Source organism: Equus caballus, chromosome 14 (genome assembly GCF_041296265.1).
Source record: "Equus caballus isolate H_3958 breed thoroughbred chromosome 14, TB-T2T, whole genome shotgun sequence".
In the NCBI taxonomy this organism is placed as follows: domain Eukaryota; kingdom Metazoa; phylum Chordata; class Mammalia; order Perissodactyla; family Equidae; genus Equus; species Equus caballus.
In genome coordinates, this window is record NC_091697.1 from 50,618,317 (window position 1) to 50,690,088 (window position 71,772).

The 71,772-nt window shown below is 39.9% G+C and overlaps 1 protein-coding gene and 1 long non-coding RNA gene across 2 annotated transcripts; one reads left to right on the top strand and one right to left on the bottom strand.

The window, feature by feature from the left end:
• Nucleotides 1-12,418: 12,418 nt before the first annotated feature.
• On the bottom strand, nt 12,419-59,143 carry NDFIP1 (Nedd4 family interacting protein 1). Its single transcript, XM_023617503.2, has 8 exons — nt 58,784-59,143; nt 35,219-35,306; nt 30,649-30,779; nt 26,428-26,515; nt 25,375-25,499; nt 23,139-23,205; nt 19,190-19,295; nt 12,419-13,458 (listed from the first exon to the last, which is right to left on the bottom strand). The coding sequence occupies exons 1-7, from the start codon at nt 58,844-58,846 to the stop codon at nt 19,192-19,194; spliced, it is 666 nt and encodes a 221-aa protein (XP_023473271.1). The 5' UTR covers nt 58,847-59,143; the 3' UTR covers nt 12,419-13,458; nt 19,190-19,191.
• Nucleotides 46,046-48,911, top strand: LOC138917464 (uncharacterized). The gene is made up of 2 exons (XR_011425519.1): nt 46,046-46,098; nt 48,398-48,911. It is a non-coding gene; the product is annotated as an uncharacterized lncRNA (long non-coding RNA).
• Nucleotides 59,144-71,772: the final 12,629 nt, after the last annotated feature.

The window sequence follows — 71,772 nt, forward strand, 5'->3', positions numbered from 1 at the left end:
CTTGCAATTTTTAACTCAGTGCTGGTGGAGCTGGGTAAACTCGAGGGACTGGCAAATGTACATGGAAACCGTGGGCCCCGATAAGCTGCTGATACGCTGCGCCTGCACTTCCGCCAGTTCTATTTAAACACTGATAGACCCTTGGGCAAACAAGAAACCTTTTGTGCTCTGAGCATCCACAACTGCCATCCGGAGTCCGTTCTGGACCCGGTCAAGGCTCAGAGGAGGTGGAGTGGGGGTGGGAGAGAGGCAAACTTTGCCTGCACTTTATCAGATAAATGCACACCGGCAAGACCACATGGATCTTCAGTCCTGGGGCTCTGAATCTTTCCCCCTCCCCCTGCCCCACCTCACAGCAAACTCTTCAATTGAGATGGAGAAAATGTTTTCTAGAAAATTCACTGCAGATTGTTCAAGCAGGACATATGGGCTAGTTCAAGCCATGACCCACCCACATCACACTAGTAAGAGATGAATGACTCAGCTCACAAAGAGGCAAGGAGGGGGAAGCTGGTGAGTTTACCCACAGGCACTAATGTAAACCAAAAGGGGAGTCAAGGTCAAGCCCAAAGAAAGTCCAAGAAAATCACACTGCCATGGTGCCAGAGGACAGGGGTTGTTTCTTACAACCACTTGAGTTTTGGCCTATTTAGTAAACAGCATTTGTAAAGTAAGAGTTTTGAATTTGTCCTTCTTTCTTGAATGTTAAGTGGATTACAGCCTCACTCTTCCAATTGTGGTTCTTCTGGACCAGCGGTGTGGACATCAGCTGGGAGCCTGGTACAAAGGTAGGATCTCGGGCCCGTCTAGAACTCCTAAATGAGAACCTGCATTTTAACAAGACCCCCAGGCAATTCACATGCATGTTAAGTTTGAGAAGCACTCGTTAGAGTATTTATAAAGCTCCTAGAAAGGTGTATTAATGGATAACAAAATATTATGGATTGTTTCAAGTTTGCAATAGATCTTAACCTAAATCCCGAGCATAAAAAAATAAAGCTCAACCTAAAGGAATGATACTAATAACAGTAGACCTGTTAATATAATAAATTTTGCTTTCAGTAATCAGTTCTCAAACCTAAATGAAGAAATATTTCTCACAAATAGCTCAGTCCATGACATCAGTTGGGCAGCTTCAAACACCCTTTTCTGACACGGAAACGGCATTATTCTTAGCAGTCCAAAGATGTCTTCCCATGAAGGTTCACAGCTGTACATGTTAGAGTTAGTGGCATTTTAAGAGGTTAAGAAAGTTTCCAGATTCAGCATCATTGACAAAGCAGATTTTAAAAAATTGGAATTGAATGTTTCCATAGGCTACATGGATTACCTTGAGAAAAAAGGGGGAGGAGGGGAAAAAAACTATCGACTGGTGGTCAAGAGGACTGGATTTGGATCCTCACTCCATCTGCAATGTGACCTTACTCAAGTTACTGGACTTCTCTGAGCCAGTTCCACAGTATAAAATGGAGGTAACAGCACTTTTGCTGTTATATTATTGTAGGATTAAAAGAGATTATGCCTGAAAAGCACTGTAAGAGCGTTTGGACACAATAAGTGCTAAATAAATGTAAGCTATTAATAAGAAATTAGAATTGAAATACTGCGTCAAGATGTTATTCTGCATAATTTGAGAGAGTAAAGACTCTTGGATCTTGTCCTGTCTCTGTCAAGCGCTAGCTCTAAGAGCCTGCGGAAATCACTTCACTGGAGCAGTAGCTAGAAAGACTTGTATCATCAGCAAGTCCTGCCTCATTGGCTTCGAGGTGGATAAAAACCCTATGGTACAAACTGGGGAGGCTGAGGCCAAGGTCAAGTTCCAGGACAAGTGTGGGTGGCACAGTGATGAGTGAGGGGTCCACTTCACGAGAACATGCAAGAGCAGGCGGCTGTGGAAGGGTGCGTGATGTTCTGTGCCTCCAGGCCCGAATCACCCCATTCCCACCTCCAACGAAGCAAAGCCGGCCATGTGGGAACCCTGGGCACAGAGAAAGTAGTAAGTGTTAAGGAGGGGGTCCGGAAGGGGCAGGAGAACGACAAGAGAGAACAGAAGCAGGGGCATCACGGGAGGGGCAGGGCCTGCATCGTTGTTAGGAGTTCACGCTCTGACAACACAAACCTAAAAATTAGTCTCAGCCTCACCACTTAAGAGCTATAAGGAGCAAGTCTGTTAACTTCTCTGAGCCTCCATTTTTTTAAGTATAAAATGAGGATAATAGTACTACCCACCTCAAAGGTTTGGGATGATGATTAAATGAGGTCACGTGTATAAAGAAGGAAGCAGGGTACTGAGTACGTGGTAAATGGTACCCATTACTATCCATCATAAGCATCTGCAACACAGCAATAAAATACATCCTTCCTGTAGGTTTAATGCCTGGGGTCAAGGAATTTCATGTGAATTTCAGATCAACCAAGGACTGAGTCTCTTTTGGACACCAAGATCATGGGAAGCCTTTGTTATTATCGTTGCAAAAGCCTAGTCATTCTCCTTAGCAACAAAACGGGAAAGAACAGGTATTAGAAGCTGGCTTAAAAAAACACTATCATTTAGGATTCATCAGAACTAGTTGAAATGCAGGAAAAGGCAAGATAATCTCCAGTGCAGTAAAAAGACTGTAAGAAATTTAATGTCTGATATAAGCAGGATGAGAGACCTCATCTCACCAGGCTGTACTAGGGGCTAGTACATACACCATGTAAAAACGATAAACTCATAAAACAGGGCTGAGAAAGAACAAGCAGTTGATTTTGGGGTGGAATGGGATTACAGGTGACTTTTAGATTACTTAGTTATTTTTTCCAAAATCAGGTATTTTTAAAACCCCTGTAAGATCAAGGGGAAAGCATGTACGATGGCCTACCAGCTTCAGGCACAGCGAGAGATGAGTTAGGGCAGTGATTTCCAAACTTTTTTTTTTAGCTGCACAACCTTTTTTGTAAACAAAATCTTATTGAGACCCCAATCTAGAAAGCAGAGAAAAATACTGCTTTCATTGAGTCAGTTCATTTCTATGTTCAATTTTAATCCTTGGGCCACTTAGGTCTGTCAATGAGAGCACAAATAACTACACAGGTTGAACACACATTTGAGTGAAGACATTTTATTGTATTTTTAATGGTTAAAGATATTTTTAGAAGATGAAATTCCAATTAAAAGCTTACAGAAGCCTAGTGTTTCTTGGAAGATAGTTCAGAAACATCAAGAGGATTACGAAAACTGGCGCTAGCCAACTGCCAGGTGCTTGTCCACACACAGCCAAAGCTGGCCGTGGACTCATGCAGAAGTCATTTATTTGTGTTCATGTAAAGTGAGGAAGAACATGGGCAGAGGACACCCCAATATCTTCTAATGACCAAACCAAACTAACAAACTAAGAGCGGCACGGAGAAGAGGCAAGCCTGTGGACACTGTGACAAAGGCCACATCTGTGAAAAGCTCCCCAGGTCCCAAATAAAAGGAGAAAACAGGTAGGTGGTACCTGGGCAGGCCTGGACTTGGGGGGAGGAGACCCAGACACAGGCTGGGAACATCCATTCAGGGTCGCTCACTGGAGGGCTTCGGGAAGGAAAATAAGGCAGGCGGTTTTCTTGTTGGGTGAGGCTAAGCGGATGGTAAAGGAAGGCAGAGAGTAACTGGGGTTGACACAGCGAGACGCAGAGAAAGGAAAGGGAAAGGCGGCCACGGAGAAAATGGCCCGCTCTACAGTCACAGAAAAGAGCCGTGTCAGAATGTAGGCTAGGAAAAGGCAAAGAGAAGTCGCTGATAGGGGAGGTGCAGAGAGGCAGGCCAAGAGGGTACGTGAAGAGCAGAGAGAGGAGCCAAGAGCTTCAGGCAAGGGCAGAAAGGACAAGGCGGAGGGTGAGAGGTTCAACGGGCACTTTGAAGACCTACATACACACAAAGATAGAGCATGGCCAGTCTTGGAATAGAACACAAACGGCCCAAGGAAACAGGAGGCCGGAACTACAGCCTATAGACCTTGGGAAAGGAAATGAGAATCAGAGTTGACTGGATTTGTAGAGTGTCTTGGTGTGACCGAGTGTTGAAAAATCATTTGCCAGGGGGAGGGAGGCTCTGGCTGCTTGGTGGTAAAGAACGCATAATAAGCCCTTTTATAGTAATCTGTGAGGATCAAGTGAATGTGTATATAAATAAAAGGTCCTAGGCAAACACACCACAGTATGACCAGAAAAGCAAGAGGAAGTCCTATTCTCATCTGGGCTGCAGGAATTCAGGAGGAAGAGTGGTCTGACTTATTGGGGATGGTCTAATGACAGCCTTTAGGAAAGAAGGAATGAGGAAAGGCAGAATTTATGAAAGCTATGTGGTCCTGAGAAGGAAATGAATGCCCTTGGTTTGAATTACAGGTTTGGGCTTTTAATGTCCTGCCCTTGGATCCAGCACTGTTGCTGGTTGGCGAGCTGCAGAAAGCTGTCTTCTGTGTGCCAGGCTCTTTACTTCCATTCTCCTGTTTAGAACTCAAAGCAGCCCTGTGAGAAAATATTCTGGGACACAGATTAGGAAACCAAAGCTTGGACGGGCAAGTGAATGATCCAAATCCCACAGCTGCTAACACGGAACGAGGGTGCAAGCCCTGGCCTGGTGGCCTAATGCTCGCCTCTCCGCATGCAGCTGGTTCGCCAGGTCCCAGACGCACGGCGCCCTGACACACGCCCTCCGTCCTCTGGGCCCCTGAGGGCTGGCCCCACAGTGGCAGTAATCTCTCCTTCTTTGGAGGGTATTTTGTTTTATGAAGATCTTTAGTCCCTTCTGGTGAAGACTAAATTAGAGGAGATAATCATAACTTGAAAAGTGTAAAAAGCTTCTTCCACCACTACACAAATAAGGCAGAGAAAATTATGATGTGTTCACGTTTCTTGGACAGGAAAATACTTTTGTTTTATGTCCTGCCCAAGCCTCTCCCTAGACCAGAATCTCCCTCTGGTCAGGGGCTATCTTGTACAAATCTTGCATACACTGTATCTAGCACAACGTCATACACATCATTATCAGCTAACACAAATTAATATTTATCAGATGAAGGCCTAAAGCAACAATATTCAAGAAGCCAGAGCATTTCAGTTATGCAAAATAAGTTCTAGTGATCTACTGCACGGCAGAGCACCCATAGTTAATACTGCGTAGTAACTTAAGAATTTGCTAAGAGGGTAAATCTTATGTTGTGTTCTCATCACCAAAAAAGTGGTAAGAATAATAAAAATCTAAAGGAGGTGGGAGGAACCTTTTGGAGGTGATGGATACATTTACAGCACAGATTGTGGTGATGGTTTCACAGATGTGTACTTATCTCCAAACTCATCAAGTTGTATACATTAAATATGTACAGCTTTTTCTGTCAATCACATCTTTTTACAAATTTATTTTTAGGTAACCTTTTTTTGGTGAGGAAGATTGGCCCTGAGCTAACATCTGTTGGAATCTTCCTTTTTTTCCCTCCTCCCCAAAGCCCCAGTACCTTGTTGTAAGTCATTCTAGTTCTTCCACGTGGGATGCTGCCACACCATGGCTTGATGACCAGTGTGTAGGTCTGCGCCCAGGATCCAAACCAGCACACTCCAGGTGTCCGAAGCAGAGCACACAAACTTAACCACTCGGCCAAGGGGCCAGCCCCCAATCACATCTTAACAAAGTGCTTTAAAACAAATAAAAATTTTAAAAAGCCAGAGCACAAGTGTTTATCACATAGAGAAACTATATTTTTCAAAAGTAGAACTTCATCACTTCTAACACAGGTGATTTTCCAAATTTCATGTATAACACTTTCCAAGGAAATAAAATACTATAGAGGGAGGTGAAACCAAGGCCACGTGGAATCTGAAGACGCAGGGAGGTGTCTTGGCTTCTCCTCAGCTGTCTGAAGTCGCCACAGCAGTGCTGCGGAGCCCTCGCCTGGATAAACTGATGACCTCTGTTCGGCCCTATGTTCCTAAAAACTTTATGGGAAGGTCACCAATAAACTAAGCGTGTAAATGCTCCACCATCTAGTTAAAAAACAGTAAACTGCTACTGGAGCTGACTTACATATTTTCTGCAAAACACATTTATTTACCTTTCCTTCTAATAAAATACACCCAGCAATAAATTAAAGGCAGTAAAAGTATCCATGGCTTGCTATTAAAACTTGATATGTTTTAACGACAATTTTTAGTGTACTGTTTTTGGATGGATCAGGTATGATTTGAAAATAAGCACCCAGTGAGGACACGATTGAGATTGGCAGTAAGGTACAAACAGTAATTTGTCCTCAGTACAGTGTCTGTACTCAGAGAATTAAATGCCTCCCCTGAAAGCTCAGATTGCACTTTAAAATGGTCGATAGACTTCTACCCATGAGTCACTTGTATAAAAATGCCACCATAAAACACATTAGTCTCCTTGGTTTTTTTTTTTAAGTTTAAACCACAGTCTAGTGAGTTTAGCTATCACACTCTTACATAAATGCTGCAGCAGAGGGGGAAAACGTCTCCGGAATTTCAGGGATTTTTTTCCTTTCTTTTTTGTTAAGGAAAACCTCTCCGGAGGGTATCCAACTACTTCTTGAAGACATAATCATATGTAAAGAAAAGTGACCCGGATAAAGGAGGAATTAAAAAAAATCCTTAGTCACTCTTTAAATTTATTCTTCAATTTAAGCCAATCCTCTTTTATGGGGGGCTCCTAGCAATTAGCTGGCAATCTTCTTCTGGAAGTGCAAAGGATTAAAGCAGGAGAAGGAACAAAGGCCCCAATTTGCTCCACTCTCCCGTCAGTCCTCCTTTCTTAACAAATCAGACTTCATTTCCTGTGGGCCTCCTTCCCCACCTAATCTTCTTTCTCCCACCCGTGGTCCCTTAGGGGAAGGGTCCGTGAAGGTAACGTTAGGGAATGCCACCTAGACAAAACCCCTCGGAGCACACAGAACTTCAAACGTGCCTTCAGAAACTAGAGAGTAGGTTTCATTTTCTCTTTTTGGAATTCTGAGCAAACTGCAACTTTTTTTGATCATCAGGTCTTTAAAAAATTGTTGCAGTGCGTAATAAGCCACCCAAGTTAGGCTTTCCAGAAGTTTCGACACACTCCTTCCTCTCTCAGGGACTACTTAGGACAGTGCTCCCAGAAGGTCACATTGAAGGGAGCACAGCCTGGGAATGGCACACGTGACATCTGTCGAACTTACTGTTCCATCTGCAACTGACATGGGCCACATGCAAACCTCTCAAGCTCTTGAGGACTTTAAGGGGCCTGCTAATCCACTCCTCCTTTTCCTCTACCCTTTTAAACCATTCCAAACAGAGGAGGGTCTACTCTCTTTTTTAATGACCTCTAAGGAAGAGTCCACAATAACTCTTAGCCGAATATTCAGGAATTCATTTCCCTATGGTCTTTTCCCATTGCTCTGCATACACACTCTTTCCCATAGTTCTGCCATAAAGAAGAGGAAAATATGGTAACCGTGAGCTTTGAGAAGACCAACATGAAGACAAAATAATTCTTTTTTTTTGAAGAAGAAGAAGATCAGCCTTGAGCTAACATCTGCTGCCAATCCTCCTCTTTTTGCTGAGGAAGACTGGCCCTGAGCTAACATCTGTGCCCATCTTCCTCTACTTTATAGGCGGGATGCCTACCACAGCATGGCTTGCCAAGCGGTACCATGTCCTCACCCAGGATCAGAGCCGGAGAACCCCAGGCCACCGAAGTGGAACGTGTGCACTTAACCGCTACACCACCGGGCCGGCCCCCAAGACAAAATAATTCTTAATTTTACCCAACAATCAATGCCATGAAAATATTCCAATGAAAGAGTAACTTGTAATTTTAAGTGTAGGTACACACGCTCTGCAGTTTCTTCTATTCGCCCTTCTTGGATGGAGAGTAAAGATTCGAGCTGAGTGCTTACTCATTACCCTTATTTGGAAGCTCTGAGGAACCACGGCAGGAACCCAATCTGCCCCCTGTAATTCTACAGGATGGGTGCTGGAAAAACATAAAAAGTTTGATTTCTATACCTAAATCCAGGGAACGGATAAATCACACAAGGGCTTAGGGCCAAAAACAGGTGGGAGACCTAGCGCAGATTAAACCCCATTTCACACACACACAGCCTTGGGGACAACATACAATATAATGACCCAAACACAGCTTTTCCTGTCCCCATGACCACGGGGACACAGATCTCGGGCTTGAGAGTCACTAAGACCTAGAAAAAAATGAACTGCTAACTTTGCTTCTTTAGGCCACTAGTGCCCACTTTTTTAAAACAACTATATACTACCAAATGATGCCACTAATAAAGAGGCTGGTGAAATTAGTGATCCATCCAGCGGCTCGATCAATAAATTATCTGCCATTCCAGTTAAAGCATGCACTGGAATAAATCATGGACGCAAAAATCCTCAATGTTGACAACCAGAGAAAAAAATAACATACCAAATTGACAGGAATGACATCTAAACCCAGCGACTGCCAAATACAACCTGTGAAATGTTCTGTCAAAATAAAGATGTGGAGTCAGGAAGCAGATGGTGAAATTCTTTCTAAAACCTCACTTAAGGGAACATTTTAGGCATTTCTGACCGTTGTGCAAAAGAAAAGAAGGATGTTTCATCAAGTGTAACTCTAGCTGAGTTATGATAATAGGTTGCTCCAATCCTGCCCACTTGGCTCAGGAAGTAACCGGCTTAAACGGGGGAAGCCGCTCTCAGCGGGGGACGTGAATGCAAACCCTAACGACGCAACGTGAAAACTCTCTGCAGCTCTGGAAGGATTTCAGGAAAGAGCTGGGCTGGGTTTTACAGTCAGAAGGCAGCACTTCCTTAGTTCCAGTTTAGCCGATAATGCTTGGTGTCAAGAAGTCACCTTCTTTATTTGAGAGATTTCTTTTAGGTTTTTGACCCATTTTCTTGTTTCCCAGGCTGTATACAGCACTCACGAACCTTCTAGACAACTAATGAATAAGCGTGAATACTGTTGTCTTCTCATAGCTCCAGCACTAATCTTTGTAACACTTAAAGGAAATAACTCTTCTGGGTTTGGGGTCTATAAACCTGCAATCACACAAATGATAAAAACTAACCACCCTGGGAGCAGGAGGAACAACACACGAGGCAGGGCTGGGAGATGCATCTCAGTTTCTGACCTGGGTGAAATCCTGCAGAAATGCAAAAAGATCTTCCACATTTCATGTAGTCTACACTCTCAGGTTTAAGAGCTTTTAAGTTTACATCTCACTAATTCTCCAACTGACCAACTTAGGAATTACAACTCTCAAAGTCAGAAAATAGTGCTTTTCGGTAAAGAAAGAAAAGATACGTAAGTAAAAACAGGCATCAACCCAAAACTTGTGTAATATATCTATTCTACAAGTGACAAATTCTGAGAATAACTGGGGGGGCTGAGGGGATCAAAATGCCACGCAGTAGAGGGACTATTTCAGATTTTACAGGCAGCGACACTGTCCTCAGGAGCACAGCTCTCTCTATTCAGACTTCCCACGAGAGCAGGTCTTTCTGTAGGCCACATAGCTTGGGCGATACAACGAACTGGGATATAAAATAGCCTCTTTTTAGAATGGAGATGATACAAAATCAGTTTCTGTCCCTATCTTTTCCTCCTGAAAACCGTTTACTCTCAATCTAAATTTACGCTCCCCTTTGGGAATTCCTGGCGTATTTCTTTGACGTGTCCTCCACTTTAGTACCAGCCTCCAAAGACCCAATATTCAGAGGCTACCCGTCAAAGAGCACTTTTTGTGGCTGCTCTAAATGAGTATAACACATCTGCAACGGTGTACAGGAATTTGCAAACAGGAAAGTTAAACCACGAGCACCTCAGTATTGGTGTAACAGATGCTCTCACTCAATCTACCCTACAGTCTACAAATACTATTTAGGCTTAAAAATATGCAAAAGAAGATTTTTAAAAATGCACAAACCATCTACAGAAACATATCGTGCATTTTTGTTGTGCCCTTCATCATCCCTTCAATCATCTTCGGAAAGCCTGAAAGGCAAAAATCTACATAGCTGAAAGACACCACCAGAACCTGAAAACTGTTCAACTACACCTTGCACATGGCTGACCTGGACGCATCACTGAGGTTTTGCCAAGAACCAGACTCAGGTGGTAAGAACCATACTTACTTTTTCATAAAATATTCCCTCATACTTTACATTAACGTCCAGTTCTACGTGTATTCTTGGCATGTTTTAAGCTAAAATTTGATTACTGGTGTTTACTGGACTCAGAGCCGGGTGATTTTTCACTATCCACTATGCCCACCCTCAAGAAGGCCGGAGAGCAGGAAGAGGTGGGAGGCTGGAGTCAGAGCCGAGGCCAGAGCTCCCCTCGTGGGGTATATTTTTGTTACTTCTCACCCCAGAACCTCGCCACCTCAGGTGACCACTTAAACTGAACTGTCACTTCCACATAAACGATATAGCGAAGTGGAGTACATCACACTGAATAAGAAACAAACGAAAATAGAGTATCATTTACTTCACTAAAAATCTTGTTCTTTCTTTGAAACTCTAAACAAAATTGATCTCATTAGCAAAGGTATTCATTCTTATTTTTTAACAGGTAAATTTTAATAACAGCTTTTATTCCCACACAAAGCAATCTAACTTTCTCAAAAAAAGAAATGGCTGCACAGAACCCTTTAAACGTAGTTTGTATCATTCCAAATAGTAACAAGAAGTAAGAGACATGGGGGACCTCTGTGGTCATGGGTGACCCTAGCTGTCCCTTAGCAGAGGGTCAAAGCCAGTTTACTCCCTAACCTTAGGCAAATAACAGTAGTTCCTCAGGATCCCCGTTCAAATAATTTGTTTTAAAGACCTACCCTTTGGCTGAACGGGTTATTCTTAGCTAACAACCACTGCCAATCTTCCTCTACCTTATGTGTGGGATGCAGCCACGGCTTGATGAGTGGTATGTAGGTCCGCGCCCGGGATGCAAACCACCGAACTCTGGGCTGCCAAAGCTGAGTGCACGAACTGAACCACTACGCCACCGGGCTGGCCTCCTGAAAGGGTTATTACAATGAAGAGGAGACAAAAAAGAATGAGAGAAAAATGAAAAGTAACAGTATAGCACGAACATTTCCACCGTAAATAGTAAGGACTCTAGGCGACACATGGTACCAAGTTTATGTATCTGAAAAGACTTTAATTTTTAGGACATTTAAAAGAAAATCCTCCTCCTAAGTACTTTTAAAGCAGATCAAACTATAGGTTTACATTTGACAAAGTCTTACGGACCACCAGATATGTAGAAATAGGAATTCCAAATATTTCAGTTCTCTGAATATACAAAACCAAATAAGGCACAAGGACCTAGAGAATAAACAAAGCAAGTCTACAGTGCTTGAGTTCATGTGATTTGGGGCCATTCTATTTTGTCCTGTAGGATGATTTAAATAGCTCTGTTACAGATATCTACATTTATTCAGCTTGTTAGAGATCCAGTAATTCTGAAACTTAGAACATTATATATATAGGCTATAAACTTTTCCAAACTCTAGTGTTGGTATAATCTAATTCAAAATTTAAAAATCTTCAAAAAGACTTTCATAAAACCCTCTGCTTATCTACTGCAAAATATAACTTTAAAACAAGACGATACTATACTATTACTTATAATAATCAATAAACTAGTTAGAATAATCATTGTAATGTCAAGCTAGGAGGCTCTCCATTTTCCTGTTTGGCTTTCAAACAACCTTCACTTCTGTGCATCACACACTGACACCCCTAAACAGACGTCCTAAGCTGATCCTGGATGTTCAAATGCAGCAGAAAAATTAACATTTGCAGCCATCATACCATGCTAGTGCTGGTGTGTGTAGTTGTTTGACCATCTTGCTGCATTTTTTTCTTTATGTTTTATTTGAGTAAGTGGAAGAGGAAAACAATCAAATGGCTGATATTATAAGAACTACTAGTCTCTAAATTTAACACAACTGAGATAAGAATGGAAATCAGGAGGAATGAAGACATCTTTCGCCTCAACTGGGTGCTCACAGGACTTAAACTATTTGGCTGTGCTCAACTGAGAAAAAAGGCAAATGCAGAGAATGCGCAGAAAATATTGGAAATAAATTATCTAAGACTATGTCTAAAACACGAAGCATAATTGGGAATTCCAGAATGATTTAAGATCTCTACAACTCCTCCCTATTTTAGCCCATTATCTTTTGCAGAACCAATTTTCACATGTATTTTTAGGAATGTATTGAGTATGATATGAAAGAAGAAAACTTCCTGTGCTGAAAAAGAAGAAAAAATTGGCCTAAGACCAATTTTTTATATTTCCTGAATAATTCTGTATGAATCTGTTTGAATGAAGATCAGAAAAAATTGCCTTAGCAATCAACAGATGCAAACCAAGAAATTAAACACTGATCTACAGCAAAAGTTGCTACACAAGAGACGTTTATTAATGTTCTGTTATATTTACAGTTTTAACATAGCAAACCAAGGTGAATTACCACTTGGCAGAAAGCACATCATCCTACATTTATAACGCATCAGTTTCTGCTAACACATTGTAAAAGCAAGTAATACAGTATGTTAGGGATCATCTCAAAAGTTCCATGCTAATTCTTTCTTTGCTCCTAGTACCTAATCCCCTCTCTACTCCCAGCCCTGGGCCTAATCATCAGGAGACAAAAGAAAAGGAAAAAAAGAGGTAGGGACTCTAATCACACAGAAAGTGTCAAGAATTGCATTTTAATAATTAAGGTGCATTTGTCCTTGTCCTTTCTATTTTATACAGTGACAACACCTCTGCAATCCCTTAGGTACACAACACAGAACAAGGTACTGCAAAATTTAGAATACAGACTATAAAAAATCAATGTTTATTATTGACCAATTAAGAACACATTCTTGACCACACTTTAAATGTACTTTGCACTATGACTTTGCTTCCAGGTGTTCACAGTACAACTGAATAAATTTCTAGATTAATTTTAACAGCAAATATGGATTATGTGCAGAAATGCAATCATAACAAAAGTTTTAACTTTTGAGAAAATCCCTTTAAAATGGCCAGCATTATACATATCTTACACTAAAATATTTAATTCCAAATTCATTTTGAGATGGAGGATGAATAAAGCAAGACTGCCCCCTACTGACTACAGGGACAAGGCTCATGCTATTAAAATGACTACAAACAATAGATAAGGCATTATTAATACATCACAGACTTGATTGCGAGAGCTTTTACAAACATTAACCACTAATGATTCAATGATTACAGAATTCTGCATTAACTATTAAAATTTTACACCTAGGAACAAATAGAGAGAAATGATCTTTTTCAACAGTACTTTATTTTTTTAAAGCAGGTGATTATTCCTCTGTTCTGCATCTTGATTCACTTCCTGCAGGTGTTCTCTTGCTTCTTGAGAGAGAATTCATAAACGCAGGAAGGCCTTTGCCAGAAAACATCTGCCAGAGAAGGATATTGAATATTGAAACTTGAGTTAGCTTGTTATTTTGGCTGAGAGGAGGATGTAGTCACAAAAGGAGGCAGGATGTTTGGAGACACAAGAAGTACATTTTAACATAGCTTTAAGATTACTATACACTGACATCATAGTATTCAATAAACATTAAAATTTCAGCTCTTAAAGTTATCAAAGACTCTAGAACTAGAAAGAACTTGAAGGCTTTCTCTAAAACCCATGAGGTCAGGGGTTTCTCTCTCCAAACTTCTAACAAAAGAACCCTGCAAGTAGCACTTCCTTCACCCCACACTTAACCTCGACAGCAATGACTGAAACTAGGGGACAAAGACACAGGAGAATCCAGGCACAGCGGTAATCTTCCTAATACACCTAAACCTACTGTTTACCCTGCCAGTTCTGCCCAATCTCATGCAAGGAAGACTTCCAATAAGGATGCCATGACGTCATGCTATACTTAGAGCACGGCAAACTAAAAAATGACCGTAAACTCATAGCTATCACAAATACTTTTTTTAATCAATTAGAAAAAACGTCAGTGTATTTTTGGGCATGTATCTCTGAAAAAAACCAAAAGATATATGAAGCCCCAAAGCTAATTTTTAAAAAGAAATCTATATGACTGAAATAAATGCTCTTAAAATAATGTCTAAACATTTTGTTAAATGCAGTTTTCATTTAACACTTTGAGGCATTTCTGTGTTAGCATAATAAATTGTTTTGGTTCTCATGGAAACAATGGGAAAAGGTACAAGCAACTCCCTATATTAATGCTAAAAGAAACACTAAAGAGATCTATTAATCACTTAAATATTTACTGAGAAAGTACTGTGCAGCACCGTGCACCAAGCGAGAGCTGGATGGGCTCACATATAGGCCCTTAGCTTACTTTTCCATCTTTCCAAACTACTGTAAAAGCCACAAGCAGCCCTTTTATATCTTTTCTGATTAGACTACTGTATAAATCTTTAAAAGGCTGACAAAATGCAGAGAAGCTACAACACTGGAGGAAATCAACAATCTTTTTAAACTGTTACTATTTGCCCAAACTCCAAATTCAGTTGGTGTTTTGATTTGAAGTAAACCAATGATATGGACACAAGAGCAACTTTTCTTTACATTGAGAGACCTCAAAATGTGCAGGAACAAAGACACAAGAATAAAGCAACTCCCAAAGTCAAGTAGAAGCAAAAAGAAAATGGGTAGACTGATATCGAATGGAGGTTAATGGATGAAAACTGATGTAATAATTACTATCATGTCAAAACACTAGAGATGCGAGAACATATGATACAGTCCAGATAACTACCTGGTCACTTCCCTTAGTTCATGCTGCTTCCGCAGAGGTAAATCAGCTTTAATAGGTCCCTGCAAGTCAGAGCCACTCAACAAACATTAAAAATCCATTAACAGGACCTAGATAGGTTACTAATGAGTGATCTCAATTACCTTATAAACTCCAAATGAAAAAGATTGCTAGAGTGGCACTCACCGCTCTCTGTCTAAGACCTGGAGGCCTGATCAGATCAACTTGACTCACAAGTTGTTACAAAAACAATGATGGAACACGAACTGGAGGACAAACAGGTTTTAAGGACTGTGGACATCATTACTAAACTGTAGATAAGACTGCTTCAGAAACAAAAGGAATCCAACAGCCTAGAGATTGTTTAATTTCAAGAGGAAGACAATCATTATTTTTGGACATTATGTGAATTTTTTAGCAAAAATTCCATGGAAACATTTCTGTCTTGCTACTTTATAACACAGTCCAACATATCAAACTTTAACTTGAGGTGAATTTCCTTTAATAAAATAACAGAAGTATTAAGGAGGAGGGGGAAACTTATAAAAAAGGAGAAATGAAAGAATTTATCATCACACGAAAAAACTTAAAATATCTGATGCCTAATAGGCATAGCTCACCAGGTGACAGCAATCACTCATTAGGAAGGGCTCTATCACATTAACGCCAGGGCTTACAGACGCTCTCTCCTCCCATTTGAGACGTGGTTAAAATAACAGAATTTAAGATCTATTACGCTTCCTATGTTCAAGTGCTCTTGGAGTAGCAGTAACATACCAGTTAACTGTGTGACCACCTTTCAGCTACTGTAGCAAGCCCCTCAATTACCTGGTGGCATCATAGGAAGTCGTAGTCCATAAAAATTTATTTTCCAGTTAACTGGCAAATAAGAAAAACTATGAACACTTTCCATTTTTGCCCTTTTCAGATAAAGATATTTCTAAAAGGTATCTTTTCTTTTTAAACAACACAGAAGGAACATTTTGTTTTTCTGCTTCCTCACAGTCAGGCACCCCTGATGCCCTTGTGCCCGCCTCCAGCAGTTCCTTCTGGCTTTTCTCGCTACGGGGTAGGAAACCAGATTTCCTTTCCTAAGCTTAAATGAGCTCCAAAAGAGAATCTCGGAGCTGCTGCTGTTACCGCAGTGCATGAGCTTAGTTCAGCTTTTGTAACGTCTACTTTGGCTGATTACAAAGAGGCTTTCTGGGGTCATTTCAAGGTTGGTTTGTTTGTGTACACTACATTTTGAGTAGCCTGAATAGAAAAGTGACTATTTTTATACCTTTCTCCAGTAAAATGCCAGATCTTAGTACAGCATGGGAATTAAGTTATTTTTCTGTCATAGCAAGTTATTTAAAAAATGCCCTACCTGTGTCTTTCTAGCAAAAAGTAAGCTTACAGCTGGCTTTTCCCTAGTGATATTTCCATTAAATAAAGTAAGAGGTCGCAATGAAAGAAAATAAAACCTTCACACTTTACATGACGGTTTTCCGGCACATCTTCAGACTAAATTAAACTGTATTTCCTCCGAACTAAAGAAAAAGACATCCTACATTTGGATCTGGATGGACAGTTCTTACCCTGTCAACGGACAAAAGAAATTCTGTCCCACAGGATATTATGGCTTTCCAGGTTCCCTCTGGGGATACTGAAAATCAGTAAGGAAGTCATTAGGATTCTAAATGCTGCTCCAAGTCCCCAAACCCTTAATTTGGAGCTCTGAGTTCTCTGGACACGTCAGGAACAATTTCAAATCAAGGAGAATGTCAAAGTCAGACAGGAAAGCAAAGCAATCCTACTCTGCCCTCCAACGGGAACGCTCCCAGACCTCTAAGTTCCTGACTACTCCTGAAGCATGATAAGCTTCTGACTCCAAAATACAGAGAACAGCAGGCCTATAACCTCCCTTCACAGCTCCAACAGCGTTATTACCGACGACTGCCTATTTCAGATCAGAACCCTTATGATGCTTTGTTTTAGAATACTCCCATAAAACAGTCCAGAAATTTCAGAAAATAAAAAAAACCAACAAATTTTATAAAGAAAAAACCCTCAATAACGTCCCTAACGATACAGGAAAACTGAGAAGTTCAGGCTTTCTCTCAATCTCTAGAAGCAAGATGAAGGTGTGCGATTCCAAATAAAGATCGAAATTTCCTTCTAAGGGAAGAAGGAAGGGAACAGACAGAGGTATGATCTCAGTCCACTTAGAAATTCAAAGCTATCATTAGACCAAACCTACAGAATCTATTATTTAAAAAGAAAGAAAGAAAGAAATCTGTCCCCTGAGGACACTCTGGGCGCTGATGGATTAGGGGAACTCTGTCTTGACCTCAGGGCCCTCAGTAAGAAGGAGAACGGCCCCGCTAAAGAATTATCTTGAGTCTTTGGTAGGTAAGGGTTAAACCTAAGGCTAGGAAGTAACTATAAATTATAACCAGTCAAGGAGGGGAAAGAAAAGAGATGACAATGGTAATTACATAAAACTGCACAGAACACCTGATAAGCCTCTTCAAGTCAGGATGTTCACAAAGAGACACCACAGGGCCTAGGACAGTAGTGTCAATGTCCATCCATGTTCAGACTTTGTAACCTAATTCAGATTCAGGACATGCCACCCACTTTTAAACATGCAATAAAACATTCCCTTTCTTAAAAAAAATATTATAAACACAGGTGGTATGCTTAATGACTAAAATTTTCTTTCAAATAAAAGTATATACTCCCTTGAAGAAACTGACTTTAGCCAACACAAGCGTAAGTTTTTTATATGCTTTAACTTTCATAAGACATGCCTTCAGAATATACTCCACCATGCAAGTACATGAGCTTATCTATCATTATAAGCTTGTTACTTACATAAGCACATTTAATTATACATGTAAAGTGCTTAATACAGTATGTAATACATGGAAAAGTTGACAAATGTTATCATTATACCATGCTTGAAAAAAATTGTTACATCCAAGAAGTTCTCATCATATTATTCTGTTGCCTGAAAACTTTCAATGCTGTCCCACCACCTGGCAAATTAAATATGGTGGATACTTTCTTTTCTAGAAGCAAACATCCTGAGACCACCACGAATCTTCAAAATTGGGAACTCCACTCGTAGCATACGATTCCCTATATAAACTATGATAACCCAACAAAGAATACAGAACAAATTGACGTTCATATAGCCTGAGACCTGCACTGAGCCAACATGTCACTGGGTTTAAAGGGCTGCTCTATGAATTCCTTGGTTCCACTGCAAATGGGTTTAGTACTCAAGACATCTGAGAACACTGTCCCAAGCTGGCTTTCCAGCCTCCACCCTCAACACCCTTGTGCTACAATCACACTGCTGTCCCTTGAGGGAGCCCCACCCCTCCCTGCTTCTATTTCTGCTCTTCACTTTGCTTCCGTTGATCCTGAAATTCTTCCCCACTCTATGCAACTTCCACTAGTAGAAATTCTACCTTTCATTTAAGGATTCTATCAACTGCTACACCCCTTACAAAGCCTTTCCTGGGGCCTTCAACTGGGCTGGCCCCTAGATGTCGCTCAAGGCCCCCCTCCACAATCCACCCTTCCTCAACAGTCTTAAGGAACAAAGAGTAAGGTCCAAGAAGGCCTATTAGATCTTGCAGGGGGGCTTCTCTCTGGTGTCCTCTTTCCTAAGATTCCCCATCTCTTCCTTTTAGCGGCCACTAATGTAAGACGCAGTCAGCCTCTGGGGAAAACCATGTGTGAATCAAAGAGGAGCCTGAGCAGGGCTTAGTCCTCCTGTGCTGGGCGCGGGAAAAGGCCTCTTCTCCTCTTCCTTTCCTTGGGCTTGACCCTCCTCACCACGAGAGTGGGAACATCAGGCTGCGAACTGAAGAAAGGCAGCAGGAAAGCCTCCTCGACTAATTTTAAGAGCTAGAGGCCTTGGTGGGCGTGTTGGGAGCTGGGTAAAAGGAGTTCCTAACACATCCCATGGTCTCTCCCAGCCCCGGGGTTTAGGGGCGGCACACAGTTAGAGCTGAGCAATCAGGCCTGAAAGGCTTTCTCGATACCATCCTCTGGAACTGGTATGACAGTAAGCAGAGGCTTCAGGATTCAAGATTCAAAGACTGAAGACCATGAGTCCCAGCCAAGTATCCTAGCTACTTGATGACTACTAAGACGCTGACTCTTCTCCATTGTCAGAATCTGAGATAACGTTTTCTCCTATGGCAGTTTTTCTAACTTGCCTTTTTCAACAGCTTTTTGTAGAAACATCCCTTACTAAACTAGAAACTACTACAAGGCAAGGACTGTGGCTTCCTTACCTCCTCTATACCCCCTACCACAGGGGGTATACCCTACTCTAAACCTCAAGAGAAATCTATAATGTATCACATGATGACACTGGGACTAGAAGAAAGTTTTTTTTCTTTAATACCTTTAATAAATAAAGAGAACTCTGGTCCTGGGGAGATTTGAGAAAGTTTCTGGCATCTTCCGAACTTTTGCATAATTGATAAATCCTCTGAGAAACAGGAGAAAGCCTAATTCAAAAAAGAAAAGTCAAGAATGAACTCATAATTTCCATATTAAGTCCCCTCCCCAGACATACCCCTCGATAGCGCTATTTCATTGTTTTTCTGCTAAAAGCTATCAAATCGTGAGCAAGTTCCCCAAAATTTCCAAAGGATTTCCACACCACACTTTCCATTTCTCAATGAGAAGACATAATCTCAGGAGCCAAATAAAAGTCTCCTTTGCGCATTCAGAATCTAATTGGTCTAAAAAGGAAACAAAAAATAAGATGGGGCCAAACATTTACATTTGGAAGTCCTACTGAGAAGCATTATCAAAACCCACCTTCTGAGTTCCAAAAAAGTATTCCTAGATAATTAACTCCCGAAAGAAGAGGTTATAAACTGTTCTTCTCAAGTAAAAAAAATTCCATCCTTTCTTGCCATAGGATTTTCTTTCTCTGTCGATAATATATAATGCTGTCCACTAGATGTCAGGATCCCCTTACCTAGTACAGCAATTCTTATCTTCTCAACTCTACTCTTTTTCTGTATTTTTTTTGTTTTTCTTTTCTTTTCTTTTTTTTTTTTTTTTTTGCTGAGGAAAATTCACCCTGAGCTAACGTATAGCCAATGTTCCTCTTTTTGCATGTGAGCCACTGCAACAGCAAGGTCACTGACAGACGAGTGGTATAGGTCTGTGCCTGGGAACTGAACCCAGGCCACTGGTGCAGTGTGTGTCGAACTCAACCACTAGGCCACCGGGGCTGGGCCTTCTATTTCTCTATTCTTAAAAAATATATACAAATAGGGTACTTTGCCATTTATTTACCAGGCAGTAAAGGAGTAAGAATGATTTTGTATGGCCACACCAGAATTTATATGTTCACAGAAGTCTGCACCTCGTGGAGGAGTCAGCGGGAAAGCGATGGGCCCCCTCCAATGGCAACTCAGACGCTCCTGGCCCTTCTCCTTCAGAGACAGATGGTCCCTGAGTCTTAGACACATTTTTTTTTAACACCTTTATGGAGATATAATTTACATACCATAAAGTTCACCCGTTTAATGTGTATAATTCACTGGCTTTTAGTATAGTTATGAAGTTGTACAACCAAAACCATAATCTAATTTTAGAATGTTTTTATCACCCCTAAAAAAATCTGTACTCATAAGCAGTCACTCCCCATTCGCCTGCTCGCTCCCTTCCTCCCCTCAGCCCTAGGCAACCACTTTATTTTGGATACATTTTAAAATACACTCAGTGGTGAAAAACTCTTTTTACTCAGAATTGAATTTGGCAATAACCAAGAGTCATAAGGACTGAGCTCAGTGAACACCATTCTGTTTGGCACCAAAAGCAACAAGTGACTACAGAGCAAGGGTCACCCCCTCAAATGCTGGGTGGGGGGCTCCTAGTGAACTGGAGAGCATATAACCTGTCTGGAGGAGACAGCTACAACTCAGCTCCAGTCAAACAGTGGGTGCCAATTTTGCTAGATATTCCAATTTTAAGAAAAGTAAAAAAAAATTCAGATGTTTAAGTGAAAACTCTTGATTTTAAAATGATAGCAACTAATAAAAAAACTTCTGAAAATCACTGTGGAACAAACAAACCACAACAGGCTAGATGCAGCTTATGAGCTGCCAGCTCAAGAGCTCTGTGTAGACCTGGCCCGCACAGGAAAAACTCCAAAAAAATTGGTTCTCTCTGTAAGAGAAGCACCAAAAATGACCCAAACATTGGATCCAAATGCACTAAGTACATCCAAAGTCACCATTTTTTGTCTACTAGTAAGCAGTAAGATAGCAAGAATGATCAATTATAAAGTAGTATAAATTCATCTCCCATGAAACCTTAATATAGGAAGGAAATCGGTCCATTAAATTTCTTTAAACTTTCGATACAGTCAAAAATCAACCTCAAAATATGTTTAATGGCCCTTCTTTGGTCCATTCAGGATTTGTGTGGACTTCAGACTTGAGGAACAAGGGGGAGTCAACCTTTCTCTTAAAGATGCAGTTTGCAGAATAAGCAAGCCAAGGAACCATTCCTCCAAAATAACTCTCCTATAGGTCATTTTTATTATTAAGCTTCTTGGTAATCAAGGGAGGGGGGAAAAATCACTATTTCTCTTTCCTTGGAATTCCAATGACTCTTAGTAGAGTAGATGTTATTGGGGAGATAGGGGGTGACGTGATGGGTGACTTGTATTTTCTAAGTAAAACTCAGCAATGTGTGGCTCTGTCAACCCAGGGGAAGCAGGTAGGTCCTGAATGTGTTAGGCGGCTGTTGGGCATGGGCTCTACGCTGTGCTAGCCAGACCTATCAGCAGCACTGCCACCACGGATTTTAATTAAGGAGGGAACAAGAAGGCCCAAAACAGGAGATAGGACAAAGTGATGTCACAGAAGCACAGCGAGGCAACTACGCCATCTTTAGCGGCCACAGGATGGCCCTGCTGTTGTTCTGTAGAAATGACAGCAGTGATGGTGGTCTGTTATTCTATCATATATATTTTTTTCACAAAGAATGAAGAAGTCAACAGTATTCACCTCAGTGTTCTTTGCTTTAAAATGTCTTGGGAGAAAATATTTTGAAATAAATGTTTAGAGTAAAAAATATAATCTTAAGACCAACAACCTGAAATGCCTGGTATGTTTAAAAAAAAAGGTCTCCTCATCACAAAATAATATTCTTATTCTCATCAACCGTGAACTAAAGAATTCTGGAAACCTAAAAGCAGCTCTTCCAGAAGCTATGTCTAGCAAGGCTACACATTTTCTGTTTACTACTGACAGATCCAACTGAAGATGGGCCACGCACACTCATGAGCAATTCAACTGGACGCAATATGCCTATAAGCAATTTGAGGTTGAGGTCTACGTACCCTTTGTGGCAATAACTCACAAGGGGAAAAAACCCACAGACTATAATGCCTACCGCCACTAAAGGACATTTTATTAACAGGCATGTTATTCTGATGGTGACAATCTTTAAGAGAGAAATATTTTTTAAATTATACTTATTGATAACATATTACTGTATAGTAAGCGATATGAGGGTTTACTAAAAGTAATTTTTTAAGTTAATTTTTATTGAGTTTATGATAGTTTACAATCTTGCGAAATTTCAGTGGTACGTTATTGTTTGTCAGTCGTGTTGTAGGTGCACCCCTTCACCCTTTGTACCCACCCCCCCAACCCCCTTTCCCCTGGTAGCCACTAATCTGTTCTCTTTGTCTACATGTTTAAATTCCTCATATGAGCGGAGTCATACAGAGATTGTCCTTCTCTATCTGGCTTATTTCACGTAACATAATTCCCTCAAGGTCCATCCATGTTGATGTGAATGGGATGATTTTATTCTTTTTTATGGCTGAGTAGTATTCCATTGTACATATATACCTTATCTTCTTTATCCAATCATCAGTTGATGGGCACTTAGGTTGCTTCCACATCTTGGCTATTATAAATAATGCTGCAATGAACATAGGAGTGCATGGGACTTCTGGAATTGCTGACTTCAAGCTCTTTGGATAGATACCTAGTAGTGGGATGGCTATGGTATTTCTATTTTTAATTTTTTGAGAAATACCCATACTGTTTTCCATAGTGGCTGCACCAGTTTGCATTCCCACCAGCAGTGTATGAGAATTCCTTTTTCTCCACAACATCTCCAACATCTGTCACTTTTTGTTTGGGTTATTTTTGCCATTCTAAAGGGTGTAAGATGATATCTTAGTGTAGTTTTGATTTGCATTTCCCTGATGATCAGTGATGATGAATATCTTTTCATGTGCCTATTAAAAGTAATTTTATTTCTAAAATTTAATATAATCTTTTCTCTCCTTTGTCTATCTTAAAAGCACTTACCTAAAACCAGGAACACCCACCAGAGCCAGTACTGACCATCAAAATATCCAGGGAAATAGGTAGAAAACTGAAAAATAAAGCAAAACATTTTATAGCAGCTTAGCAGGCACAATTTCACATTTTAACTTAAGGGCACACAAAACACAAGACTTTGTTACGCTAATACTGTCATTTAGCTCTTACAATAATTTTTTAAAATAAGCAAAAGTATTTTATATATTACTGATTTGAAATGGTTACCATATATGTAAATATATTTCCTTTCATGCAAAAGCAATGTTGAAATATCGACTTTACAGACTCCTTGTTTTGAAAGTGCTCACATCTGTTTTTTTTTAAATCTTTTTTTTGCACACATAATATCTGCCCTTCTAGAAATAGGTTTTGATGAGACTTTTACTTTGCTTACCCAGCACCAAAACAAACTATTTAACCTCCTTTCTAAGGAGCCCTCACATTCTCCTGCTCCTCCAGCCATGCCTTGACCTCGAAGCTTTAGCACATGCATCATGACAATCCCATTCCTTTGCCAGGGACTGACACGTTATTCTGACCAATGGGAACTGCGGGCTGCTGAGAAGGTTTCCCTGCTCTTAAAGAGAAAAGGAAGGGAAGAGATAGTTCCCTTTCTTCTGTTGAGCACTGCTGTGTTTATGATGTGATGTCTGAAACTGCCACAGCCATCTTAACCCTGAGGGAGGAGCAGCCAGACCTGCATGCTGAGCAGGAGTGTCAGTTTTCCCTGATGATGTCAATGAAACACTGATTTAACTAACCTCCCACCATGGCAGGCCTTGTTTTCTTGGGAAATAAATTTTCCCCACTGTTTTCTGAGCCATTTTAAGCTAGGTTTTCTGCTACTTGCAGACAAAGCCATCCTAGGGTACTGATACAAGTTGATTTATTCAATTCAGTTTAAAAATTTAGTTAAAAGTTTAGTAAAAAAAAGATTGGTAACTAATTTTATCTGTTTTCTATTGGGGGCTTTGGTGTCCAAGAGATTAACATAATTTAAACATTAAAATATAGTATTTTAGGGGCTGGCCCTGTGGCGTGGTGGTTGAGTTCAGTACATTCACTTCAGTGGCCCAGGTGTGGACCTACACTACTCGTGAGCCGTGCTGTGGCAGCAACCCACATGCAAAGTGGAGGAAGATAGGCACAGATGTTAGCTCAGGGCTAATCTTCCTCAAGCAAAAAAAGAGGAAGAGTAGCAACAGATGTTAGCTCAGGGCTAATCATCCTCAGCAAAAAAATAAAAAATAAACATATATAGTATTTTATTTCTTAACAAAATAACAATTAAGACTTAGAGAAGGAATGAAAAGCCTCTTTAGAGCTTGGGTTCTTAACCTAAAGTCCGTGTTTTAAATGAGTGTATACCAGCCATCTGGGGAAAAAGCCCGTAACTTTTATCAGTCTCAAAGGAACTTGGAATCTTAAAAATGTTAACAACTGCTTTAGAATAAATATGTTTGAAAAACCCCAGGGGTTAGTCAACAGGCATTAATTAATTAATAATGCCAATTTATGACGAATACATTGGTTTTATCTATAAAGTTGACAACAGCAATAAAGATCTGAAATCAGAGAACACTTTAAGAGACTAGATTTTTTACAATTTTAAATTACTTCACGCAATTCTAACTAATTGGTAATTCCCAAATCACTAAAGATCTCTAATTTAGAGATAAGGCCCCCTAACAGAGCAGCACCTGTTAAACAGTTTTGGTTCCCCAAACATTTTGGCATAACCAGTGATGCTACTGATAACCAATCCTGGACGGGAGGAGAGAAGAGAAGGAGGAAGGAGGGAGAAGCCAGAAGGAAGGAGGGAAGAAGACAGACTAAAGCTTTAGCAGAATTAATGAGATAAATGCCTGCTTTTGATAAGCCACCAAAGAGGTGACAGCCTTCCTTTTATTATAAAAATAACTAATTTCAGAACATACACATATATCATCCTATTATATACATTAAGAACAGAGAAAGCAGCTGGTGAGCAATCTGCAGGACAGACGCCAGTGGGCCACAAATATTCACTACAAAGCTTGTGCGCGTGAGCCAAGTGCAACTGACTGAGGTTCAGCTTCATAAAACCAGTAAAAAGACAAACCAAAAATAATTTTAAAGGTTGAGATAGTGCAAAAAAAGCAAATGAGATAAAATCAAATATTTGAAGTTACTCTACTTGTTACCTCTCTATGGAGTCTATCTTTTCTGGTGTGCAACTTACCCTGACAATCAGGATCCACTTAATTAGAGAGAGACCAAATCCTGAAATGGCCCCATACCTTCCTGCAGCTGAGGTGGTCAGGCAAAAAGACAGGAAAAACCCGATCCAGTTAAAGAGGAATGCCACTGTAAAAGCAGAGAGGGAGAAAGCGTCAGTCATGTCCTGTTCCCAAGGAGCAAGAGTGCCCTCTACCTTTGCTTCTGCTTAAACGGCTTTTCCAGGGATGAAAGACAGCCCAGCCTGCCATTGGGAATCCTCACCCCACCTCCCCAAAACATCTATCCTTCCGTCTTCCTCCCAAAAGCAAACAAGAAAACATCCTCTCTGTCAGGTGTCACACTGTTACATCTACTCCTATTCACTTTCAAAAATGCCTTAGCATCCACCAAACTGTATACTTATGACTTGTGCCCTTTACTGTGTGTGTTACACTTCAGCAAATAAATGCCTTGAACATTAAATTAGTGCCCCCAAATAATCTGATTCAAGTCATTCATCCTCCTGCTTCTATAAAGTTTGACAGCTTATATAACATCATCTCTAAAAGTGTTGCACTTCCTTCATATCTTTTTAACACAGCAAGTAAAAGAAATGGTTGCTTACTTCTAAGTGAGGCACATGGAAAGATAAATGAAAAATAACATCAAGTAGGAAAAAAATCAGGCCGACTTTAATCCATTAGAATATAAAAGTTTGCAAGACGGAATTCATCAGACAAAGGCATTTAATTCCTGTCCTCAGGTCAGGTACGAGTAGAAGCAACGCTAAGGGGCCCTGCAGGCCTGAAAGATGAGGCTTAGCTCACGTAAAAACGCAGCATCCCCATAACTGCTTTAATTATATTTTCCGCAGATATTCACAGAAATAGAACATGAAGAGAAAGGATGTTAAGATAAAAGTGTACTAAGCTCTGAATATCTCAGTAAAAGGGATCAAACAAATAGAATGTATTAAAATATTAGCTCAAATAGTTATTTTAATTCAGTCAGATTCACCCATAATCCAAAGCATTCTGGGTTGTGGAAAATGGCTCTGCTATGTGTAAATACTTACTGAAAAAAGTTAACATGAAAATCCCATCGTTTCCTATCCTCAGCTGGTCAGCATCATCAAAATCATCCCGACCCACAAAATCCTCATCCTAAATGAAAGGAAAAACAGTAAGGTAAATCACAATGTACTATTTCTAGGCAAAGGAAAGATATCAAAAAAAAAAAGAGAAAGAGGGGCTGGTCCCATGGCCTAGCGGTTAAGTTTGGGGGCTCTGCTTCGGCAGCCCAGGGTTTCGCCGGTTCGGATCCTAGGCGTGGACATGGCACCACTCATCAGGCCACGTTGAGGTGGCACCCCACATGCCACAACTAAAAGGACCCACAACTAAAAATATACAACCATGTACCGGGGAGATTTGGGGAAGAAAAAGCAGGAAAAAAAAAAGAAAAAGATTGGCAACAGTTATTAGCTCACGTGCCAATCTTTAAAAAATAGAGGAAAAAAAGAGAAAGGGACAAAAGTGAGAACCAGGAGAAGATGTACTGCTTTGGCTCAATTCAAAATGTAGCATTAAGGCTCAGGATGTGCTAAAAATTTCATTTTGTCTTATAAGTAAAAGACATAATTAGAGAAAAAAACAAATCTTTCTCCTATCTCCATAGTTTTCTAAACAAAAGGAATTTTTCATTTTATAACCAAGTTCTTTAACGAAACACTTCAAAAATTAGGAAGTTCACAAAACACTACTCACTCTTTCTTTTTTGTACCTAAAAAAAGGATCTTTTGTATCTTTTATTGCTAAAGAAAAGAAAAAGGAGGGGCCGGCCCCGTGGTCAAGTGGTTAAGTTCGAGCACTCTGCTTTGGCAGCCCAGGGTTTCTCAGGTTCAGATCCTGGACACGGACATGGCACCGCTCATCAGGCCACACTGAGGCGGCGTCCCACATGCTACAACTAGAAGGACTCACAACTAAAAATATGCAACTGTGTACCAAGGAGCTTTGGGGAGAAAAAGGGAAAAAAATAAAATCTTTAAAAAAAAAAAAGAAGGGGCTGGCCCCGTGGCCGAGTGGTTAAGTTCGCGCGCTCCGCTGCAGACAGCCCAGTGTTTCGTTAGTTCGAATCCTGGGCGCGGACATGGCACTGCTCATCAGACCACGCTGAGGCAGCGTCCCACATGCTACAACTAGAAGAACCCACAACGAAGAATACACAACTATGTACCGGGGGGCTTTGGGGAGAAAAAGGAAAAAATAAAATCTTTAAAAAAAAAAAAAAAAAAAAAAAAAGAAAGAAAGAAAAAGAAGAACATTTATTTACACATGCGGCTGAAATTCTAGTAATCCATATCAGTAATCTAGGGCCTATTTAGGGCTCAGAATGTTAGTAATCCAGGGCTTATTAAGGAGATAGATCAAGTGCTTTATGAAACTGACATGGGGAAAAAAGGTCAGCATGGCCACACATGAAGAGTCTACAGGGCTGCCCACTGCCCAGCTCCATAACCATTGTTTACACTGGTATACGTCTGAAACAACCCCACCTCTAACCTTATTGGTGGATAGCATCCCTTCCATCCTAACTTGAAAACATAACATTGCAAGTCTAGAAGGAATATGATCTTGGCCAACACTGACACCAACTTATGTAGCCTACCTTTTCAACAGATGTAGGTATGTGTCAAGAAATTGAAAAATAAATGAATATACGCTTCAAAGTAAAAGTAGTAGACTTGTACACAGTCCAATGAGGGTTCCTCAAATGAAAAAAAAAACCCAAGGGGCTGGCCCCATGGCCTAGTGGTTAAGCTCGGTGTGCTCTACCTTGGTGGCCCAGGTTCAGTTCCTGGGCACAGTCCGACACCACTTGTTGGTGGTCATGCTGTGGCAGCAATTCACATAAAAAATGGAGGAAGACTGGCACAGATGTTAGCTCAGGGCAAATCTTCCTCAGAAAAACAAAAACAAAAACAAAAACTTTAGGGAAAATAAAACTTGCCCTACACAGAAAAGAGGCTGGAAAATCCCTAAGGAGCTGTTCCCAGTAGTTCCCCTGGGGAATGGGAACTAGAGAAAGGGGAAGTGTCAGTGGCAGCCTGCATTTCTGAATTAACACATTTCATTTATTGCTTGAAATTTTTATCACAATGTGTTTGTGATCTATTTTTTAAAAAACAAAATACCTAGTATTCTAACTTCATACCAGCAAGATAAAAAAGGCGTTGCCAAATTAGAAAGTAATTCTGTGTTTTGCATAAGTACTCAAAGATATACTACAAAAATACATGGAAGTAATTTCAAACAATATTGCAAATGCCTTCTAATAGTTCTTCCTGTCACTGGTGTCTCTACTACCGGGATTCCTCCTACAAATTGCTGCCAAGTTAATGTTTCTAAAACACACACCTGTCTTACCACACACCCGGCTCTAAACCTCTGAAGGATTCTGTGACCTACACCTAAGTCTAAATGCCTCAGCCTAGCATTCAGAAGATTCTACAACCTACAGTTCTGGTCACAAACTCTTTGCTCAAGCAAAACCAACTACTGCATGCAAAGAACCTGCTCTGCACCTGGCTGAATTCATGCCTACTTTGTGGGCTTTTCCCTCTCGAATGTTCTTATCCATCAAAACCTGGGGCCCATTTCAAACCCCATCTTTTCCACAATCACACAGTAAGAAGTCACAGTTCTTAATACGCACTGCTCTTGTGCTGCTCCTGAGATATGGGTATTTGTGGGCCTTTTCTCCAGTGCGATTTTAAGCTCTTGTACGGCAGGAAGATTGCCTTATACAAAGCTTTCTACCTATCCACTGCAAAATACACAGCACATTGTATAACAAAGTGCTCTACACATTTGCTAATAACAGAACCATGTAAGAGGTTCCTAGATATGCACACTTGTCAAATAAAAGTATTCTAAAGAGTTCTGTGATTAATCAGAACTAACCTCCTGGTCTATTTCTATGGGACAGTTACCATATATTCCAATAGGTTTACAGAGTACAGACAGTCTGCACTTTGGAGTCTAGAATATCTGGGTTTGACTCTCACCTATGCTACTTATTGGCTATATGACTTGGGGCAAATTACTTAATCTTTCTGGGCCTCAATTTTTGCATCTATAAAATGGGGATAACATAATCTCTACCTTGCGAGGTTATTGTGAGGACTGGAAACATTATTTAAAATATGGAAAAGCACCAAGCACAGTACCAAGCATGTCATTTGCTCCCAATACATGGTAATTATATTAAGACTGTTTGCCCTTAGACAATAAGCTCCATGAGGATTCTTAGCTTCTCCCTGGCCACTTACAGGGACTGAATGCATATCACCATGTAGCATGAGCCTAGTCTGAGCTTATAAACTATTATTTCCGCCAAGCAGTGGCTTTAGGAGCTCCACTCCGCATTGGAGGTGTGGTCTGTAAACAGTCCACTACCCTAAAGTCTGAACTTCTGGGGCCTGTGCCACTGCACTATGCAGACTGAGCTTCTATTCTTGTTCTTATCTTTCACTCTGGTTTCCTGCCAGAACTAGTGCCTGGAACCCTGATCGCCCCACATTCCTGGGGACTGGATCCGGTTCCCTATTCTCTCAACGTCTGGCCCAAGGCCCTACCTGCATCAGCTTCAACCTGGATAAATATTTATGAAACCACATCTGTATCACTTACAGGTCTCACATCAAGAACCAAGAGTGCCCAAAAGTCTCCATCTGGCTTTCATCACCCCCATCCCCACTCCCATGAATCAACATCAGGCCAGATGGGATCTGAATTCACTCTGCCCCCCAGATGGCATGATCTGGACTGCTGGTGGCACAGGGTTCATCAAGATGATTGCTGGGGCCCTTTTATGAGTTTAAGTCTTAGAAGGTGCACTTATTGATTCTCTCCATAGATTTCTCTAGCAGCTATCTACCTAAGACCAAAATAGTAAGTGTGCAGAATGAAGGCAAAGTCAGTGTGTCTCCTAAATCAGCTCCTGCTCCAAGATGTTTCAGCCATGCCAGGAGACCTGAGAAAGTGGTGGGATGGTAGAGACAGAGGGAAAATAAGCTGGCTTGACTAATGATTTTCTGTTCATTTGGAACTTTTACCTTATCATTTTCAGGAAGAGGTGAGTTTACTATCCCAAAAGAAAATGTACTTGTTTTTTAAAATTAGCTGTACTTTCACTAACCAATATAATCATAAATAATAAATCAAAAGTGGATAATGAAAAGAACTTAATTCCCATAAAGCAGCCATTAAGTAACACGATAAACCAGACTTACTCTTCCAGGAACCAAAGGGATAGTAGCTTCAGCCTTGGTTCTCTCGGCTTCATCATAAGTGGGCAGTGTTGTGGCCACATTGTAAGATGGGGGCTTTGGAAACCCAGACTCATCTTTGTAGTCAAAATATGCTGCAGAATAAAAAGGCAGTCACAAACATCTGATGATTAGCTGAACAGAGGAAGACGAGGATTTCCACTAACTCTGGCAAACAAAAACCGGCCATCCCTTTAATTGTACATACAGAATAACTGAATCAAAAGGTTTACTGATGACTATGAGATGGGCAGTGATTTTCAAAGTGATCCACTTTTCAATTATTTAAATTCCAGGCTCACTTTGCGCCCCCTTCCAAGTGCTTTGAACACTTTTTCCAACTGTTATGTGGTGTGTTCATATTAACATAAGGAAATGTTCATATTGACATAAGGAAAACATTTAAGCTAAAAGGACTTCACGTATGTGTTTGTCAATCTGTACCATGGTTTCCTCTCATTAAAAACATAAAAAAGTAAAATTCATTTCTCACAGGTTTGTTTTAGCACTTTGATTCTTTCACGTTATTTTTACTATATATTATTATCTACGCTGTGCCTAAGGTAACTAATTCAGTTACAGAACCATTATTTATCTGTATTAAATCTTTCATTTCCTCTGTTTAACATTGCACTTCATTTCAGTGACTTTTATTACAAAAGATTCAATAGTTATTATTAGAAAAGATCTATTTACAAATAAATTAAATTTCTAAGCAATTTTTGGAAAAACAAGAATTGTGAAAAAATTCCTGTAGTTCATCAAGATTAACATTTTTCTTTCTTCTTTCCCTCTTTGGTTAATTTTAATTAACTTCCAAAATTTTTACCGTAATGTATTCTCAAAATTATCAATCAATACTATTCACTTCATTAACAGAAAAAAGGAGTGTACTTCTACTGTCTTGATATGGGCACAAAAAGCAGTTGATAAAATTCAACAACTACTAAAAATAAAAACACTTAGCAAATTAAGAATGAAAGAAAACTTTCTTAATCCGATCACAAGTCCTAGGAAAAACCTAGAATAAACATCATAATTAATTTTAAATTATTAAAAGCTTTCTCCAAGATTAGAGAATTAGCTGAAAATGCCCACTATCACCACTTCTAATCAAACATTATCTTAGAGGTCCTATTAGTTGGTACAATATGTCAAAAAGAAAAAGAAATATAAGGATTGGGAAAGAAGAAATAATTGTCCTTAATCATGGATGACATGATTGTATATGTAGAAAATCCCAAAATATCTATAAAGCTATTAGAATTACTATATGAATTTAGCAAAGTCTCTGGATACACAGTTAATGCAAGCTATCAACTGTATTTCCACATGCCAGCAACAAATAAAAAATGAACTTATATATGGACTATTTACAAGAGCACCAAATTATAGTGAATATATAATAAATATATACATATAAATCTAATTTTACATTATAAATCTAATTACTCTACATATAAATCTAATAAAAGATGTACAAGACCTATAAAATGAAAATTATAAAATATTATTGAGAGAAATTAAAGAAGACCTGAATATACGGAGGGATATATCATGTTTATAGACTGGAAAATGCAATATTATAAAGAGGTTAATTCTCTTCAAACTCACCCACAGATTCAGTGCAATCTCAACTAACATTCCAGCAGTGTTTTTGTTTGTTTTGTTCCATTTTATAGAAATTGGCAAGCTGATTCTAAAATGAATATGGCAATGCAAAAGGCCAAGAAGAACTAAAGGAACCTTGAACAACAAAAAGGCTAAGCGACCTACACCACCAGAGGTCAAGATCATGAAGCTCTAGACCAAACAACACAACACTGAGTCCAGAACGTCTCCACACATACACGGGCACCTGATTTATGACACTGCAGTGCAGAAAAAATGGTCTTTTCAATAAATGGTGCTGGACCAAAAGGATATCCTTACGGAAAAACAAATTATCTTGACCACTACCTGACACTACACAGAACAAACAGCTCCAGGTGGAATACAGATCTAAATGGGAAAAATAAAACGTCAAAGCTTTTAGAAGAAAATACAGGAAAATGTGTCATCGAAACGAAAGCTGCGACCTAATGCAATTTAAGAAACTTCTGGGATTTTTTTCCATGTCAAAATAACTATTTAACATACGGATACACATATACATACATACATATACATTATAAAAATTCGATATATAATTCCCTTTAAATCAAACCTTACCAAGAAGGCATATTACAAATTGAAATGCACAGTTTGAATTAGCCTGTTGTCAAAGTAATTCTGAATACATGAATAAAACTGATAGCTACTACTTTAAGACCAGGAAAATCAAGAACATTTTTATTTCTCTACTTCAAAAGATTTTTCAAAAATGGGATCCATCAATATAGATATCTCATATAATTTAAGTTTCCATGAGAAGTTTAATGTGACAGTATTTTCAAGTTTATTTAGTATATTTAAAACAGAAAAATTCAATATTTTTAAATGTACGCACCACAAATTAAAATAACCATAGGTAAAGTGAATACACAAAACAATGATTTGTGCTTTTTTCTCCCCACCGTTTCTAACCATTTTTCTCATAAATGAACTAACAGGTACACACAGTCAACATTTATGTAAAGAAATAAACAATGTTAATTTAACAAAGGGGAGAAGTGCCATTTTAGAGGTTTACTTAAAAAAGAAAGGTAAAGTAAAAATGGAAAACCCCAGTTCATAAATAATCAAAAATTAATGTTCGTGAGTAACTTACAATCTCTAAAAACATACTTCCCTGACACCTCATTTATGTGGAACTCAGAAAGCTCAGCAGAAACCCAGAAAGTTAAGGGTTTTTTTCATTTTTTTTTTTAAGGCCTCTGTGTAGTCAGATGAAATACCACAAAACCCAAAGTCTTTATTTAAGAGAGAGTTCTTCAGGCCTTATCCTAGAAACTGTGTATGTTTACTTTATACCCAATCTTAAGAAGTTCTGTTATTTGCTGTTGAGGTCCACAGCAAGATTAACAAAAACAAAAGAGAAAGAGGTAAAGGGACCTCAGGCCGACAGCAATGCCATCTGACGACCAGGGGGGAATTTAATTCTTGAATCAAAAAGTTCTACAAATCTCAATGAATAAAAGCATCACTGTACTACAGAACAGAATATCTACCAGAGAAGCTTTCTGATTGTAATCCCTAAATCGTAAAGAAAAATTTAAACAAAGAACATGAGGTATAAATGAATAAGGTAGCGAGAAGCTGTTGGAGAAAGATTTCTATCTAAAATGATTAAGTTTCTATAATTACAGAAAGTAGAAACTCAAATATTCAGAAAAAATTAACTTCTAATGAATCTGGAAAGCTAAATTAAAGGGTTTTACCCTTAATAAAACGGGAATCCAATTTATTACTAATCAGTGGGGGTTTCCGCTGGATGTATGAAATGGAAGAGCAGAACGGACAGTCTGGGCAGAAGTGAGTGAACAGAGCCTAGCACTGTGGTTCTTCTCCAAGTCTTGGTCTTCTAGTCTGAACCTGATTCCACGAGGCACACTAGACTTCTTCCAAAACCTTAAGTTAGCACTGTTAGTGTCAGATGCTTACAAATAAAAGAATCTTAATTAATACAAGGAGACAGGGTTCAGAATTTGAAGCCAGAGTGGAGGTGAGAACAGAGGTGAGGACCTATGTTCCTCCTAATTAGAACGGCAGTGTTAGGAGCACAGAGATTATCAATGGATTTAACCTCACACCAAACAACAGCTGCCTGGAGTGCTATATTGAAAAGGATTCTAAGGCTGCATTTGGGATGAATGCTGTCTTCAACTGTCTATCTACCCTGGTGTGGGTTGGGTTCATTGGTGGCACCATGGGCCATGTACTTGCCACTCTGCCACAGTTCTGTTTTAGACAACATGGAAGAGGTTCCATCAAAACTCATCAACTTTCAGCAATTAAAGCAGAACTGATTATCAGGAGGCTCTAGTCCTTAACTACTGAGATTTTCTTTCTTCTCCTCCATCCCTTCTACAAATTTATGCAAAAATTAAAAAGAGAATTTGGCATAGATGAGAAGACAAAAGGTTAATTAAGGAGGGTTTAAACTACGAGGAACGTTTAAACTATAAGGAACAGGCTGAAAGAGCTGGGAGACTTCTAGTTTCTTTATTAAGAATTTACTAGCATAAAAGAAATCTACCATACTATAGTACCAAGTCATAGGCACTAGAATTATAAAGAGGAAGACAGCTAATGAAAAAACTACAAAAAGAACAAAAATCAGGTGATCACCTGGTTTCTGAATTTCTACTTCCTTTATATGAAGAATATGTTGGAGTAAAATTGAGTTCCATGAAAAAGCCACACTGAAATGGGGTTTTATCTGTTTTTAGAATAGTAAGGCGTTTTTTCAGTTCAAGTTACAAAATAAAAATAACGTGAAAGACTTCTTAAGGAAAGCTGAGGCAAAGGCGAATACCAATAAACACTTACTAGACGGAAGTTTACAGCTCAGTGCATTTCAAGAGCTGAGCAGCCACCTGGTCCTGTGACCTACCTGCGCTCTCCGCAGAGATGCTGCTGTACGGTGGAGGAGCGTCGCCGGCGGCCTGCTCCGGCTCTCCTGGCTCTTCCTCATTCTGCAACTAAACAAACATTTCACACTTTAATGCAAGTATAAAGCCAATTAGAGAGAGAAGAACCTGAAAACTGGAACAGCCTTTCTGGAAAGCTACTGGGCAAAGTGTTTCAAAAGCCTTAAAATGTGGAAATCCTTTAGAGTATTCTACTCCCAGGAATTTATCCTAAGGAAATAATCAGACGAAGAGCAAAAAAGGTAGATATAAATGCCATTGTAGCAAAAATCGCAATCTAAGTTCCCATCATACGGATTTATTAAATAGACTGCAGTTCATCTCTCAAAGGACTACTACGCAGCCAGAAAAATGAAAACGAAGAAAATGTGACGACTTCGATTAATGTTTATGCTGTACTGTTACACGAAAAAACAAAACTTACCAAACAGTACACATCATATAATTTGGTTTTGAAAGACAGATATGTGATGGAAAGAAGATCTAGAATGACAGACATCTACAGTTTACACTGCTTATCTCTAGATGATATGATGATAGGGGAATTTTCCCTTTTCGTTGTTTATACGTATGTTCTAATTTTTCGTAAGGAAGATTTACCATGTATAATTTTTAAGTGAGAAAAATAATCTAATAATAATCTGTTAAGACAAAGACAAATCACAGCAAAGCAAGGTTTACCATCATCTTCAGTTTGCACACAGAAATTAAATCTTAAATAATAGAGACATTTACAAAAACATAAAATTCTACCTAATTCTACATGTAACCTCTGTCAGTACAACCTCTCCTTCACTATCTCGGCAACTTTCTTGCTGGTCAGATCTACAGCTCCAGTTACTTTAAATAACTCACACTGAAAGTGCATCTTCCTGCCACTGCCGGTCTGGATAGTCTACCCAACTCATCTTCACAGAACAAAGACATCTGACTTAATTTTTCCAGTGTGACTACAGACTATAGCTCATTTAGAAGATGAACTGGCTGAGAATGGGAGTCAATCTGCAAAGCAATAAAAGAACACTTATCGGTATAACTGACTTGGGGGTGTGGGTCCCGGCTGTATACCATCATGATACACAGAGCCAACTGAGCCACCTGTAAAATACACACCCCTCTAAACCAACTACTACAAAGAACTCTATCTTGAATTGATACAGAAAAGCAGAGAGCCTGACCTGTGGTAACATGAAATAGAGCTCCCTAATTCATTTAATTTTAACCAACTGTCTCAGTCTCCAATTCCTATGCTACAATATTGGAAGCCAACAAAACGTTTCCGATTAATGCTGCAAAGCATTCCATTTCAAACAAATTCTTATGCCAAATTTTCATCAACACTACCATCTGGGCACATTTCTTTGAACCCTAGTAATCTAATGTTAAACTTAAGGCACTCCCAAAATAACTGTATTATAACTAAGATGAATTTTCCTTTTAAAGGCAGGCATATGGTCAAAACAGCTACAGGGAAGCCAAATGTTCCTGGGACCCCAAATCAGTGAATTATTTAAATAGAGTTCCTGGGGTCGTGGTGCACTTGGAATACTTTTAACATTATCTGAAGCTCTAGACAGGGTATTCTCAGCCTGCTCCCACCTAACCTCTTGTTTCCTGGGAACGTCTTGAAAAGAAGCAAAAAAGCAGCAAAAACAGAGGCCAACAAGGACTTTTCAAGAATGCTGCCTTAATACACCGTAGCCAGTACTGTTCTTTATTTAAACCTAGCTTGCCATTTTTTGACCCATTTTATATTTCCTGAGCTTAGTCAAATAATCACGTTACCTCTACATAATTTAGGTTTTAGAAGGAAGCATGGCAATTCTAAGAAATACAGAAGTCCAAAGAATAAAGAGGTCTTATACGCCCGTATCTATAAGATAGACTGCCTGTCTCCTAGCAACCTGGAAATGTGAAATTTGATCATCCCACGCCAGGGTAACAGATAACAGAGCAAAGAAATTCCAGTCGTCTCAGAAACCCACATTTTCTCTTCAGTGAAGAAAAAAGAAACACTTCCAGGTGAACTTCTTTTGCTCCATTAAAATTCACCACTTTAGAATCATGTACTAATATTATTTCCAACTGAAAACAAAAACAAAACAAAAAAACACCCACTCTGACTGTGGAGGCTCCATAAACTGGGATGATCCCAGGACCTCACTGTACAGACTTCCCAATTCTGGCTTGCTTTCTGTAACACTGGTGACAAGTTTAGGCTCCATCAAGAAAGGTGCTTAAAATAAACTACCACAACGTGGGAGGAAAAGAGGCAATCGCCTTCAAAAAAGTATTTAGCGACCACCATCTGTGTGAATAACGACTTGCTAAACAACAGAATCCCTAAGTAAACATCTTTTACACCCTGGGGGCATCTACAGCCATTAATTTGGCTCTGCCAGTCAAACAAGTCAGGCAGCCACTAACAAGGGGGGATGTATGCACCAGAACTCATCTATAAGGCTATGAAACTGGTTACTCGGTTTCAAAATGTATTTTTAAGGTCCCCTTTTCTGTCCTTGGGAACCCTTCCTGGCAGCCCTCCCTCCACATCCCTGGCCTCAGGGATCTGTGGGCTCTCTCCTGAGGTTCTCTCAGAGAATAAACTGTCACTTCGGGGCTGGTGTTGGAAAGACGCCCAGACTCTTCTATCAACTGGTCACTGGGAGCCCAAGTCCAATCTACCTGTCACAGAGCCCCGGTTGTAAGGGACACTGTCAGAGGCAGGTGTGAGAAGTGGTGGGACCCTCCACTCCCTCCCTGCACAGTGCTACTGGGAGGGGGGGATCCTTTGATTGTGTATTTGTGACAGATGATAAATACCTGTTGGAGACTGGAATCTTCTCTGTCATATAATTTTTTTTAACAATTATGATCAATTTTTCTTATCTCCAAATGAGATTTAAGTAGTATTTTTTCCAAATAGGATTATACAATTAACTATGGCTGCCATTATAAAGTATTGAGTTTAGTACAAAACTACTTATAACTACCTATGTCTCCATCACTGAGATAGGAATAATCATCTGAAAATTTATGTGGCCTTTCTCTTTACCACATGCCAGGCTGTGCGCTCACTTCCCCTTTCCCGATTATCTGTGCTCTGCTCTACACTCTAACAACCCTGTCACGGCTCCCCAGGAGAACCCTTGAACTTTCCATGTTCTCTAGATATATCACAACCTGCTGTGCTACCTCTTGGCCTTGATCACCCTCAATTTATTTTTTTAATATTCACCCACAAATAGGTGTTAATAATGTTTTGTCCTCTAGGTTGAGCCTCTGAAATGTAGCACCTCTAAAACAAACGATGTTTTCCTTCATACCACATTCCTCTGTACCCTATCTGCACTGTTGCTATCAGAAATAATAAGATAGAACATTTTAGCTAAACAACAGTTTACAGAATCTCCCATAAAGAAACCACACATGGCTCTAGTGCTAACAGAAGCAAACCTGAATTTCACAAGTTTAAAGACACTTATACGCTACAGGTTTAAATCCTTATTTGAGTTCCAACCCCAGCCAGGTGGCTTCATCACTGCCTTTCCCTAAGTACTTCTAAAGACGATCTTCCATTTAGAAAGGAGCTGTTTGTCAGCAATAGCAGAGCCAGGGCTAGGATTAGGGCTACGTAAGGGACAACATTTACAACTGTACCCATCGATGGTGGTACCTAAAGGCACTTAAAAGTCATTCTTGCATTTCTTCTATTTACTAAGAATGAGAGAACAACAAAAAAACCCTACTAAACAACAAAGAGAAAAACAAAAAAAGCACCACAAATCCTTATACGTGAGGTTTCAAAATAAACCTCACAATTCACACAAACACAACACGCATGTGGAAAATAATGCTGAACAATCCAATAAATCCATAAAGTTACAAGTATTTGCACCACTCATTATTTTTTTCTTGGTTGACTCCTATTTAAACAGCAAGAAAATTCTTGTAAGTTTTAAATCTTTTTTTTAAGTTATTAACTATAACTCTCAGAAAATCCTGGATCAATGTCTAAACTCTAGCTTTAAAAGTTATTTACCCCTTCTAATTTTAGAGTTATTTTCTAAAACTTTTATCTTAAAATGCAATTTTTAAACCTCTCATTACCCAACCCACTACTTCTGCATACTCTTTAAATCCTACCAAATGAGACAGTATAATTACCAGAAAGTAAACAAGCACATTTCTTTAGGTAAACAACTGAGTATGCTATTTTACTCTGTTTTTCAGAAACAGCCAAAGTTAGTGAGGACTGTAAACTTTCTATTGTATATAGATGGTAGATTTCTAATTGTATATTGTATATTGACTGTAAACAGTAGTATTCTAACATAACCAAATTCTTTACCTTCAAGAATAGTTCTCTATCAAATTGTTATTAACTAGGGGATGGCTTTTAAAACAAGGTAAATAATTCCAACAAAGAGAAACTTAATAAAAAGACAACCTGATTTAAAAATGAGCAAAGAATTTTAACAGACATTTCTCCAAAGAAGATATACAAATCACCAGTACACAGAAGATACTCAACATGATTAGTCATCAGAGAAATTCAAATCAAAACCATGAGATACCACTCAATGGTATGGCCATCAAAAAATAAAAAAGGAAAATAAATGTTGTTCAGCATGTGGAGAAATTGGAACGCTCATACACTGCTGGTGGGAATGTAACGTGGTGCAGCCACTGTAAAAAACAGCTTGGCAGTTGCACAAAAAAAAAGTTAAACACAGAGTTATAAAACGACCCAGCAATTCCACTCCTAGGTATATATACCCAAGAGAACTGAAAACATATTTTCACAGAAAAACTTGTACAGCAAAACTGTTTACAACAGCATTATTTGCAGCAGCCAAAATGCTCATCAACTGATGAACAGATAAACAAAATACGGTATATCCATCCCATCCACAAAAAGGATGAAGTACTAATACATGCCGTAACACAGACGAACCTTGAAAACATGATGCTAAGCAAAAGAAACCAGTCACAAAGACCACATAATGCATCATTCCATTTATATAAAACGTCCGGAAAAGGCAAATCCCAGAGAGACAGCAGTGGTTGCCAGGTGCTAGGGAAGGGAACACAGTGGAGCGACTGGCTGCGAATGGGTCCAGGTTTCTTTTGGGGTGATAAAAATGTTCTGGAATTAGATAGTGGCAATGGTTGCAAAACCTTATACTGAATTGTACACTTGAAAAGGGTGAATTTTAAGCTATGTGAATTACATATTAAAAAAAGAGTATTTTCTAATTTTGAAAACACAAACGTATATAATTTTATTTAAAAGTAAATTTTATTTAAAACAAAACAAAATTAACTACTCCAAATCATTATTCTCTTGCTAAACCAAATGTCTACGTCCCTTAACGGGAGGAAATGGGTCCTGATCTCATCAATGTCCCCAGAGCTTGACACAGAAAACATATTTGTGAATGGATGAAAATAATGAAGAAAAATAACACAGTGAATTGCAAACTAATCATAAGGAAAAAAATCCTTAATATTTTCCTTTCCTGAAGAGAAACCTATTAGAATCAAGAAATCAAAAGACAGTTTGGTTAACAACCTATTTTAAGAGCTAAACAGGAACATCATTAATTTATTTTTTTCTACTTCAAGAGTTCACCTAAAGATAACTTTAAACACAAACTACCAGGGGCCGGCTCGGTGGCCGAGTGGTTGGGTTCACGCGCTCTGCTGTGGCAGCCCAGGGTTCGGATCCTGGGCACCGACATGGCGCCGCTCATCAGGCCATGTTGAGGCGGCGTCCCACATCCCACAGCTAGAAGGACCTGCAACTAAGATACACAACTGTGTACAGAACGGGTTTGGGGAGATAAAGCAGAAAAAAAACCCACAAACCACCAGATTTAGACTATCCCAAACAATCTCTCTCATGTCAAAAGGAAAAGATAAATGCAAATCATCTTAATACCAAAACAAAAACACAAAAATCAAAATTCACCAAAGCAAAAGAAAAGCACAGTAATCAGAATAATGCTTTAAAAAGTCAATGCAATAACAGATGAAAAGAACAATGTGTATATACACATGTGCATATATATGTACATATATATATATATTTAGGATACATATAGCATAGATACATCTATGTCTCCTAAAATCCTAACTTGTAAAACAATATACAAAAGAACTCAACTCTTTTAAATCAGTCTAATGCAGTTATTGTTAAACTACATGCCTATCCATCAATATATTTAGTTTGATTTGTACAACTTTTCTGAATAACAGCTGTACTGCACAAAGAGTACTTAAAATGTAAATACTATTAATGTAGATATATAACCTACAGGAGTAGAATCAAATACAAACATGTTGTGATTCAAGTTTTCCATTCTCTCCATTGGCTTTTCTTCTGCCGTAGCCCACAATAACCTTCCTCATGGACAGTCAGAAATCTGAATATTTCATTCAATGAAATTTTACCAGGCACTATTACAAGCCAGGATCACATCAATTTTTGACTATTTTTCCCTTAATGTTCCTGAAAGCACACTTCAATTTCATTAATTTACTAGAAAGAGTGGTTATTATGTTAAGCTATAATGATACTATTCAGGCTGATAATTTGGGATGTTAAAAGTCAATTTGATGAGATTTGTTAAATGATGCTTTATGTACAATTATTAAAATCAACATCTGTCAACAAGGACAAAATAACTTTTTCATTAAATCTATTGACAGAAACCCTATTCCTGTATACCATTATACTGAAATACCAAAGGAAGGAGTTTCTTAGGTACAGTAACTGTTTTCTTCTGGGCTCTACTTGCTTTTTATATGTCAATACTCTCTACTCTGTGGTTAGTTCAGTGTTTGGGTCATAACAGGAATAGGCATATCTTTACCAGCAATTTCCTGCAGAAGTAGTATATATCCATTTTACTGTTGTTCAAAAGTGGACTACTGATTTCTTTCTTTAAGGTTAGCTTTTTTTGTGTCCAAGGACATGAAGATGTTCACTCACATTTGCTTTTCAAATTAAGAACTTTTACTCATTCAAAAGACACCGTTAAGAGGATGAAAAAACAACCCAGAGTGGGAGAAGATATTATCTTTCAGGTAAAGGACTCATATCCAGAATATATAAAGAACTTCTAAAAATTACTAAGAAAAAGGAAACCATTCAACTGAAAAATGGGCAAAAGACTTGAATAGACACTTCACAAAAGAAGATATCCAAATGGCCAATAAACTTATAAAAAGGTACTCCATTTCATTAGTCATTGCAGAAATGCAAATTAAAACCACAGGCGATGGTTAAAATTAAAAAACAGAAAATATCGAAAGTGGTTGAAGGTATCTAACAATCAGAACTCTCAAACTGGGAGTATAAATTTGTACAACCAACTTAGAAAACAGTTTGGCAATATCTACTAAAGATGAATTTATACGTACACTACGACCCAGCAATGCTGCTCTCATTATATATCCAACAGAAACACATGTTCACCAAAAGACATACCAGGATGTTCAAAGTAACACTATTCATAAAATTGAAAACTGTTCAAGTGTCCATCAACCACAGAAGAATGGGTAAGTAAACTGTCGTATCTTCATACAATGGAATACTATACAGCCATGTGAATGAACCAACTATCACAACACACAGCAGCATGGGTGATCTCACAAACATAATGTTGAGCAAAAGAAGCCAGGTAAAGAGCATTTACTGTATGATTATATTTATATAAAAATCAAAACCAGGCAAACCTAATATGTCAGTGAGTGGTTACCCTGGGGAGGGGGCAACTGGAAGGGCACCTGAAGGGAGCTTTTAGATTGCTGGTAGTGCTGTTTCTTGATCTGGGCACTAGTTTAGATGTGTGTGTTCAGCTGTGCATTTATGATTTGTGCATGTTTCTGTGTGTAAATCATACTTCACTGACACTTCAGGAAGGGGACGAAAGGAGATGGCAGAGGATTCATGTGTCGACTGCAAGCCCTCTGTAGAGACCTTTGCATGGTGTATCGCTGTATTCACCCCAGCACCGACTAGTGAGTGGCCCACTGTGGATACCTGCGTAGCGCAGTTGATTAAAGCAGGAAAGGGGGTGCAGCTTTACCAGAAACCTACCTGAAGAAATGGCAGCTCATCTTAATGCCATCTTAACTTACCAGTTCACATTTATCTCAAGTATTCCTATTACTTTTTACATATCACCAAATAAATGTTCAGGCTAGGCTTGTAGCCACTTGCAGATGATTGCCATATCTGTGGAAGGGACAGTGCTGATGGCTCCTTGAGCGATCAGCAGCAGGTGGCATCCCAATCCCTACTTAGCACAAGGAGCACATAAACCATGGAGAGAACCAAGGAGAACCGGGCTCTACAGAGCAATGAAGGCAAGAGCAGCTCTCTCCCCTTGCTGGTCTAACAGCAAGGAGGCGGGGCAACAAAGAACTTCAAAAAAGACTGGTAGGACCTGGGTTGTAAACTCACAGGTGTTTGGTTTATTTTCATGCTTCATAAGGTACATATTCCTTTTGTATGTATTACATGTATTCCTTTTGCATGTACACAATATTTCATAATAAAAAGAACATTATGATTCTATAGTTACCAACGTTAAAAAGAAATGGTAACAAAAGTATAAGAAACACAAAGGAGAAACAGACATCTCAACCTTTCTCTCTTTAGAAACAAGAAACAATGTTTAGTATTCAACCTATAACACTGAGCATAGTGTACTGGGTACAAATCAGTGTTCAATAAATGTTTGTGGCACATTATGAAGGAAAATTGGTATTTTAGCACACTGTAATTCCTAGAAAGTTTTTTCTTCTAACAACAACCAATTGGCACATCTAAAACATCGAATATTCTATATTAAAAAGACAGAAAAGTTAAAAGTACAGACATTGAAAGTGACAGAACCATGCCTAGAACCCAGGGACATGTGCTGACCGCAGCCTGCTTGTTGTGCTGGCCCCAGGAGTACCAGAGCACTCTCTTAGGCTGGGAAGTTCCAACAGTTATGCCTGCTTATTATTATATGATGCTGCTGCTGCTGCCTGGAGTAGAGCACACTAGGGCAGAGATTATGGATAGGAAAAGGGATTCTATTCCAGAGTCTGCCCTAACTTCGGCTGATCATGAGGTCGCATTCTCCCACAAGAACAATGAGAGCAGACAGATGCATTAAGCATTTCATATCTTTTCTTCCACCCCATCATCACAGAATGTTTCGTTACGTAAGTGTTTAACTGTTAGAATAATTTCACACCACTCAACAAACATGTCAGGCCATGACCGGTGTGGGGTCTAAGGACACAACAGTGAATGTGATTGGTGACTGGTGTTTTTGACCTAAGTCTGAAGTTTAGCAAAGAAAAGACAATCAAAAGAAGTAATTATAATTATGATGTTCCAGTTAAAGAGTAAACACACACATTTGCCTCTTATGCCTTCCAAAAATGTTAGTAAAGTTTTATCAATTTAAGGCAAAAACTACAAAGACAAGCAACAGGAGAGGAAGCAGCAATAAAATCCTGAAAGCTAGAAGCAGGATGACAAGTGATAACTAACACGGAAGACTTAAGAAAATTGAATTCTAAACCAGAAAGCAGAAAAGCAATCTGTCTTGCACTATACCCCAAGAAGGCTCAAGGACTGGCGATACGAAGTACCAGTGGATGTAGGGGTAAAATGAGATTTAAAAGCAGAAAGAATGGTTGCGGATGCAGTTAAACACACACAGCTCCCAGGATCTCCATTAGAAGACTAGAGGTTTATTCTTTGAAGAGAGTAAAGCAGAGATCTGGGTTGGAGACAGAGTTTACGAGAAAAGGTAGCACATCAGAAAAGAGTGGTTAAGTGAGAGATTTCTATACTAAATGTTGAGCTCTCCCAGTCTTCTTACCCCAATTAGCTCCCAGAATACTAGCAGCCAGGCTTATTCCGTGGGAAAACTGACCAGCCCAAGAGAAAAGACCTAAAGGCACGGTCACTCAAAGAAACAGCCTAGTCAGGTCACGCTGTGGTGAGGCATCGGCGAGAAGCTCCATCAAGCACACCGAGCTTCTGAACTGCTTTCCTGATGATGCACACTTAACCAAGCAGGTAAAGACCACCATGCATCCACCGGAAATTTCTAACATAAAAGATCATAAGCAAAGACCAAAAAGAGCAAAGCAAAAGACCAAAGCAAAGAGAACAAATGCAATGCAGAGGAAACAACTAAGCAGGAAGATGAAAACTTAAAAAAAAAAAAAAGAAAAAAAACTTTCAATAATCTAAGAAAAATAAGAGGAAAAAAATAGAACCATAAAACAAGGACAGCATGCTATAAAAAGGGGGAGCAATTAAAGAGTGTTTAAAAATTAAAAATGATAATTAAAATTTTATCAAAGAGTTAGATATAAAATTGAGAAAATCTCATACAAAGTAGAGAAAAAGACATAGATGAAAAATATGAGGTTAAAAACATTTTAAAGAATCAGCATAAGAGGTCCAAGATCCAAAGAGAGAAAAAAAAAAAATCAAAGCAGAGACAAATCAAACAAATACTTTTTTAAACTTCCCAGAACTGACAGACATGAGCTTCTAGACTGAAAGTGCCTGGCACAATGGATGAAAACAGATCTACACTAAAGGACAACACAGTGAAATTTAAGAACACTGGGGACCAAAAGAAGACCCTAAAAGCTTCCAGAGAGAGAGACAAGAGAGACAGAGAAAGTAGGCCACATCTAAGGAGTCAGACATCACAAATGGCTTCAGGTTTCCTAATAGCAACAGTGGAACCCAGAAAGCAACGGAACAAATGCCTTCAAAATTCTAAAGGAAAATGTTTCCAACCCAGAAGTCTAAGTAAGTGTGAAGATTAAATTTTAAAAAAGGTTAACCTCCCATACATTCTTCCTCAGAAAGACACTGGAGGGTGTGTTCTATGAAAACGAGGCAGTAAACCAAGAGAGAAGGATGTGAATCAAGGAAAGGGGCTTCAATTAGAAAGACTGGGAAAGGAAATCCCCAGGATGACAACTCAACAGCAGACCTTGAGAGCAAGCTTGCAGAACAGGTCAAAAGGCCAGGAAAGATGCCCTCCACACCCCTCCCTCCCAACCTCACTCCCCAAACTGAAATCAGTAAAATACATGATGTGCTTGAACATATCAAAAAACTATTAGGATTATTAGGTAAGAATCTGAGGATGAATCTGTGCTATTAACAATTTATGATATGTACATAGAAAATTAAGCAAACAAAAAAAATCATTAACTTTAGGGAAAATAAAGTACCACTGGGACAAGGAAAAGTAACCACAGTATACTACATAGCTATGAACAGTATGTACTATTTTCAACTACCGTAAATGCTGAACTAAGCACATTATGGATACAACTATGTAGAAAAATGGAGAGACAGGAAGTGGGAGTACACGCAGTCGTGGGAGGGTGGTGAAGGAGAGCTAAGTCCTTACATCCCATGGTGGTAAGTCAGTTCTAAAAATGCTGAAAACTGAAAATTCAAGACATAGCACACTGTGAATGTTATTTAACTACAAGAATAATAGCAAAACACCAAAAAGAAAACCAAAACAGCTGAAAGCGCTAAAGAGCAGGCAAGCAGGCAGGAGACTGCTGCTTTTGGTAATAAGTCAATAAGATCTATTTGACTCTAACCTACATGCATGTATAACTGACAGAAAAACTAATTGAGAAGCAAAAAAAAAAAAAAAAAAGATCAAAGTACATCATGAAAGGGGAATCTCACTGTGCTCAGGGGAACCTGACCTAATTGGGGAGGGGAGACGTACTCAAACTCCCTCAGGACAGATGACCTACACTAAGATGGGGACTGGGAGGGAAGGAGCATTCCAGGCACAGGAAACAGAGTGAGGGGAGGCCTCCAGGCCAGAGAGGGTGATGCCCTCCAGGAAGTGAAAGAAGTTCCCCATCCACTCCTGCCCCCAAGTCCTCGTCCCCCCATCTATATGTCACCCAGCCTTCAAGACCAGGCTCAAGTTTAACATTCTCAGAAGCTTCCTGGAAGTCTCTGGAACCAGCTGATCTCTCCCATCTCAAAATAACGCCTTTTATCAACTATCTCATTCTCTTAATTATCTACCATTTCATTCTCTGAATTAACATAATTAACATTGTATCAACACCATTAACACATTCTCATGGATTGAAGTCACTCAACAGGTATTTAGTGAATACTTACTATATGCATAAAATTGTGCTGGGTACTAAAAGTAAGCTGAAGCAAGAAAAAAAGGAAGGGAGGGAAGGGGGAAAAGAAAACAAACAAGCAGCAGTCCACAGGTGCTCAGTAAACTCTTAATAGAAAGGCCTGTGGCACATCCTTTTGCATTTCAAAGTATTTAAACACCCAAGCCGGCACTTCATAAACACCTCTTATTAATTAAATTACAAATGGCTCATAAGGTGAAAGTCTTGGTGGACAGTAACTTTTTTTAAAACCAAAATACAAATTTTGAAGGAAAAAAACCCAACAGTGTACTCTATACACATTCTAAGATAAGTATAAAAAGTAACATTTTGTAATAATGACAACAGCACAGAGGGATTTTTAAAAATATTTTTCTTCTCAATTACAAAATTTGTAAGTTCGCAAAGAGAAAACTTGGCAAAAATATAGAGAATTAAATAAAAATCATCATAATTCCATACTTCCAGACTTTTGGGTGAATGTGAATACTCTTATAACCTTTTTCACTCATTACATGGTGGAAATTTTCCTCATCATTAAATATTCTTTTGCAGTAACACTGCAGTATTTGAAAGTCAGTCTATATTTTTAAAAGGGAAAAAAAAGTTCATTTCTCAGAAATAACTACAACATTAACTAGGACAGCTAAATAATAATTAAAACAACCTGCTAAGAGAAATACAAAATCAGTGTTAGAAGGTATACCCCACTAATTGTTGAGATCCTCTTGAACACAATTACAGATTCTCACCTAAATATTTTCACTGAAACGTGAAGTCTTAAAGCAGCATTTGGATTACATTAAACCTATCTGATATACAGAAAATAAAAGATATTTTAACCTTCCAAACAATAATAGATGTTAATATTATAAGGTAATGATGACCTTTCATGCTCAACATCATTTGTTTTTTCTCCCCCTTCTACTCAGCTGGTCATTTTGGCCAAAGCTGAATGGTCAGAGACGGCTGTAAAGCTCACAAGATTACCTAAATGTGACCACCTCAACTAACTCAGTCACTTAACATGAAGCTGAACCAATGTGTTTAAGAGAATTCATGCTGCCTACCTTCAAATGCAGGACTGAGGAGAACTGATTCTAAGCACATTTTAAAACATGATATCTGAAAATGAAATTCAGTCACACAAGGACAAAAGTGTGGAAAACAATCCCACATCAGCCATCAATCATATACAGGATCCTGCAGATAACCCTCAGATCATACTTCTTATGCTGTCTCTACAGTAACTGAACAGATTTTTCTAAAGTTCTGAAAATGCAATTACTAAAAGCAGTGAATAAGAATACCAGAAATCAAAGAGCCACCTTCTTTAAAAAAACTAAAAAACTCTTAACTTACTATTTTCTTGCTTTTAAGAGATTGATTTTATTGTGAACCTAAAATTGCTCTAAAAAATAAAGTTCATTTTAAAAATTTAAAAATTATTACCTTTCCTGATTTTCATTAATTTTTTGCCGAGATATACAATGTTTAAAGCTGCTCAGCAGGGAAAGACACAAACAGAATGTTTTCTACTGCAAAATTACAAAACAGTATTCTGTAATCATCAGTGACTCATTCTTTTAAAATATACTATTAAGGAGATATTTTCTATATTTTTAAAGCACACTTTTTTTATCTTTTAGCATAAACTCACCATCTGTATTTATTGACATCACTTTTAAAAATAATTATACATCATGAAAGAAATGTGCTAAATCATCAGTAGAATGATCCTCTTTGGATCAAAGCCACCAGCTTCTACATACAAAAACAATCAGTTATAAAGCTGGAAGGAGCCAAAACGATCTAGTCCAATTACGTGATTTTACAAAAGACGGAAACAGGCTAGAAGGAGGTTAAAGTCCTCACCCACAGTCACACAACTACTTACTTCATGACAGAAGCTGGGTAATTACTGATCAGATGTTTTAATTAATAAAGTCCCTTTACGTTCTCCCGAATCAGTCTCTACCTAGCGCCCGAAGTGAACCTTTGAGGCACTGAAGTCTATGTTACATGCTTCGAAAACTGCTTATTAACACAAAGTTATACAAAAGGTTTGGATGCTATAACATAAATCTGCTAAAATGAAAGCTTCACTATATTTCTGATGACCTGGTCTATAAAATTGCATCTAAACTTAATGAGGACAAAATTAATTAAAAATAATTTAATAACAAAGTAAAGAGCAAAGTAAGCACTGAATTCTATAGAGATAAGGACTGTGGTAGCTAAGGAGACTTGGGTTTTACCTGCAGCACTCTCAATTTTTATAGGATTGTATTCATTGTTAATCAAACCTTAATGTTTAAGGCGAATCTGGGCAATAAATACATGGCTGTTATTTTATACTATTCCTGCAACTTTCCATAAATTTGAAATTATTCCAAATGAAAGTTCTTTTAAAGGAATTTTAAAAAAAGGAAAACATGATCATTAACAGAAAATTTGGAAAATAAAAAGGAGAAATCACTCCTACCATTTTTCTTAAAAAGTATGTTTAAAAGAAAAAAAAAACGCCATGCATTTGTCAAAACCTAGAGAACTTTACAGCACAAAGAGTGAAATTGAACATACACAAAATTTTTTTTAAATTTAGGTGGCTGGCGGTTCCCAGGATGGTATGCGGAATGTAACAAAACAATTCTAACTACATTATAAAAGTATGACACAACCCACTGAAGAGGCTGGGGAGCAAAGGTGCTGATCTGAGTACCTGAGTAACTATGGAAATGAGTAGAGACTATAAGACTAAAGGCAAAAGAAATGGTACTACGCCCTGCCCTCTAGTAGATAAAACCGTTCCCACAGGGATGCGGGTTAACAACTCTGACAGCTGTATATTAGATATACGTGTATAGTCCACACACGTATATTAGAATTGAAGAATTAACTAAGTGGACGGCGGGTGGTGGAGCCAGGTTTTTCACTGCTGGAGTGCAAGTTTACAGATAAGCAGGGGGAGGAGGCTAGAGTGATCCATGCAGTAACAGATTAGAGTGGGTTAGTTTAATACAGATACAGATGGTTACATATGGACATGTTTACATATACACGTACACATAAACATTTCTTTACTCTGTCAGCTCAGAAGGCCTAGAAGCGATGACACCCTAGCGGCAATGAGCACAATCTTGGTTCCAATATCACTCTCCAATAAAAGCAAGCAGGGCTCCTTGGAGAAACGGCTGATTCTAGGACAGCAGAGGAAATATACATGAGCCTGGAGCCAAAAAGTAAGGAAGTGCTTTACAAAAACCACAATGATGGAACTATGTCAAAGGGACACAGGTGCCAACTGAAACGGTTCCCAAGGGCCAAAACTGGAACAATCTGAGCAACAAAATAAAGCAGGATAGGATTATAACCCGAAGAATAAATGAATTCATACTGATATCACTGAATAAATAAATTAATGGAGAAGAGACAAGTGTCCCATGCAGAAAAATTCCAGGTAACTTACATAAATACTCTGCCCGCAATGAGATGGTGAAGCATAACGCCCCTATCCCTAAGTGTGGACTGCACACAGTGACTTCCTTCCAAAGACGACAGTATGAAAAGAGGGGGCCAGGCGGGGGGGAGTAACTTCCCAGTAGAGAAACCTCACAAACACTACTTCAGCCAGGTGATCGGGGTCAACTCCGCAGTGATAAGCCAAGTTGAAAGTACGTATTCTTGATACGATGTGATGAAAATGGCACTTTACTTCTGTTTCTTCCTCCCCCCAAACCCACAACCCCAATCTAATCATGAGAAAAGGATCAGACAAATCTCAGCTGAGGGACATTCTACAAATACCTGACCAATACTCCTCAAAACTGTCAAGGTCTTCAAAAACAAGGAAAATTTGAGAAACTGTCACAGCCAAGAGGAGGCTAAGGAGACAAGATGACAGAATGTAATGAGGAAACCTGTACGGAATCCTGGAACAGAAAAAAAGACATTGGATTAAAAACTGAAAATCTGAATAAAGTACAGACTTTAGTAAAGAAAAATGTATCAATACTGGTTCATTAATGTCATAAATGTATCATACTAACCTAAGATGTTAACAGGGGTAACTGGGTTTGGGGTAAATGGAAAATGTACTCTCTTCTCAATGTTTCTAAACATCTAAAAATGTTACAAAACAAAAAGTTTATTTAAAAATGTTAAAAATCTAAATTTTTTTTTAAAAAAAAAGCAAAGGAAAAATAAGAAAGAAAGCCTGAAGAACGCACACCAAAATTGAGAAGTAATTACACCTCTGGGGAGAGATTAGAAAGGAAGGAAAATGGGGGCCAGCCAGGTGGCGCAGCGGCTAAGTTCGCACGTTCCACTTATCGGTGGCCCAGGGTTCGCCGGTTCGGATCCCAGGTGTGGACACGGCACCACTTGGCACACCATGCTGTGGTAGGCGTCCCACATATAAAGTAGAGGAAGACAGGCAAGGATGTTAGCTCAGGGCCAGGCTTCCTCAGCAAAAAGAGGAGGATTGGCAGTAGTTAGCTCAGGGCTAATCTTCCTTAAAAAAAAAAAAAAAAAAGGGGCTGGCCCCGTGGCCGAGTGGTTAAGTTCGCACGCTCCGCTGCAGGCGGCCCAGTGTTTCGCCGGTTCAAATCCTGGGCGCGGACATGGCACTGCACGTCAGACCACGCTGAGGCAGCGTCCCACATGCCACAACTAGAGGAACCCACAACGAAGAGTACACAACTAGGTACCGGGGGGCTTTGGGGTGAAAAAGGAAAAAATAAAATCTTAAAAAAAAAAAGGGAAGGAAAATCAAGTTTTCCTTTACAAAGTTACTGTGTGACTCTAGTCAAAGAACATATCTGTGTACTACTGTGTAACAAGAAATTTTAATTTTAAATGACACATTTAAGCATTGAATGATAAATAAAATGAAACTGTTATTAAACAGAAACTACTCCCCCTAAACGTTTGTAATTCTATTCATAAATGATCCAATCTCCAGAAAGACCTCCAAATCATATTCAAGCCTCTGATTAACTACTGATATTACTGCAATACACAAATTTAAAAGAAAAACTGGCAAAGATTATACTACGTTGCTGGGGGGGCTAAGAAATATACACGTGAGAGGAACTGCTTTAATCAGTAAGAAAATATTTCACTAGAAATGTTCTTAAACTTGCTCAGTATTTAGAGCTAATATTTAGAACTTTTAATGTAAATTGTGTTATTCAGAAAAAATGAGTCAGCCTAATTTAACAGTAGGATGTGCTAAGTGACATCTGATAACACTGGTTTCATTATTGCTCTTGGTGACAGCAACAACACACACTGCACCTCTATCTACACAGCCACCAGAAGCAATTACAACTGGAGCATGTAGAGCTCAGCAAATTTGATACATGGTATTTACCAATTGCCTAGCATACTGGTAAAAATGACATGAGAAACAACATAAGACCATCAAGCTGATTTTCAGCATTAATCTCTAATTAAAGTGTTAAAACTGCTTTATCTAAATGGGCAGCATCTACTATTACAAGAATATGGTTCCACTAACAGCTGGATTTGTTCAAACACAATACAAGAATAAATTATTAAGAAACGAAAGTAATTATTTTAAAGGCCTAAGAACAAATAAATCAGAAGATGTCACCTGAATCTCTTCAAGACTTCCTTTTTTTTAATTAATAAAAATAGAAAATCACTCACGGTAGGATTTATTTTATAATATAATCTAATGTAAAGTAATGTAATATAATTGGTGTCTAGGATATAGTAATTTCAAGTTATGTGCAGGCAAACCAGTGTGGCATCAGTTCAGACGCCAGGGTTTTCTAGAGCACCTCAACCGGCCCTTGGTCTCTATTCACACCTGATTCCAGGGCAAAGAGAATGAGTAAACCAATCAAATCTCCCCAAACACGTGGTCACCTGTAGCACTAGGCAAGCAAATAAGGATGGATCAACAGGAATCCATCACTGCTACAAAAACAACACAAAGTATACACAGTTCACCAAGAGTGAGCTAAATACCAAGGACAGTTGCAGATACGCAGTTCCTGACACTCACAAATCCTGTTTCCATATTCATAACTGATTACAAAAGCACTCTCATGGTATAATTCTCATGTAATAATAACTGCTTAAAGCATAATACCATTATCTTTTCGAGTTACACACAGAAACATTTACAGATGAAATGATATTTCTAAGATATGCTTCAAAATAATGGTGGGGAGTATACATGAAACAAGAGTAGCCATTTGTTGACAATTGCTGAAGCTTAGTGATGGGTACATAAAGTTTATTACACTATATTTCTGTGTATGTTTAAAATTTTCATAGTAAAAAGTTGACAATGTAAATAAATATTATTAAGAAATTACTCTACTCTGGGGCTGGCCCCGTGGCCGAGTGGTTAAGTTCACATGCTCCGCTGCAGGCGGCCCAGTGTTTCGTTGGTTCGAATCCTGGGCGCGGAAATGGCACTGCTCATTAAACCACGCTGAGGCGGCGTCCCACATGCCACAACTAGAAGGACCCACAACGAGGAATATACAACTATGTACTGGGGGGCTTTGGGGAAAAAAGGAAAAAAATTTAAAAAAAAAATTACTCTACTCCTACAACTCAGCAACAAAAAGCAAACAATCCAATTCAAAAATGGGCCAAAGACTTGAATATACATTTCTCCAAAGAAGACAAAAAAATGTCCAATAAGCACATAAAAAGATGCTCAATATCACGAATCATTAGGGAAATGCAAACCAAAACCACAATGCGATACCACTTCACATCCATCAGGATGATTTTATTAAAAAAACAAACCAAAAAACCCAGAAAATAACAAATGTTGATGAGGATGTGAAAAAACTGGAACCCTTATGCATTGCTGGTAAGAATGTAAAATGGTGCGTTGCTATGGAAAACAGTATGGCAGTTCCTCAAAAAATTAAAAATAGCATTACCATATGAACCAGAAATTCCATTTCTGGGTATATACCCAAAAGAACCGAAAGTGAGGACTCAAAAGCTACTTGTATACCCATGTTCACAGCAGCACTATTCACAATGGACAAAAGGTGGAAGTGCCCCCTGTGTTCATCTATAGATGAATGGATAAACAAAATATGGTGTACACATACAATGGAATACTGTTGTATTAAAACAGAAGGAAATTCTGACACATGATACAATATGGATGAACCTTGAGGACATCATGCTAAGTGAAATAAGCCAGTCACAAAAAGACAAATACTGTATGATTCCACTTATATGAGTTACCTAGAGCAGTTAAATTCATAGACAGAAAGTAGAATGGTGGCTGTCAGGGGCTGAGGAAGGAGGAAATAGGCAGTTACTGTTTAATGGGTGCGGAGTTTCAGTTAGGGAAGATGAAAAAGTTCTGGAAACGGATGGCGGTGATGGCTGCCCAACAATGTGAATGTACTTAATGCCCCTGAACTTACTGTACGCTTAAAAATGGTTAAAATGATAATATATTTGGTAAATATATAATGGTAAAATGGTACTGTTTTTATGATAATTTTTAAACATTTTTTTTTTAAATAATTCTACCCATCTACTCAAAATTTTTATGAAAGTTTTCCTTGATCATTGGCCATACAGGCCACAAATACAGCAAAATAATCTTAAAATCCTGCCTTAACGTTATTTTTTCTTCTTTAAAGAATGGCACCTGAGCTAACATCTTTTTTTTCTTCTTCCTCCTTCTTCTCCCCAAAGCCCCCCAGTACACAGTTGCATACTCTAGTTGTAGGTCCTTCATGGCTGTGCTATGTGGGAGGCCGCCTCAGCATGGCCTGATGAGCGGTGCCACGTCTGTGCCCAGGATCTGAACCTGCAAAATCCTGGGCGGCGGAAGTGGAGTGAGCGAACTTAACCACTCGGCCATGGGGCCAGCCTCTTGACATAACATTCTGAGGGGCATTCCACGATATAATTATAATGACTTTTAAAACTAAAAACATAAAACCACATGCCCCCTCCTCAAGGATTGTGACTTCATCTAATACCTGAACATGAATATGGTTTAACCTGCCAGAGACGAAATTCTTTCCCTGATCTATCAAAGTCTTCCTCCACAATTCTGAGAGCTCACCCAAAAAGGCGTCATTCCCAAAGCTGTTCTACACTGTCGTCAGACTACAATACAAACTTATTAGCGATGCTCACAAGTGGGCAACTTCTGTAGCAGGCAACGCGTCAAGTCTAAAGCTAAACACACTGCCGTCTTCTTTTCAGCCTATGTGGCAGTGTCATTGTTGCCCACTTATATTGGACTCAAATTCAAATACCTCAAAACATTTCAGGAAATACTTGGCAAAATTCATGATACAGGTAAAAATCCATTCCAGTGAGGCAAGAACTGATGAACAGGAATCAATGTCCTCAGAGAGAGCAACACGTTAACAAGCTTCTCAACACTGGGCCTACCTGGACCTTTCTGAAACAGTGCTTCCGACTGTTTGGACACACGATCTGTTTCAAAATGCAAAAAAGGAGAAAAAAAATAAAGCCACAGGGAACCTGAGCCCAGCCTTTCTATGTAGTCCGATGTGATGCCAAATTCAAGTTGTGCACATATTGCACTACCAATAAAAAGACCATAAAGGCAAAAATATGTTTGCATTTATGAATGAATCATACAGTTTTCCGTTACATTTACTTTGCTAGAGGACCAGCTCAGTTTGATTAACCAGATCAAACAGAAGTCAGAATGGCCTTTGGTGACAACCAAGGAGTATCATGCTCCTATGAAGTTGCCTGGACAATTCACCAACATCCTATATTTCAAAAGCCTTTTAAATATGTATATTCTCTGACCAAGCATTTCCATATCTAGAAATTTTTACCGAGGAAATAACTGATGATGTATGTAAAAGAAACTTCAGTGAATGAAAAAAATTATAAATATCCTTAGTGACCAACAATGGGCAACTGATTAAATTATGGTTCAGTCATACAATTACATGCTATGCAGACATTAAAATATGAAACCATCTTATTTTATAGCTGTATTGTGTACCTTTGTACATACAGTGCATGAATATACCTTATGCAAATCCGTGAATGAACATGTCTGAGAACGCGACATAAACGGGCACATGTGGGTCTGTAAACACACACATGTGCTCATAGGCACAAAGTGCGTGCAAGTACAATCAAGCGCCCATAGAATTGTACGTGTACAAAGATGTGCCTATACATGTATGTATGGGTGCATAAACAAATACATATGCACGTGTATATATCTGCCAATGCATATGCCTATATTTGGACCATGAGCCTGCGTTTTAAGCAGGTGAGTGTGTATTTATCCTTGTAATCACTACTTAGAAGCTATGACCTTGAGCAAGTTACTGAGCCTCTTGGAGAGTTGATTTTGTCATCTATACAGTAATACCAAACCCTGCCTCATAGGGGTTCTGCGAGGATTAAGCAAAATAATGGATGTGAAGCACTTAGTATCCCGATCGGTGCATAGTAAATGCTCAATCAATATTAGGTTTCCTTATCTGTACACATTATACTGATCTATACTTGTGTATATTTACATAGCTATAAGTCTACAAGGATATACATTAAAATATTAACTCTGGTTATCTATGGGTGATAGGTGTTGTAGTGCTTTTTAGGGGTTTTTTTAGCTTTCATATTTTGCAATTTTCCTGGGAAGATTATTTCTTCAAAATAATGATTTAAAAAAAAAAAAGATGGCCTGTCCCTCATACATCTTCATTCTGAATATTTAAAGCTGTTAAATACTACACCAAGGAATACATAATTTTGATACTCGACCAAATTTTTTGTATTCTAGCAGTATGTCAGCATTACCTAATAGCTCAAGAAGATGGCAGTACAAAGAAAAGCCACAGCTTTTTGCTTGTTTGCCTTATCCAAGGCAGGATGAAAAGAATGAATTAGATCACACTATGGGGTACCTGTGATTTGCAAACACCTTGGTGACAGTTCACTGGCACCTGTCATTCGTATTTCAATAAAGCAGGGAGGAACCCAGAGCCTTGCCCAAGGTCATACAAAAAAGCATGTGCCAGACCCCAGGCTGTGAGAGATCTAACGACTAGACTGCATAGCGACAATGTGGGCGTGTTTATGAAACCCAAAAGCTAAATTCTTAACAGAGTCATTTCAGGAGTCCGGCCGGAGGAAGGAGGAAATTACAACACACAGCTGATGACAGGAAAACAAACCAGTACCTGGGCGCACCAGGGTTAATCTAGATGTTTTAATCGTATTGGCTTTCCTTACTTCTAAAATATAAAACTGTAGATCACGTATGATACGACATTTAATTTCGTATAAGGACGATTGACATTTGCACGCAAATTATACTGAAAGCATTTTGAAACACGGCAAAACCTAAGCAGTTACTTGCGGTTCCAACGTTGACTGAGTCCAGTGTTGATCACTAACTACCCGGCTCAATTCCCACAATTACGATGTGGGACATTAAATACCCCTAACAATCCTACACCATGTCCCTCCGAATTTCCGAGGGAAACCCGGCTACAGACAGTGGCGAGCGAAACAAGCAGCTCTTTTCCCTAGGGCCTCAATTTATAAAGCATAGCCGAGATAATGACCCCACCGTTCCCTATACATTTCCTGCCCAGCCATGTTATTAAATCCCTTTAAACGTCATTCTCAAGCTTTAAAACACACCCAGGCACACGCCCTGCAGCCTTCAACGGAATTCGACATTTTGGGGCAGCACCACTGTTAAGGATAGCCTTTTCCGAATTTACTGCAAACCGCGGTCTCCAGTCTCTCGCCTCATTTGTGATTTTGTCTGAAATCGGAGGCGGGGCGGATGGGTTCCGACAAACAGACCAGGCTCTGAAACCCTGAGTAATTGCATCTCGCTGCGGGGAGCTGTCGGCGGCAGCAGCAGCGATTGTAATCTTTTCTCTCCGCCCCGTTTCCTTTTCCATTTCATGCTTGCCTTTTTTTTTTTTTTTTTTTTTTCCCTCTCCAGTAACATCAAACCAAAGACGGAAAAAGGATAAACGAATGCCCCCAGGTCGACGCCGACTGAGGGTCGCGGTTCTGACTCGGGGACCCGCCCGCCGCGGGAAACTCAGGAACGCGGTCGGGGGAGGCTTCGCGGCCGGCCGGTCCCGCCCCGGGTCGCGGAGGGCTGGGCCCGGCCCGCGGCGGCCTCGAGTCGCAGCCCGGGGCCCGCCCGGCCCGCCCAGGCCCAGCGCGGCCTGCCGAGCCGCGGCGTCGAGTGGGCCGCAGGCTGGGCCGGAAAGGCCTGAGGCGGCCGGCGGGGAGGGCCGGGGGCCGGGGCAGGACTCGGCGCGGCTCACCTGCTGGTACCGGCTGCCGCAGGCCGGCTCCACCGCCGCCAGCGCCGCCAACGCCAACGCCATGGCGCAGCCGGCCGCAGGGAAGGAGGGCGGGCGGGCGAGCGAGCGCGAGGGACGCGGCGCCGCGGCCTGGGAGCGCTGGGAGCCGCGGGGGACGCGCCTCGGTGGGTCTCGATGGCCGCCGCCGCTGCCAGGCGAGCCGCTCTCCTCGGGCTGTGAGCGCCGCCGCCGCGGAGGCTCCTACACGGCCCCTGGGGAGGAGGCGGGCACGCCGACGACGCCGCTGCGCCGCCGCCCCGCCCCCGACTCGCACCGCCCGCCCGGCCGCCGCCCTCGCCCCGCGCCGCCGCCGCCGCCGCCGCCGGGGTGGGGCCCGCGCCGCCCCTCCTCCCGCGCCCCCGAGGCCGAGGCGTCGGACTCCGTTCCGCGAGTGACGAGCTCCCCACAGGCCACCGCACAGAGGGCGACGCTGGCCACGCGCTTCTGGTCCCAAGCCCTGAGCTTGCCCTCCGTGTTCTCATCTAAACCTCGTCACACACCCTGACACTGCGGCCCCGGCCCCACTGGCGAGGTCGTTGAGAAGGCGGCTGCGGTCCTGACAGCAGAGGTCTCATCCCTGGTGCCTGGCTGCAGTCTCGGTTCTCATCCACTCCTTTCTCATCTTCCTGAGAGATCAGGGGTCAGTCAACGACAGGGCAGAGGCCAAATGCGGTCCAGTGACCGTGCACAGTATATGAAATTCACATTTCAGGGTTCATAAATTGCTTTATTGGAACACAGCTGCTCCCGTTTCTTTAGTATGGCCTGCAAACTCTAAATCACTGGCTGTCTTAGCCCTTTACAGAAAAAAATTTGCTGACCCTAAATCCTCGAGAACTCCTTACATCTCAAAGCCTATGTAAGGTGGTTAATAATAGCAGCCTCAGTTTTATGCAGTCCTTGACTATTTTAACAGCCTCATCTGTGGGTACAGACACGATAGTTCCTGAACCAAAGCTCCCTGAGAAGGTGACATGAAAGGCCGAACTTCAAAGATTTAGCCATTGCTAAGAGCTTTCCAGGTAGCAGGAACCTGTGCAAAGGCGTTGAGGGAAGAGCTTGCGTCTGGAAGAATTGAAAGCAGGCAGGCTTAACTGCCAAATAGGAGATAATTATCAATGTTTCACAATGCCTCAAGATGTTAAATATTTTACCCAAGAAGATAGAGCTAGCAAGGGGTAATGCTGGTATGTAGGCCCATTAGGCCAGCTTTCTTTTTTTTTTTTAATGTTGGAATTTTGATTATAAGAGTAATAAACATGAAAATCTCAAGATAGGTAAAGTCTTCTTTGTAGAATTGACCCAAAATTCTAAGACATTTGGTAGGACCCTTGCACCTTTATATAGGTGACAGTAAGGACTTAATCTTTACTTGCATACTTTATGTGTGGCTTAAATTCTCAGGCACTCCATCAGTAATTTCCAACATTTGTTCGAAAATTTTATCAAACACATTTCCCTAGACATTTTATGAAATGGAATGGAATGAAGCAATGCAACCGAAATATAATACTGTCCAGAAGCCATGTGACTTCATAATATACAACTTCACTTAGCTTGATAACTTCATCCATTCCCCTTAAAGTCAGGATCAAGGGAAAAAGAATCAGTCAACAAGAGTTCAAATTCACATAAGCATCAACCACAATAGTGTAAATTTCCCACTAAAACTGGAAAAATATAGAAATTTTTTCATTTAAATTTTTATAAATTTTCTGATGCATATGAATTTTCAAGTTAATTAGACTGCTATGACCTTATTTTTTAGAAAATTCATTCTATGGGCTCAAGAAAATATTTAAAATTGTATTTTCTTTTAAGCACTGCTGTTTTTTTAAAGGTCTCATTTCTAAAATAAAGTTGGTTAAACTGTCCAGTTTTCCTAGGATAGTATGTTATTTAGTTTACCCTACTTATTCAGTCAGGAATGTCTATTGATTCACCTAGAAAGGGGGTACAAGAGAACATTTTTAAAAGAACAATCATTTTGGAAGTTTTATTCAACAGATGCTCTAAATTAACTACATTCAGAAAATATCTTTAAACAAAAGAAAACTGCCACTTTAACTAGCATCTCTCACACACAAACTACCAAAGATGTGTTCATGTTCCGTTAACTATGAAGCAAAATCATTAAAATATTACAGCTCTAAACACAGAAGACTAGAAATCAAATAATATGCATGCACGTAAGCCCATTAGGCCAGCTTTCTTAACCATTATCATGCAACTAAATTATAAACTTTGTGGAGATGAGAGTATTTGTCTTTTAAATATTTTGATATCTCCCATAGCATCCAGCACAGCATAGCTATCGAGCAGGCATTTGAGATCTGCTGTTTCCTTCTATCACACCCAGCCATCTGGACTTGTTTCTACCCACATGTCCAACATAGGAAAAAACTTAATCTTGGAAGCTTGTTGCAATTCCCATTTCTTCTTGATTGCCTTTCCAAGTTGGTAGGCTAGGGTTGGCATTAATATGATTATTGTTTTAGCTTCTAATTTTCAAGTTTAGTTCACTACATATTTTAAAGCATAGCTGTGCTTTGAACCTACCCTGAGGTTTCTATATATAGGAGCCAACTGTAGTCAACAAACATTCTAGGTATTCATCTTCCTCACTTTGAGTTCTCGACCAGTATCCAAACTCCTACATGTCTGTCCCTATTTCCAAGCGCTAGCTTCACATATTTACCCTCTGGGAGAGTGAACAAACCCAGCAACATGCTAATATGGGAGTCTCAAAGTGGTAGGTTCCTTCCTGTGTCCCTCAGTCGTTTTTAATCCAGAAAAACAACCTTTAAATGTAATAAGGTACAGTGAATCCTTCCAAACATAATGTCCTACCTTATGGTCTTACGTAAGGGGAAAAAAGTCTAATTTGAAAATTTTTTAGATCTCATCAATGGAAAGCAGAAAGCCAGACTTCTTTGCCCAGAATTTCTAAACTTACACGTAAGAAGGAATAAAAAAGATTTCTGTGCTTCCACATATGGCTATTGGCGCAACAGCTGCCATCTTTATGCGTGTCTGCAGCACGGCGGCTTTTATGGAAAAGAAGTTGCTACTCTTCCCATTTTTCTTTCCTAAATTACTTTCTCCCTCAATAGCTGTACATCCCCTGCATGTGACATAAATATTTATCATAATATAAACACAGGGCTTTCTCACAGGAATATTTGCTCTCGAAACAAAAAAAGGTGATCTCCAGCTTCCAATCTCTCTTTCCTCTTCCTTTTCTGATATCTTGAACCAAAATGTTTTGTGTTAACAGAAAAGACTTGGTCTTCTCTTTCTCTGAGTTCCCCAAAGCCTTTAATAAGTAAATTGGGATAATTTATGTTGATTCAATGGATGGGTAAATTGGGGAATTGAGAAATTGAGTCACCGCTGTATAAGGTCTCCAGTTGGCAAGCAAATTGTACAGGGAAGGGGAAAACTCTGAATTTCTGACTCATGGATCCATGGCTGCTGCAAGCCAAGCAGACAGAGAAGATAATCCAAGGCCATAAAAATTGCACTCTGGCTTCATCTCAAGATGTTGTCAAGAGAGTTTCCACAGAGAAAGTTATTAATTTAAGATTGCTGCACTTAGAAACTTATTTCCCCACAGAATAACAGTAATACTTTCCATGTGCAATACTTTTTATGTGAATTGCTGACTCTGAATCATCCATCCTGAGAGAGAAGAGAAATATCATGGACAAGCAAGAGCACAGCTCACGTCTGTTTCCCGTTCCCCCCGCAATTTAGATAAAAATCTCCTACAGGATAGATGTGGTCTTTTCTCTTTCACATCCACCGGAGGCCTATCCTAAGCAGTGCCGAGCTCAGTGAGTAACCAAGAAGGGTTTGTTCAATTCAAAACAAAGCTTCGTTGGTCTAAAGTCTCATTTCAGGTCTTAAATGTCTCCAGCTAATCTTTATAGGGCTCCAACTGAAACATGTAGTTGGTGACAGATTTTAGGTCAGGGGAGAGTCTTCCTCAACAACAAAAAAAAAAAAGTAAACACAATTCTTAACTCTCAGGTCATACAAAAACAACTGTGGGCTGGATTTGGCCTCCAGGCAGCAGTTCGCCAACCCCTAGCTTCATAGCAGGACAAAAAAAGTTTATATGTTAAGAGCTTGAGTAGGAAGTTTAAACCCCAGAGTAATGCAAAGGGCCTAATGCAGAGGAAAGGGAGAGAGGAGGGTGGGAATCTATAAAACATCTTAAAATATAAATAGCTTGTGAAAAAAGTAAGTCAGAGGAAAAGGATTTGTCAAGCAGGAATCCAACATGAGACTCCTGACTCCTTGGTTTACCTTCTTGACACTGGGACACAAGTGATTCATTTATTCAACAAATATTAATTTAGCACCAATATGGGCAAGCACTGTGGCTTTCTGCCCAAAACCTGAAACTATGAAAGAATAGTTTCTCATTTATTTTCCAAAATGAAATTCGGAAATGCTAAGGGTGGTTATTTACTTATTTTAGTTAACATATCATAAGTTTTGGTGTATTATGTCTTTATTTTCATTCATCTCAAAGTATTTTCTAATTCCCCTTGTGATTTCTTGGACTCATTGGTTATTTAACAGTGTGTGGTTTAATTTCCACATGTCTGTTCATTTCCCAAATTTCCTTCTGTTATTGATTGCTAATTTCATTCCATTGTGGTTGGAGAACATACTTTGCATTGTTTCAATTCTTTTAAATTTATTGAGGTTTGCTTTATCCCCTAGCATATGGTCTGTCCTTTAGAATGTTCCATGTCCACTGGAGAAGAAAATATATTCTGCTGTTGTTGGGTGGAGTGTTCTACAGGTATCTATTAGACCTGGTTGGCTTATAGTGTAGCTCCAGCCTTCTATTTCCTTGTTGATCTTCTGTCTAGTTGTTATAGCCATTATTAAAAGTGGTTTGTTGAACCCTCCAACCACTACTGTTGAATTGTCTATTTATCCCTTGAATTATGTCAGTTTTGCTTTATATGTTTTAGTGCTTTATTATTAGGTACAGATATGTTTATAGTATTTACTTATTTTATTCACTGTCTTGATCCAAAAAGGATTTAAGTGGTTACAGTATAGCAAGAAATCATAGATTAGAAGTAGATGAAAGGGGCTGGCCCGGTCGTGTAGTGGTTGAGTTTGTGCATTCTGCTTCAGCAGCCCAGGGTTCACAGCTTTGGATCCCAGGCACAGACCCACCCACCGCTCATCAAACCATGTGGCAGCATTCCACATACAAAAAGTAGAGGAAGATTGGCACAGACGTTAGCTCAGTGACGATTTTCCTCAAGCAAAAAGAGGAAGATTGGCAACAGATGTTAGCTCAGGGCCAATCTTCCTCACCAAAATAAAGAAGAAGTAGATGAGAAACAAAAAGCAAAACAAGAGTAGTAATGTGAAATAGACTTTGCCTTCGTATTTACTGTTGTCTCCATCTGAACAGAGCCTGACACACAGTAAGCCCTTTAGGATTGAAATACCATCAGGAATGAGGCTAAATTATACACATTACAAGTGCACCATAAATTTGGCATCCAATTAAAGTGGAGACCTGATTGGTGATACAACTGATAGTGAACCTGAGCTAAACAAAACAAAAGAAGATACCAAGACCAACAGAGAATTTCTTCCAAGAGTCCTCACTAACATTTAATTGTATAGATGCTAAACTGATCCCTCTGGCCCAAAGAGAATGTACGCTGTAAGTTTTGGGAATCCCCCCTACCAGGAGTGATGCAATGGCTGGTGCATGTTTTCACTGCCACATTTGATTGTACAAATTGTGCACTGCTCCATTCCAGGGATAGCCATCCCACTGTTGTCTATGCAAATGACACCCCCCCACCCCCCCACCCTGCATTTGGGCAATACACAACCTTTGCAACCATAGGAAGTGACCCCATAAAATCTTTGAGCAATCTCTCCTCTGACAAAGAGCTCACAATATATTTAGGGGTGTTGTGGGTAGTGAAGGAATGAGTAACAGCAAAGTGTCCACAAGGAAATTAAGTGTCTGATCTTCATTTTCAGACACAATGTACCAACCAATTGCATTAACTCAGGGCCTTAAAAACAGGAACAAAGGGAGTAGGGAAAGTGTTTAATTCTCCAACTCTCAGGCTGATTCGTGAGGTAAGAAAAGGGTTTCTCACGCTTCCCAGGCTGGGAGTTTTCTTACTGTGTTTAGGGAGTATCATAAGAAACATGTGTACACAAGGGAAATACTAAAGCTAGGAGCTCTGCATTGCCTGTGGTGTGTCAGGGGAGAAACAATATGCGCTAATTATGACACAAAAGGGAAGCCACCCACAGGGGGCCCCACTGGAAGAATGATGTTGCCTTAAACTCAGCAGCAGCTTGTGGGCATGCATGCTGGTTCCTACAGGTCTTCGGGGAACTCTGCCTGGGTGACTTAGAGCAGACCTCAGACAAAGTACAAGAGAGGATCTCTAGTTCTAAATATGATTACGAGGGGCCAGCCTGGCGGCGCAGTGGTTATGTTAGCACCTTCTGCTTTGGTGACCTAGGGTTTGCCGGTTGGGATCCCTGGTGCGGACCTACACACGGCTTGTCAACCCATGCTGTGGAAGGCGTCCCACATAAAACAGAGGAAGATGGGCACGGATGTTAGCTCAAGGCCAGTCTTCCTCAGTAAAAAGAGGACGACTGGAGGCAGATGTTAGCTCAGGGCTAATCTTCCTCAAAAAAATAAATAAATAAATACTATTACGCAAAGACAAAGAAATAATACCTTAGTTTTTAAGCAGTGTTGAAATCCTGGCCAAATTATTCAGGAACTCCTTTCTAAAGTTATTCCTGTGTGGGGTTCTCCCTCATCACAATGTTTTCAGTAACTAAAGCCCAAAGATGGGGAAAGACAAGTCTCCTTCTATGCCAATTCCTTCCCTGGAGTCAGCAGGGCGATAATAAGGTAGTGGGATGAGGTGGGATGCACCCTGGGAACACAGCCTTTCCAGAGTTGATGGTGACCAAACAGGTCCCAAAACCACAGATTTCAATTTTAAATGGTATAACTGGCCACCCCCTTGGTGCCTGAAGGGAAGCTGTGTTCTTGGCTCTTGACACACCAAACAAACATCCTCTTGCCCTGTCTTGTCTTTACCTGTTAAGCCACTGTCACTCCCTAAGCAAACACGGTCAGTATGCTTAGTCTACAGGTCATCCAGAACACCAGCTTAAATTCCCACTGATGTTTTCCACTTTAAAAAGTTTTAAGGCACGTTTTTTATTGTTCACTTCCCTAACAAAGGTGCCTCTGATACAACGGCCCCGAGAACACTACTTTAATAACTCACATGTGTTAAGTACTTACTTTATGCTGGGGACTGTATATATTATTATCTCACAATAAACACATGAGATAAAGTCTATTCTATCTCTATTCTGTGGATGAGGGAACAAGTTGCATGGAGGTTAATTATCTTGACTCTGTGTGTGTGTCATAGAGGATTAGGGCTAAAAGGGCTTTAGAAATCATTTGGTTTGATCCTTCACTTTACAGATGAGGAAACAGCTCAGAGGTTAAGTCACGTGCCCGTGATCACACAGCCAGGAAGTGGCAGAGCTGATACCTAACACAAGGTTCCCTCCATCCTTGAACCATACAGTCTACCACTTTGGCTTAACACACATTACCCTGGCCTCCTGTTCTCCATGAATCTGTGGCCTAGCCTTTTATGATTTGAGGATTTGTGCCATCCCCAAGTGTGCCATCATCCTGCAGTCAAATAATAACTCAGAAAAAAAGTTGAGGCCATCATGCTGTCTCTGCATCAGATTGATGAAGTCAAACTTTGTGACTCAGAACACACACAAGCTCTTCAGCCCTTAACAACTTTCCCCACAGGAAACCCGCCAGGTGCTTGGTTACCTTTTGAGTTCTTCACGCGTGGCGGAGAACACATCTAAAAATAGATCTGCCCCCAGCTCTCCCAGAAGAGGCTTGTAGCCTAGAAATGTCACTCCCTGTTCCCTTCCAAAACACAGACATCACTGCCCAGGGCATAGCCCTGTCTTCCCAACCTAGCAGCTGCCTAAGGATAAGCTTTCCTCCCACCCGGAGACCAGACTTCCTTCTTGGGGAAGGGAGAGAAGTGTCTCTTGCCAGCAGGAAAGGCCTTTCAGATGAACTTTGGCAAAAACCGCTCTTCTAAAGCAGATCGACTTCAAGGAAAAGGGTGTGGGTCTCTGGGCTAGTCTTTTACGTCCTGAAGATCAACTAAAGGGGACAGTGTATGTAAAAGTACTTTGCAAACTGCAAATACCAGGAACGGTCACGTGCCTCTACGCGTGTTCCCTGCATCTTCAAAATCGCAGTGAGCGGAAGGGATGACTCTCTAGTGATACTTCTGGTGACACAGACTTTCCAGCCGCTGAGACTCAGAGTTTTCTTGGCCTGGGCTTTCCGCGGGTACGTCCTTGTGTGCTGAGATGAGATTAGCATCACTGTAGAAAGCAGTTCTGAGGCTGGGTAAAAGGGGTGCAGTGCTAGAATGAGTCAGAATGAGTTTCAATCAGCCAAGAGAATGGAGGAGACAGGGAGAGAGCCTTGTTCAGCCGTGGGAGGACATCCCAACTGAGTCTCTGCCACCGTGTTAACCTGGAGTTGGGCTTAATACAGACGTTTGTTAGGTTCTTGCCAGGGGCAAGCAATGCTTGAGCTCAGTGGAATACCTTGTCATGTGAGAAGTGTTTTCAGTTCTTTTAATTTATCCATGGCATTCATTCATTCAGTAAATAGATATTTAATTCTTACTCCGTGGGTAGCTTTCTCTGCTTAAAAAAAAACTCCTCCGTTCTCTGCCTACATACAAAGCCTACACACAAGGGGTATAGTTTGAAGGCAAACAGGTTTTGTTTAAATACAAAAAGTGAAAATGTGCCTATTTCCATTGCCTCCACTCCCTACCACTCTCCTGGCCCCCCACCATAAACCAGAGGTCTATTTGGGGATATTTTCTGTTCCTGGGAACCATTATGCTTCTGGAAAGCACTATTTTCAAAATGCCATCATATTCTTTCTTATAATATTTTTTACCGTATTATTGCAGTATTTGTTGGGCACTCTTGAGCATAGCTCCATGAGAGATTCTGATGGTATATAAAAGCAGTAACAGCATGAACACATATCCATTAAGAAAAGCAAGAAGTGTAAGACGTGGCGCCTGGGCTTTAGGTCCTTATCATGGGATGCACAAAGGCAGCGGGAATGCATGTGACTCATGCTCCCTATCCCGTGCCCAGGACAGGCTGCAGGAAGCCGTCACAACACTCCCACTGAGGTCACATGCAGCTAAAAATTCTTCTCCACACAGAGCTCTGAGTAGTCATGCCAGTTGTCTGGAGTTGACAGTAAAATACAATCCATCCACCTCCAATTTCCATCCATTTATTTTTGATCGAGTTCAACAGAAGTTCAGAAAGGAAGAAATGATCATAGGAGCTGGAATGATTGGGAAAGATGCCACAGGGGAGGGTAATTTTGGCTTTATCCCGAAGGATTGATCAAATTTGGGTAGAGTAGGTAAACAGAGGAGAGGAGAGAGAAAGAATATTTGCTTCAGTGAAGTTTCTTGCATTTTTTTTTAATGTAGTCAAATCTATGTCTCTTTTTTTTTGTAGTGACTTCTGGCTTTAATTTAGGAAGATCTTCCTCACCCCTAAGATCATGAAAACATTCACCTATATTTTCTTCTAGTACTTTTACGGTTTTCTTTTTTACATGAACATATTTCATCAAATTTGGTTTATTTTGGGGTAAGGAATATGGTAGGAGTCTAGCTTTTTTTTTTAATGGCTAGCTAGATCTCATACCATTTGTTGAATAATTTAAAAAGTTTCCTTTAGGGGCTGGTCCAGTGGTGCAGCAGTTAAGTTCTCATGTTCCACTTCAGCAGCCTGGGGTTCGCTGGTTCGGATCCCAGATGCAAACATATGCACTGCTTGTCAAGCCATGCTGTGGCAGGCATCCCACATATAAAACAGAGGAAGATGGGCACGGATGTTAGCTCAGGGCCAGTCTTCCTCAGCAAAAAAGAGGAGGATTGGTGGCAGATGTTAGCTCAGGGCTAATCTTCCTCAAAAAAAAAAATCTCCTTTGCAGATTAGTCGTTACCTGAGGGGAAGAGGGTGGAAAGATGGAGAAAGGGGTAAAGGGGCACAAAAGTATGGTGACAGATAAAAACTAGACTATTGGAGGTGAGCAAGTTGGCAGTCTATACGGAAACTGATATATAATAACATACACCTGAAATTACACAATGTTATAAACCAACATGACCTCAGTAAAATAATTTAAAAAAATTAATTAAAAAAATAATAAAATAAAGTCTCCTTTCTCATCTACAAAATCTTCTTTGGACGTGTGCTTATTTCTGGATCCCTGATTGTTTTTTCACTCATCTATTCATGTTTGTTGTGAGTCCTGTTTTTTAGAAAACTCAATTTGCAAATCCTCAACATACAAATTAGATAAACCAAGGAGATAGGAGTCATCAGAAGGCAGATAGCAAGCTGCCCTACCGGTCCCTGAAATGATTCCGTTTTTCAAAAGCTTCAGTGTATACATATCTTTATGTAACAGCTTTATTGACATATAACTCTCATACCATACAATTCATCCATTTAAAATATTCAGTGGTTTTCAGTAATTTACAGTGTGCCACAATCAATTTTAGAACATTTTCATCACCCCCAAAAGAAACCCTGTATCCATGAGCAGTCACTCCCCATTTCCTCCCAACCTCCTCAGCCCCAGGTAACCACTAATCTGCTTTTTGTCAGTATAGATGCCTGTTCTGGACATTTCATATACACGGAATCACACAACATGTGGCCTTTTGTGTCTGGCTTCTTTCACTTAGCACAGTGTCTTCAAAGTTTATCCATATTTTAGCATGTGTCTGCACTTAATTTCTTTTTTTAAATTGAGATAAGATTCACATAACATGAAATTAACTATTTAAAAGTGTGCAATTCAGTGGCATTTAGTACCTTCATTATGTTGTGCAACCATCACCTCTATCTGGTTCCAAAACATTTTCATCACCCCAAAAGGAAGCTGTGCTCTCATTAAACTGTCACTCCCCATTCCCTGCCCCCTGCCCCCTGCTCCCCAGCTCCTGGCAACCATTAATCAACTTTCTGTCTCTATAGATTTGCCTATTCTGGACATTTCATATAAATAGAATCACACAATATGTAACCATTTGTGTCTGGCTTCTTTCTGTTAGCATAATGTTTTCAAGGTTCATCTATATTATAGCATATGTATCCATACTTCACTTCTCTTTATTGTTGAATATTCCATGGTATGGCTATACCACACTTTGTTTGTCCACTCATCAGTTGATGGACATTTTGGTCATTTCCGCTTTTTGGCTATTACGAATAATGCTGCTATGAACGTTCGTGTACAAGTTTTTGTGTGAACTATATATACACTTCTTTTAAAAGGAGCATTATCTTTTGCATAAACTCATACAGTTCTTTGCAATACCAGTCCTCTGAGCCATCTTTTCAGGATGATTAAAAAGTTTATTTCCTCATAGCCTTGTTTCTTTAAAGCCAAATGTAATTTCATTTGTGGAGGCCTCAATCCTGTCAGTCTATGGTAATTTGAACCGCCGTGAAGTAGATTAAGAAATTAATTAAGAAAACCGCAATCTGGTGAAGGACATGACTAGGTGGTGCTCAAAAGGATCCAGTGATGAAGACGGAGGCAGTGCTGAAGCACAACACGCAAAATCACTCACATTAGACTGTTTAAGTTCTCTTCTTTGTGAGAATAGGATCCAGGTAATTTCATTCAATTATTTATGCACTAAAGGATCAATTTTTAAACTAATTTAAACATTTAATAGGTTTTGCCTATTAATCCTGCCATTAACAGGATTGCCACAGACAAGGTTCAATGAAAGAAATAGAAGGAGTAAGACAAAGACAGACTGAGTTTTTTAACAGACCCAACTTCCCCCAGTTCTTGAGGACAAGGACTGCATCTTTGTTTCTGGCAGGCATATCATAAATATACTGTATTTGTTAAAAACAAAAAAAAAATGAACGAAGGTGTGTCCAGAATCACATTTCTAGCCTTTGCCCGACCCACCCACTCCAGCCTGTTGTTTACACTCCCCAGAGATCCCAGCCTCACCCAGTGCTAAGGGACAGATCATGATTTATCAAGGCAGGGTCACTGAAAGATTGTCTTTAGCATTCTGGGGAAGGGAGAGGGTAGCATCACCAGTAGAAAAATCAAAACACCTTGTTTGGTCATGCCCTTGATCTGCCCATTTTGAAAGGAGAGCAATTTCTCCATACTTTGGCATTCGTACTGAGAAACAAAAACAAACAAGAAAGAGTTTAAATACTAAATCAAATTGACTATAAGCCTCTAACCCCCCGCCCAGGGCTCCCTGACCCCTCAGTGTCATCTAATTGCAGCTCTGGGAGACCCAGAACAAGCAGACCGTTCAATGCTGCTATTTTAAGCACCGAGTCCGGGTGTCCGAAGCTGGCAGCAGACTTTGTGCAAGAAGCACCTTCATGGCCCAGACAGCCACGTACTCCACCAGGATTGTTGAAGACCAACCTCAGGGAAGTCCAAGGAGCCCCTTTTGGGAAAAGGCCTCTTTGCCCCTCGTTAGTTAAACCTTGGCAGACATGCCAGGCCAGAAGTGACATGGTCTAACTGTAAGCACCTGAAAAACCCCACCGTGCTCCGAGAGACTCAGCCCCGACCTGATGCAGCAGCTGGGGTATCACTGGCTGGCTCCTGCCTATCACTTGATAATCAGTTCAGATGTCACTTCCTCAAAGGGGGCTACCCCGGCACCTCACAAAGACCTTGAGACCCTGAAGATGAAACTGCACAGCGCCCTAGTTCTGTCTCTTTAGCCCCAGAAGCTCACTAAGGCTGAGGGGTGACA

What these genes read in the sequence shown, in the direction of transcription:
- NDFIP1 (XM_023617503.2), bottom strand. Translation starts at nt 58,846, where the DNA reads ATGGCGTTGGCGTTGGCGGCGCTGGCGGCGGTGGAGCCGGCCTGCGGC. An exon ending in CATCTCTGCGGAGAGCGCAG is followed by an intron (nt 30,780 to 35,218) that starts GTAGGTCACAGG and finishes TTTATTCTGCAG; the next exon opens with CATATTTTGACTACAAAGAT. An exon ending in TCCCTTTGGTTCCTGGAAGA is followed by an intron (nt 26,516 to 30,648) that starts GTAAGTCTGGTT and finishes CCTTTCATTTAG; the next exon opens with GATGAGGATTTTGTGGGTCG.